This window comes from Eucyclogobius newberryi, unplaced genomic scaffold (genome assembly GCF_026437365.1).
Source record: "Eucyclogobius newberryi isolate DKJ021-1_F unplaced genomic scaffold, fEucNew1.0.hap1 SCAF_2, whole genome shotgun sequence".
NCBI classification, from domain to species: Eukaryota; Metazoa; Chordata; class Actinopteri; order Gobiiformes; family Gobiidae; genus Eucyclogobius; species Eucyclogobius newberryi.
The window spans coordinates 19,240,219-19,307,598 of record NW_027315834.1 but is presented as its reverse complement, the minus strand read 5'-3'; the positions used below and the strand labels follow the sequence as shown (position 1 = coordinate 19,307,598).

Below are 67,380 nucleotides of genomic sequence, written 5' to 3'. Positions count from 1 at the left end.
ATACCGGGCACATGTCTCTGCTCTCACACACCTGCCCCTCCCTCACCTGCTGCACCTGTACAGTATAGTCATCAATTCTTAGAAACAAGTTGGTGTAATCCCTCATTCATCCAGGAGTGATCCATTGTAGAAAAGAAATCTGTGAAAAATGATTGAAAAAACGTTTCGAGACATTCTCAATCTGCTGATCTTTTCTGATATTTATCCTACTCTGAGTAAGCCCTGCCCACAGGTCGGAACCTCCTGATAATAGTCCTTTTCACACCCTCTGGTGTTCAAAAGTGGAGTTGTTATCGTTTTGAAAATGTTTACACATACAGTGCACCTTTTTATTATTGATTAAAGAATTATCCTCTATGCGACAGGTATCCCATTTGAAGGAGGTATACGAGCACTTTGTTGGAAAGTAAGTGGACAGTTTAGTCATTTATTCTTTTGTCAATAAGTATTTTTTGCTTTGTGTTGGTGGCTACGTTCACATGTACACCTAAATATGTTCTGATCTATGGACCCTCTATGAATCAGATTTATTTACATATGTGGAAACCACATATGTAAATAAATCTGATTATTTAGCTTCAACCAATGTTTCATCAATACATGCATTTAAAATTACAATCTACAACAATTACCATAGAAACTACCTCTGGGATATGTGTATTAATTTAAGTGGCGAATTGGTAGTCGCTGTCCACTGATCTGTCATTTTGTTCTATTGATTCTTCCAGATTCTTCTCAATTACCTACCTCTTGATCAGACAGTATGGGAGTCTTTCCTACAAAAGCAAAGGTAAAACTCAATGTTATGTTGATACATTTCATTTTTTTAGTAGCTCAGCTGAAAAATGTGTACAAATGGATCATTATAAAATTGTGTTTGTTCATCCGTCACCGTTCATAAGCAAATCATTCATAATCACATGTCTTTTCTAGTACCGGTATGCTTTTTCTATAACGCAACACAAATCTCTCTTCAACATTTAACAATTAGTGTCTGTTTATTCACTTTTCTTGCCTTTATATTCCTTACCTCAGTTACAAATGATACTTAATAATACACAATACCAACCTCTAATAATAATGATCAAATATAAAATAAATAAACATTAAGAATGATGAGACACTTATGACATACCTTAAAAGGTCTGTCAATTATTTATGTTCTTTTTCTCTGACAGGGAGGTGTACTCGCAGTTTTTAAAAGAAATGATCATCCAGCCCGGTATTGCTAAAGCTAATTTGGGCCTTTCCAGAGAGGATGTGACGTTGGAGGACCATGTGAGTCGGCCGCACCATGTTCAAAAGTTTTAGACGTGCTTGTATGTACTCCATGAGTTTTAGTTTCTGTCTTGACTTCTAGCCTCTGAACCCAAACCCTGACAGCAGGTGGAATACTTACTTCAGAGATAATGAAATTCTTCTTCAGATTGACAAGGACGTGAGGTATCAACCATTTTTTATTAAAGATGCGTGCTGCAAAAACATCATTTTGAAATGTAATGTGTTCACAGGCGGCTATATCCTGACATGGCATTCTTCCAGCGGCCTACTGACTACCCATGCCAACTTATTTTAGATCCTCAAAACGATTATGAGACACTTAGGCGGCGAGTGGAACAAACTACTTTAAAAGCACAAACTGTCAATCGCAATCGCAGTGGAGTAACAAATGTGAGTCACTGTTGAGTGTACTGTGTATATTGTTCTCCTTGCTTGATAATGCAATAATGTCTGTTTGATTATGTTTTGTAGGTTAGCTCTCCTGGAAAAGCTTACAACCTGTATCCATCCAATGAATACGAGGTGCTGCCCAATGGAAGTGAAGCACACTGGGAGGTGGTGGAGCGAATCCTCTTCATTTACGCCAAGCTGAACCCTGGCATAGCGTACGTACAGGGCATGAATGAGATTGTGGGCCCGATATATTACACCTTTGCAACAGACCCGAACAGCCAGTGGAAAGGTAAGAGTACAGAATTCAAACCAATCACATTTTTCAAACCATATAATTTGAACACACAATAACATTTTAAAGCACTTGCCTTATTTTGATTTGTCAGAACATGCTGAAGCAGACACTTTCTTCTGTTTCACAAACCTGATGTCGGAGAACAGAGACAACTTCATTAAGAGCTTGGATGATTCCCAATGTGGCATCACCTACAAGATGGAAAGCGTGTACTCAATGCTCAAAGAGAAAGATTTAGAACTCTTTCTGAAACTGGTGAGTTACTTTGTTTCAGTCCATGCATGTTATCTGATGTTGTAACCTATCGAGGCATGTTGCCTATAGAGATTGGTATGAAAACAGTGTTTTAAATGAAGGCATATATATATATATATATATATATATATATATAGAAATCTTAAGACACTGAATAGGGTTGTCAATAAATATATCAATACTTCGAATGGTCTTGAGGTTGGCATGGTAAAATAAAGTAAAAACGGGTAGCATTAAAAGTTCTATAAAAGAATATTACAACAATGTATGCTTTTTTTCCTCAGTATCAAAATTGAGTTGGACATTTTAGTATTATGATATCACAACACTGATCTTACATTCACATTGAATTTAATTCATGTTATATTTTATATTCCCTTGTAATCTTTTGACAGGAGGAGCAGAACATCAAACCCCAGTATTTTACATTCCGCTGGTTGACCCTGTTGTTATCCCAGGAGTTCCTTCTGCCGGATGTCATCCGGATTTGGGACACCCTGTTCTCAGATCTGGACCGTTTCCATTTCCTGATTCTTGTCTGCTGTGCAATGCTAATGTGAATTTTTCATTTTACTCATTATTTCTTTCTGTCTGCAATGATGTGACTAAATGGTATCTGTATCCACAGACTCATCAGGCAAAACTTGCTTGCAGGGGACTTTACTGTGAATATGAGGTTATTACAGGTAAAGTTTCAGAAACATTCCCTATGGAGTTCGGGATTGTATCGTCACTCACTTCACAACAATTTAGCTCAATAGTAAATGTATATTTTAAACTAGTCTAATGATCTTTATCATACCTATGTCAGTGGCAGTAGCACTCTTCTGCCTTCCTCAGAAGTGTCACGTGATGTTGATCTTTTTTTTAAACGTAGCAGCAGGTTGAACTGGCAGAGCTTTCAATACATGGATACAGAACACAAAGCTGAATATAAAAAAAATAAACCGCTCAAACATGCATCTGATCCATAAATTGTCAAAACCACCAGGAACGGCTTATACATGCAATCTCCCTTGTATTAGAAAAAACGTCTTTCTGTACTGTTGCACTCGTTTACTTATTTTCTTAAATCAGTTAATCCACTTCAGTTCAAACCAAAACGTAAATATACGGTATTTTAATATTTCCATTGCCCTAACTATGAAGTCAAATGTTAGTTCCGGTAAATAAAACTCATAAATTAACCATTTCCCAATTAAAAAGTGAGCGTGAGCTGAAATTTTTGCAGTGTCTAATTTGAAAAGGAGGGTTATAATGAAATGACAGTCCTTTCAGGTTTTTTTTTTTTTTTGCTCTGCAATAACACTATAAAATTACAATCTCCCTGATTATTTGATTTCCCCTTTTTAGAAAAGGGTACACTGTGAGTTAAGTTCATAGTTAACTAGCTCTTCCCCATGCTTTACCTCTGGTGTTTTAGACAAAATATGTTACACCCCAGGCAAGTATATGCCTCCAGGACCCTCTCAAATACAACAACACACCCCTTCAGAGAGGCCTGTTTTTACCACAAATGATCAGGAAATCACACAATTGTTGGTGTAATTGCAGACCAATCAAAACATTTTGTAATGGAAGTCAAAAACTTGCTCAATGTTAAAATCTTGGACTTTTTTTCTTTTGGCCAGAATTAAAGTGGATTAACAGATTTGAGCAAAAATCCACTATATTTTTACTGCCATAAAAAGAGCTGAGTTAAAGGACACTATCTGTATAGTAGTATATAGATGATTATGTAGTAAAAAGGATTAAACAGAACACACAAAGGTTATGGATTGGGATTATGCCGAGTTCATTGGTACACAGAAGAACAGGTTCAATTGTTGGCTCAGTAATTGATTCATAAAATCTATATTTAAATTGTTTCCAAATATATCCAAATAAGCCGGTTTCCCCTCATTTCGTCCTGCTGAAGCATGGTTGGAAGTCACAATGGCATTTAGTGGACTCTACAGAGCTTTGACCAAAACTGCGGGCCAGGAATCTTGGCGGTTAGGGTGAGCAGAGGCCCGTTCATGTCCCGCTCTCTACATGTGCTTTTACAACTTCTGATTGACATATGATCCCGATCTCTATTGGCTGTTTTAAATAAAGTTTTTAATCAAAATATAACACTTTTTTCCCTTTTAGGATTATCCAATCTCAGATGTACAAACCATTTTGGCTAAAGCCAAAGACCTGCGAGATAACTCATAACATCGGTAAAACCTCAAACTGCTTTTGTATTGAGTTGAGCTGAAGTATTGTTTTGTGAGCGAGGAGCTGATGGCCACTTGGTGCAATATGGAAGAATGTTGGTATGTGGTTGTCCTCTTCAAGCCATTTCTCCCATGGAGATTTCTTATCCTCTAATAATGATGTTTGCTACATTAATCTTACACTACCAATTCCAGTACGTCAACATGCTGGGAATGTTCAGTGATGAAGCCAACAGTGATGCCACTTGTTTTGTGTATCAAATATTAATAGTTTGAGCAATAGTGCATGTCTGTTCTTTAAACCTTTTTTAAAGATTTGTTTTTGATGTAACAAGAAAGCCTTATATGACGTGACATGGGTGACAGTATTTCTAATTGTATTGCCTTGTGGTATTATTCAAATGTCACAAACTGCTTTTATTTATTGAGCTTGGTCTCAAATTATATAATGCATCTCATTTGTCAAATTACTATACTTTAAGAGACACATTTTTTTTTCCAGCCACATATTTTTAACCAGCTTTTTGTTTGCTTTTAACAAATTTAAAAGACAACTTGAGATATTGTGTTAAATTAATTGATCCATTGGTGCATGAATGGATCAAGAAAAAGGAAATGATCTACATCTCACATTTTACACAACTTTTATTTTCCAAAATGCAAACATTTGCAAATGGCATGCACTCTGTAAAGTCAAAGTGAGTGTGTAACTAAGTTCCCAACATTCCAGACAATTTTGAGACTGGGTTTTCACATTTCTTTGGATATTTTTATTTTTAATAAATGGTTCTTGTGGGAACATTTTTCAAACTTTTTTAACATGCACAGGAACATAGACTTAGATCAAAACTCTTGAACAAACCTGAAAAGCGCTGTGGCAACAACATTTGTTGTTGAGAAAATCCAAACAAGTGAATACAGCTTAAGGTGGAAAAGTGCTATATAAATATACACTAATAATAATAGTAACAATAATACAGAGTTGTATGTAGTTGAACATGGAGGTGACCGTTAAGCTGGACATTGGTCTGAGCCATGAGGACATGTGCTATAGCAAACAAAAACAAAGAGAAAATTAAAGCCGCAAGCGGCAATGATCGGCCCTCGCCACACCGCCGCCACGCCGCAAGAGGAGGGGGCGCTAACGCGCCCCAATGGTCCTTTTATTACGCCTACTGCTGAATCTGTGACGCTGTCACATCTTCTCCCCTTTGTTTTACCATCAAAAAGCAATTTTATTTTGAATTCTTGGCAAAATGTGCAGCTTTGCCACACAGAGACCGTGACTTTTTGAATAAAAATGTGGATACCTTTTGATGGTCCACCCCTGAAGATGATTCTCACCAAATATCAGGTTAATAGGGCTAACGCCCTGGGAGGAGTTTGTGAAAGTCTAAAGTGTAAACATGTTCTGGCGATTTCCCCATTGGAATAACGTGGGAGGTTTTGGTCATCGCTACGGCAAAGCCATAACAATTATGACATGGGTCTTGTTGACTTTTTTGATGAAGATGCTAAAATTGAGTTGTGTGTCAAATTTCATATAATTTAGCAAAACTAAACATTCAACCTCCATATAAAATCTGTAGGGGGCGCTGTGGCGCCAAATTAATTTATTTCACTTCAAGTAGGTTTAGGGCAAAGAGTTTGACAACTGATTCCAATTTGACGCAATTCGGACTTTATCTGCGCAAACGGCAGAAATGTTGAATTTGGGAGATTTCTGAAATTCTAGCTACAGTTTGCGGCTTCGCCGCTCAGAGATCGTGACAGGTATCAATGTAATTTGGATAACTTTTGATGTCCCACTCCTCAGTAGCATTTTCACCAAATTTCAGCTTTTTAGAGCCAACGCCCTGGGAGGAGTTCGTAAAAGTACGACGTTTGGAAAAACTCCCGAGTCATGCTTAGCCATTTTTGAAGCAATATGGCCGACATTTGGTTGGGCGGACGGCGTTGCCGTAATAATATTTTTTACTTCTCTTGTCACCATCTACCTCTGCGCCAAATTTCATGATTCTACGATCAGATTTTTTTGGGGTAATTTCCCATCTCTCAATGCATTTTTGGTACATTTAGCAGCAGCAGCAGCAGCAGCAGCAGCAGCAGCAGCAGCAGCAGCAGCAGCAGCAGCAGCAGCAGCGCTCGGGCCTAATTATTCACGTGGTCAAACGCTAATTTGTGACCCATGGCTGGTAGCCCCATAGCCCCCCAGAGATTGTCTCTTTTATTGGGCATCCGGTCTAGGCCCCACCTAGAAAAATGTCTGGAGCAGCCCCTGCTTCATGAGGCGCACTGTTGTATTTATGATGGCCACGATTATGGAGCTCAACAGTGATATCCCACTTCCGGAAGTAAATGCACCATTTTATCCCATAGATATTTTGAAAAAAGTTAATATTTAAAGCTATTCAGCTGTAATGTAACTAGAACACAAGTACGGTTAAAAAAAGAAGTCTGATTCTGACATTTTAAATGTATTCATTTTTTGGACTCCATCCATCCATCCATCTTCTGCCGCTTTATCCGGGGCCGGGTCGCGGGGGCAGCAGTCTGAGCAGGGACTCACAGACTTCCTTCTCCCCAGACACTTCCTCTAACTCCTCCGGGGGGATCCCGAGGCGTTCCCAGGCCAGCCGAGAGACATAGTCTCTCCAGCGTGTCCTGGGTCTTCCCCGGGGCCTCTTCCCGGTGGGACATGCCTGAAACACCTCCCGAGGGAGGCGCCCAGGAGGCATCCGGAACAGATGCCCGAGCCACCTCAGCTGGCTCCTCTCGACGTGGAGGAGCAGCGGCTCTACTCCGAGCTCCCCCCGTGTGGCCGAGCTCCTCACCTTATCTCTAAGGGAGCGCCCAGCCACCCGGCGGAGGAAACTCATTTCGACCGCTTGTATCCGCGATCTTGTTCTTTCGGTCACTACCCAAAGCTCATGACCATAGGTGAGGGTAGGAACGTAGACCGACCGGTAAATAGAGAGCTTTGCCTTTCGGCTCAGCTCCCTCTTTACCACAACGGTCCGATGCAGCGACTGCATCACTGCAGCCGCTGCACCGATCCGCCTGTCGATCTCACGCTCCATCCTTCCCTCACTCGTGAACAAGACCCCGAGATACTTGAACTCCTCCACTTGGGGCAAGGACACCCCACCCACCTGGAGAGGGCAAGCCACCTTTTTCCGGTCGAGAACCATGGCCTCGGATTTGGAGGTGCTGATTCTCATCCCAGCCGCTTCACACTCGGCTGCAAACCGTCCCAGTGCATGTTGCAGGTCCGGGTTTGATGGAGCCATCAGGACAACATCGTCTGCAAACAGCAGAGATGAGATCCTGTGGTCCCCAAACCGGACCCCCTCCGACCCCTGACTAGGTGACGGGTCAGACAAAGATCGGTTCAGAAGCCTCTTATGACGACGACACAATCAAGGCAGTTCACGTCGCCCGGATCGGCGTCACCGGGGCCCCATCCTGGAGCCAGGCCTGGGATGGGTGCTCCATGGCGAGCGCCTGGTGGCCGGGTCTTACCCCACGGGGCCCGGCCGGGCACAGCCCGAAAGAGCGACGTGGGGCCGCCCTCCCGTGGGCCCACCACCCGCAGGAGGATCCATAAGGGGCCGGTGCAGAGAGATCTGGGCGGCAGTCGACGGCAGGGGCCTCGGCGACCAGATCTCCAGACACAGAGACTAACTCTGGGGACATGGAATGTCACCTCGCTGGGGGGGAAAGAGCCTGAGCTTGTGCGGGAGGTTGAGCGATACCGACTAGATATAGTCGGCCTCACCTCCACGCACAGTTTGGGCTCTGGAACCCATCTCCTCGAGAGGGGCTGGACGCTCCACTTCTCTGGTGTTGCCCGCGGGGAGAGGCGGCGGGCTGGTGTGGGCTTGCTGATAGCCCCTCAGCTCAGCCGCCACGTGTTGGAGTTTACCCCGGTGAACGAGAGGGTCGCGTCCCTCCGCCTTCGGGTGGGGGACAGGTCTCTCACTGTTGTGGCGGCCTACGGGCCGAACAGCAGTGCAGAGTACCCGGCCTTCTTGGAGTCCTTGGGAGGGGTACTGGACAGTGCACCGACCGGGGACTCCGTTGTTCTACTGGGGGACTTCAACGCCCACGTGGGCAATGACAGTGACACCTGGAGAGGGGTGATCGGGAAGAACGGCTTCCCCGATCTGAACCCGAGCGGTGTTCAGTTATTGGACTTCTGTGCTAGCCACGGATTGTCCATAACGAACACCATGTTCAAGCACAAGGGTGTCCATCAGTGCACGTGGCACCAGGACACCCTAGGCCGGAGGTCAATGATCGACTTAGTTGTCGTGTCATCAGACCTCCGGCCGCGTGTCTTGGACACTCGGGTGAAGAGAGGGGCAGAGTTGTCAACCGATCACCACCTGGTGGTGAGTTGGATCCGCTGGCGGAGGAGGAAGCCGGACAGACTTGGCAGACCCAAGCGCATTGTGAGGGTCTGTTGGGAACGTCTAGTGGAGCCCTCTGTCAGTAGGGTATTCAACTCGCACCTCCGGGAGAGCTTCTCCCATGTCCCGGGGGAGGCTGGGGACATTGAGTCCGAGTGGACCATGTTCTCCGCCTCCATTGTTGATGCGGCTGCTCGGAGCTGTGGTCGCAAGGTCTCCGGTGCCTGTCGTGGCGGCAACCCCCGAACCCGGTGGTGGACACCGGAAGTAAGGGATGCCGTCAGACTAAAGAAGGAGGCCTATCAGGCCACTCTGGCTTGTAGGTCTCCGGAGGTCATCGACGGGTATCGGCAGGCCAAGCGAGCCGCGGCTCGTGCTGCCGCAGAGGCAAAAACCCGGGCCTGGGAGGAGTTCGGGGAGGCCATGGAGGAGGACTATCGGTCGGCACCAAAGAAATTCTGGCAAACCGTCCGGCGCCTCAGGAAGGGGAAGCAGTGTCTCACAAACACCGTTTACGGTGCGGGTGGAGGCCTGCTGACCTCGACTGGGGATGTCGTCGGACGGTGGAAGGAATACTTTGAGGATCTCCTTAATCCCTCAGTCACGTCTTCTGAAGAGGAAGTAGAGACCGGGGACTCGGAGGCTGGCTCATCCATCACCCAAGCTGAAGTCACTGAGGTTGTCCGCAAACTCCTCGGTGGCAGGGCTCCGGGGGTGGATGAGATCCGCCCTGAGTACCTAAAGTATCTGGATGTTGTAGGACTGTCTTGGTTGACACGTCTCTGCAACATCGCGTGGCGTTCGGGGACCGTGCCTCTGGACTGGCAGACCGGGGTGGTGGTCCCTCTGTTCAAGAAGGGGGACCGGAGGGTGTGTTCCAACTACAGAGGGATCACACTCCTCAGCCTCCCGGGTAAGGTCTATTCCAAGGTACTGGAGAGGAGAATCCGACCGATAGTCGAACCTCGGATTCAGGAGGAGCAGGGTGGTTTTCGTCCCGGTCGTGGAACACTGGACCAGCTCTATACCCTCCATCGGGTGCTCGAGGGTTCATGGGAGTTTGCCCAACCAGTCCACATGTGCTTTGTGGATCTGGAGAAGGCTTTTGACCGTGTCCCTCGGGGTGTCCTTTGGGGGGTGCTCCGGGAGTACGGGGTCCGGGGCCCTTTGCTCAGGGCTGTCCGGTCCCTGTATGACCGGAGCAGGAGCTGTGTTCGCATTGCCGGCAGTAAGTCAGACCTGTTTTTGGACTGTAAACAACAATTATAGTTGTTATTGCTGAATGAGAAATGTATGTTGAGCTCTATTTGATTTTTAAAAGCTAAAACCCCAAATTATACACCAATGTTGTATTGATCTGTTTATTGAAGAGTTGTCGCTCTCATTTGTGCTTCAGGGTAAGTGCATTGGATAACATCTATTGCATTGCATTTTTCCAGTCTGAACACATTTTTGTATTGCATTTGATTATATGTTTTATATTTTTGCACGTGTACATTAAAACCAAGCAAGGTATTACCCTGTAAATTTGTTTGAGAGAGCATTCATAGTCCGCTCGCATGAGAGGCCGCCTCACTGCAGACCGTAACCAGGAGGAACCTCATGTGACTTCCCTTCATCCAGAGGTCCCCAAGGCCCGGATGTGCTAAAATAACCATATCAACAACACGACAAGAAGAGGCCATCAACACAGATGACAGGTTTTTCCTTGACAACATGTAACATTACATTTTTAGTGAATTTAAAGCTGCGTACACATTGATTATATGTTCGGCTATTCGCTGATTATTCTCAACCCGTAAGATAAGATGACCTTCATTTGTTCCACAAATCTGTTGCAACACAGATTTGGCACAGAAATATAATAATAAAAAAAACAATTAACTTATACTCTTGATAAAAATAAAATAAAAAAAAACTCTTATTTACAGCTGTTATATGGACAGAACATTTTGCACCAGGATGATTGACATTAGGTCACAGTATTGCACATGACTGATAGTATTGCACATGATTATGAAGCTGGGATCAATTTGACCAAAAACGCCTGAAAAAATGCCGTTTAAAACTGAGTTTGATCCTGAACCCTCTGGAATACAAACAATTGGCTGGAGCATTTGTGATGCTGAAAGTCTAGTTTTGGACTCTGATGTCTGTTTTACTCTTAATTATAGGCAGTGGCTGCAGAATAGCCTCATGGCTAACCCCTAAACCCTGACCCGGCGCGGTTAAATAGCCTAGCAGAATCAGGAGCTGCGACACAAAATAACATGGCAGTTCCGCGGCTCTGTAGACACTCCCTAATAGTAAGTAGAAACCAGGTCTGCACAGAGGAAATCAGATTTTAAATCCCGCCTAGATTTTATTTGTTAAATATAAGACTGAGTAAACCTGGTTTTAGAGGGATGGCTGATAAACACTAAAGCTTTTGTTAGGTTTTGACCATTCTGACCATTCTGACCATTCTGAAGTTACTTTCTCTGACCACTGCCGTGCTTTTTACGATTACCGTAGTTAGCAGGAAAACACGCGCAACAGCTTTTCTCATGCGGGCCGTACATTACCATACATTACCATCGCCTCCTAAAAGGCGGACCACTTTGCCGAGGTTTTCTGAGCGCAAGCACATTTTTATGGATTTTTATAAGGAGCAGTTTGCCAACATGTTTTAATCATTGGACCGAAGTGACAGGAGTTTGGACGTCGCGTGGCGCTTGGTCAGTGGCTAGCAGGCGGCTTAGCTTAAAGCTAGCAACTCTCGCCAACACTGAAGGCCATTATCTGGTTCCATGCCGTTACCATAGCAATCCACCATGTTTGTTGTTGGTTTGCTAAATGTCCATAGCGATACATTAGCCAAAACAGTAAAAAAGTAAACAAAATAACAACCTGCTAAACTGCAGGGCCACTACCATTGGCCACTACGTGTAAATGCTGTATGACTGTATAGAGTCAGAATATGTTTTGATTAATGCTTGGTTTAGTTTTTAAGCATTTTCAAATCCATGTTGATTTAACATTAGGTGTCACAATCCAGAGCTCTATTGGGCCTATCAGTAAATGTAAATCAGACTCCGCTAGCAAACACTTGCACTTGTCACAGACTACAATACATTTACGTATTGTTGAGTGTAACTAGTTTGCTGCTCAGCCCAGAGAGTGTCCTGTGTCTTTGGACTGAAACATGTATTTATGATCTTTTATCAGTAGGTTACAGGTGACTTTGCATTGCTTTAAAGACATGCTCTAAAGTTCACTGGTCCTTTCATTCACACAGGACAACACAGTATGAGGAACTTACTGTAACGGACTGAGAAAAATAAAGAAGTGAGTTATTTTATTTAGAGTTTTCAAAAGTACATTTGGTGAACTGACAGTTTTACTGGCTGAATAATAATTACACATTTGTATTCTTCCCTGAAGGTGTATGCACGTAACATCTCAGATTTAAGTATTTAATAATGCTAATACAGATTTATCACATGGTACACTCTTTTTGTTGGCCCATTTTGACAGGTCAGCATGAGGTACTGCAGCACTCGTGGTGAGGTCTGCGGATGGGACTTCCGTGATGTCTTGTTCTCTGGGTTTGCTCCAGACGGGGGTATGTTTATGCCGGAAAGTCTCCCGGTGCTGAATCCAGATACCCTGAGGAGCTGGAGGAACCTCTCATATCCTAAACTAGTTGTCGAAGTGGCCTCGCTGTTCATTCCATCAGAACTTATACCTAGAGACGATCTAGAAGGTGAGCTGAAAGTGCAATGCATCTATGCTTCATTTTTTCCTGCATTGAATCTAAATCCAATCCAGTTTTTCATTTGTAAGGTTTGTCAGGTAGTTTGTAGACTAATTTTATAATTGTTTATTTCTAAAAAATAAAATGTACTACATTATCTTCCAATTGCTGAAATTCAGCTTGCCTCACAACAATTCATTTCTTCAACACACGGATCCAAAAACAGAGAGAAAGTAGACCCATGTATGATCACAAAGTCTGTACCCGTGATAAATGTGAGCTGCAGAGTTTCAGTTATTTATCTGCTTTTCTCATTCGTTTTTGCCACTCACTGCTAAAATTTAGAACGCTGTCACCGGCATAATCTCTATGACTCCACTTTGGCCAAATGTGGAAAAGTCTTGTTAACATTGATTATTGAGTGAAGAAAATGCTAATCTATGAACACATTTGAGCTGATTGTATTTCTCTCTCCCAGGCTTGGTGAATGCTGCTCTCTCTGGTTTCTCGGTACCTGAGGTGGTAAAGATTGCACGACTGAAAGATGGTCTGTCTGTATTGGAGCTCTTTCATGGAGACACATTGGCCTTTAAAGATTTGGCTATGACTTGCACTGTACGCTTCCTTGACTACTTTTTGCAGAAGGAGAATCGCAGGGCCACTGTTGTTGTAGGTAAGGACTAAAGACTATGTTATTACAGTGGCTTGCAAAAGTATTCATACAGAAACTGGAACTGTTCCACATTTTGTTGCGTCACGACCACAAACTTGAATACGTTTCATTGGCTTTTTTTGTTGTTGAAAGAGCCACACAAAATGACAGACAATTGTGAAGTGAAAGGATATTCTACATAATATCCAGATTTAAAAAGAAAGTGCAGCTTGAGAAAGCCATGTGAGTCAATACCTTTTGAGGTTTGTCTTTACCAGCTTTGCTCATTCTTCGCAAAACAACTCAAGCTTTTGTGAACAGCAGTTTTCAGATCTTGCCACAAATTCTCGATTGTATTTAGGTCTGGACTTTGACTGGGCCATTCTAACACATGAATATGTTTTGTTTTATTTATATTTCATTGTAGAAGCCTGTCCCAATGCTCGCACTTGCGCATTTCAATTGCACATTTGACGAGCCGCTGGGGTGCAAAGTGTTCAATCTTTTCAGAATGTTTTGATCCACTCTTCACCACAGACATCTCTCTGTGCTTCAAGCAAGTATGGAGCGATGTGGACATCAGGCAGGCACATTAACAACAATACATTTCATTGTAATGTTTTCAATCGGCACAGCAATTCTTGCAACTTAGCAGCAAGAGCTAACAAGAAACTGATATTTTAAATAAATCTGTGATTGTCCAGCTAACAAGACTGTTCTCATTTGTTTGTGGCCTATTCCAAATTAAACTGAGCTGTGGCTTTCTGAGCAGCTTCACTGTCCCTGTTGGACTTCTTATAGGTGTTTCTTCTTGCCACTCTTCCATAAACTCTGCCAGATTTGTGTAGTGCACATCTAATAGTCCTGAGGACAGATTCCCTGTCCACCTGAGCTGTGGATCTCTGCAGCTCCTCCAGAGTTACATGGGCCTCTTGGCTGCATCTCTGATCAGTGTTCTCCTTGTTCGGCCTGTATGTTCTGATGGACGGCCTTGTCATGGTAGGTTTGTAGTTGTGGTATACTCTTTCCATTAAATCCATCCATGGATTTAACGGCGCTCCATGAGATTTTCAAAGCTTGGACAATCTTTTTATAACCTACCCTGCTTTATACATCTCCCTGACCTGCCTGGTGTGTTCCTTGGATTTCATAATGCTGTTTGCTCCCCAACATTCTCTTAATAAACTCCTGTGGCCTTCACAGAACAGCTGCATTTATACTGAGATGAGATTACACACAGGTGGAATCATTAGGTCAACTTTCATTCTTTCAGTAATCATCAGGCAACGTCTGACAGCAATTTGCCGCACTCGAGGAAAAGGGACTAAATACCTTTGCATGCTGCACTTTTCAGATTTTGATTTATTTTCAAATCTGGAAATCTGGAAATCATGTAAAATGTTCCTTCTACTTCACTATTGTGTGCCACTTTGAGTTGCTCTTCCAAAAAAATTTACAATAAAGTTTGTGGTCGTAATGTGGAAAAGTTTCAGAAGTCCAAATACTGTATAGCCACTTTTATATTTTGTATGTACTGTGACTTCAATACATTTTCACACCCTCTTTAAGTCTTTAAATGTAATTATGATGGCACCAGATAATGATGGACCGGGTGATCTGGACTGTGAGTCACTAGGCGCTTTTGGGATAAGTAAAAACGGCAGATCAGATCAGAGTTGCTCGACGGTGAAGTTTCCGGTCTGCACGAGGCTGCTGGGTGTTTTTTCTTCACCTTCATTGGACACTTCGATCATTAAGGCGAGCTGCAGCTAAACACCAACGCGCCTAGTGTCTCTTTTGGACTAAGTTCTCTTACTAAATCCATTGTTCTGATAGATTATTCTGGTTTGAGTTACAGCTTTGGTTGTTTTGGGTTTGTTTCATTTGAGATGAAATGAACCCCATAAAGAGGTTATACCGCTCCAGATCAGGACCCGTCTGTTGAATTTACTTCAGGTGGATTCTGTACAAGCTGCAGAACCATCACAGGTTTGATAGAAATCTGGATGATCTGAATGAATAATTTGAGTGGGGTGTACTACAATGTGAATACCTTTGTCATGAAATTGTGGGTTTATGTTCTTAATATATTTGCAAAACTTTCTATTCAGTTTTTGATTTTCTAACACAGACTAATCAGTGTAAATTAAATTGATCAGATTCAGCATCTACACCGTAATAAAATGTATTGAATTTAAGAAGAAATCTACTCAAACCACAAACATATGTTGACATCTCAAAAAGCACTGCTACTCCGGTGGAATAATGAAATGCTGTTCTAAAATGTTATCTATATCTCAGGTAGTAATGGTTAAGACATTAAGCCTCTTGAAACAATGAGGCCTCACAGTCCCAGCACAAAGCTCCACCAAAATTGTACCTCAAAATAGTGGCATCTACTGGGGATTTGAATGTATCACAAAGAATATCAAGTTTATTTGAAGATTTCATACCATCCTTGAGCCCTGAGGAAGATCATGTTGGCTGAAAAACACATTGGATCATTTAGTATTTTATAGCCAAGATGGAATAAAGGCTTTTTAACTTTTCTAAAATGGATGCCTTGGTTTTTACCAGTACAAATCACTCTTGTATCTTCACATATCTGGTCTTTTGTTTGCGTAGTCTAATAAACATATTAGTATACGATGATTGATTAAAGAAGTAAAATGATCACTGTAAAGTGTAAAGAATAAATAATTAAAGCATCTTTTGAGTGTCCATGCTAGACTCCACGTGCAGCCGGGATTCGAACAGTGTCGTGAGTTTGAATCCCGGCTCTGACACATCCTCCCTTCTCGCTCACCCCCATTTGATGCTCAGCCATCCTGTCTAATAAAGCCTAAAAATCCTTTTAAATAAATAAATGAATGGGAACAACCCTCATAGAGAAGGATAAATATAGGGCCTGTTTTGTAACATATTATAGTTTGTAATTTTGTATATGGATGGTTTATCAGGCACTTCAGGAGACACTGGAGGTTCTGCTATCCAAAGTGCCAAGGGTTTGTCTGGGTTGGATGTGATGGTCATTTATCCAAGAGGACGCATTACTCCAGTTCAAGAGAAATACATGATAACAGCTCTAGAGGATAATATCCATGTTTTTGCAGGTATTTCACTAAAAGCAGTAATATTAAAGTTTTTACTAAAGCGGGTCTTGAAACTGTTGTGTGTATTACTGTGTGTGTCCACAGCAGACGGTTGCTCAGATGACATTGATCAGCCTTTACGCCGCCTGTTTGCTGACCAAGACCTTGTCAAATCTTACGGTCTCATGAGCCTGAACTCAGTGAACTGGTCCAGAATCATGGTCCAGCTTGTGCACTTTATCTATGCATATCTTCAGCTCACCGACTTGGACCAAGTGATGGACCTACAAACATTCCCAGAGCTGGAGGTTGTGGTTCCCACTGGAGGGGCAGGAAACATCGCTGGTGAAACTCAATTTTATTATGAACTTGCTGTTCTCAGTTGTAAATGTGATTAAGTGATCATAACTTCTAATAACAAATTCTGTGTGGTTTGTTTGTCTTAGCTGGTTACATTGTGAAGCAGATGGGTTTGCCCTTGAGACTTGTGGCTATGGTGAACTCTAATGATATTGTCCACAGGACAGTCACCAAAGGGGACTTTTCCATGGCACCAAATGTCTCTCAAACCTTGGCCCCTGCAATAGACATTCAGGTATGTCAACATAAATATTGACTTTGTGACATGGTGGACAATATTGGTCAAGTTTATCAACATACATTGGTGCTCTTGGCTCTGTGTCCCCAAACCACAGACAGATATTCAATATGTATGAATTATACTAAGAAATGTATTCAGTCAACTAACACTTTGAAAGGATAAGTATTATAGTTGTCAAAAACTAGGCCCTCTGTTCTTAAATGATGTATTTGTGGTTTTCTGTGAATTGTAAAGGACCCATACAACATGGAGAGGGTATTCTGGCTTCTGCTTGACAAAGATGGACCTTGTGTAAAGAAACTAATGGATGAATTTCAGAATTCACATAGCCACATTCTGCCAGCAAACCACCGCAAATTGGTACAATTAAACTTTTGTCTCGTAGTCAAGTTGAGTCCTTCTGCTAAAATGTACCATTACTACTTAGCTCTCTCAACTGCTGTCAACTGGAACAGTAAGTGATGACGGGATCCTTGAGACTATAAAGAGATGTTGGGAGGAGAACCAATATACACTGTGTCCACACACTGCTGTCGCAGTGTGGCACCACTACCACTGCCCCCACAAACATGGGCTGTTAAGGTCAGACTTCTTCACAAAACATCAATAATTCTTGGTTACCATAAAAGTGTAGCATGTATATTGAAAACGTTCCACTGCATCTTTTTCAGGTGTTACTTTGCAACAGCATCTCCAGCCAAGTTTCAGTCAGTGATTCAGAAAGCAGGCTTGACCTTTGACCTTCCAGAGAAAGTAAAAGAGTTGGACAAATTACCCACTAGATATGAAAACTTGGAAAGAAGCCGGGACTGGTCCAAGGACTGGGAGGACAGACTCAGAGAGAAAATAAAGGTTGTTGCTTCAGCTAGATCACACAGTATTTGCTATTACAGATAGTGTGTTTGAATTAAAGCTTTGTGATCTAACAATGTTCTGTCTGAATGGTGAAACATATACAGAAACATTGTGACTGTAATGAGTTTGCTTTGCATCATTTATATTTTGATTCATTTGATGCTTAATACAAGTAAAATATGTATGCAATATAAATACCTGGACTTCTTTATTTAGCTGAACAACAATAATGATACTGTTATAGTTTGGCAATGGAATATGTTTGTTGCATAATTGATTGTCCCGCTAAACTGCGGTTATACGATTTGTTAATAATAATAGTGCATTTATATATATTTGTGTAGCGCTTTCTTTGAATTCCCGAGGTACCCTGAATGTGTCACGTGGTTTGACAGCTGGACAACTAAACATGGCGGCCGCTGACAAGAGCTACCAACACCTATTTCAGCCAGAGTCCGCTCTTTAAATGTATCTTACTACGGAAAAGATGCGCAGAAAATGAAGTAGCTCAGTTTCCATTTAATCTACGTTGTTGTCGTCGACTTTCTTTGTTACAGTTTTTAATCTGAATACAGACAGTTCCGACTGAAGGTGGACTACCTGGACTGGCTATGCTCATCTCTAGACATGTTAAAAGGTAACTTCAGCTTTGCGTAGAGACATCATATAATGCATGTTTATTTAAATTAGGTTTTCTAAATGTCACTGTTCAGAAAAAAAATACTTGATTATTCTGATCTGACCTCTCAATAATCTATTATTAATTAACAAAACTGAATGCAGATACATTATATTCACCTTGTTCAGCCATGACACTATTTCAAAACAAAACGGGATTTATAGTCTAAATGACATGAGCCTCTTGAACGTGTGTGAGCCACACTGTCTCTGGATCTGGGTGGAGAGGAACACTCGTCTATTTTTATGTTTAACCTACAGTAAATTTAAATAGTTTTTCTTTAATGCATGCCCTTTTTGATTTTATATAGGTTGTTTTATCATTGTTCATTGTTTTATGTTGCACAGAATCCCCAAAGCAAGTTCCTATGTTTGTGAATTCTGTTCATTGGCAACGACAATAAACCTTTTTCTGATTCTGATTCTGAACCCTAAGTGTGCTGCACATTCATGTAAAGGGTCTGTGGAAATCTACTTACAATGTGCTGAAAAGTTAGCATCCTGTGCTAAAAGTCTTCCTCACTGCATTAAGTAACTATTATTTGTTCCTCATCATGTGACTGTCACTTTCTCTACACACAACAGAGCTTCGCTGTGAACCAAGCGTGCTCCTTTAAACCCTCACTGCAGTGACGATGTCCTCACCATTAGCAACGCCAAAGACCCCAGACTCTCTTTCGGTGTCCTCCCTGCTCTCTGCAGATAGTGATGGAGATGGAGCAACAGGGGGTGATGATGGGCTTCGAGACTTGGAAGTAAATCCTTATGATGGATTGCCATTTTCTTCACGTTACTATGCTATTTTAGAAGAACGAAAAAAATTGCCTGTTTGGAAGATCAGGCAGAACTTCCTGGAGCAGATAGAGAGCAACAACATGGTACTGATCAGTGCACCAAGTGGCTCAGGGAAGAGCACCCAGGTAACCAGGCACTTACAACAGCACTCATCCTAATAACCTCAAATAGAGTGTAACAAGGAGAAAATGACTTGCTGTTGACAACTATTGTCTACCAGAAAAGGATTCCTCTGAATGACCTGTTTATACGTGGCATTCAGCTTACATTTCTTTCAAGTTAATGAATGACAACAATAAACTCTGACCAAATTACACTCCTTTGTTGTGCTTATACTCACACAATCTGCTGGCTCTGGGGGCACTAAAGGAATATCATTTGTTTTGCTTTCCCCACTCACTTTTCTGGCATATCATATTTTTATCAATAATCTGGGAAACTGCAGATTAAAACCAAATGTTTTGTTTGTATAGAGCGTCTTTCAAAAGCTAATTAAAGTTATTTGAATGTCTTCTGCAACCTCAATTCTGACCTTTGTATCCATTAAAGCTTTTTGTCATATCAGATTATACTCAAACAATATAATGACTTTATTTAGAGATAATGCAAGCAATGAATGAATCGTGTGTATTTTTATTTCTCCCTCTGCCCGCTTTTTGAATGTGATTAAAAATCCATCTCAATAGTATAAATATAATCAATCTTCTCCCTTCCCCTGTGTCTCTGCAGGTGCCCCAGTGGTGTTTGGAGTATGCTCTGTCCTTTGAGTTTTCTCAGGGTCTGGTGTGCTGTTCACAGCCGTATTCAGTGGCAGCAGTGAGTCTGGCTCTGCGAGTGGCTGATGAGATGGACCTTAGTTTGGGGATGGAGGTGGGCTACAGGGTGTCCCATGATGACAGCTGCACACCAGACACTTTTCTCAGGTCAGACATCAGAGTATTCAAATCACACATATTGAAACTGTTTTAGAAATGGTTAGCTCTGTGTTTGTTACACCTTCCAGATAGATCAGTTGCATAACCCTGCACAACTCGGCACACCCTTCTTTAATCTCTTCTTGTATTTACACATCTATGGCAAACATTTCGTATTTAATATTGTTCCTCTCTCACTAAAGGTTTGTCAGTGACAGTTATCTCCTGGAGGAGATGATGTCTGACCCGCTCCTTCATCAGTACGGCATAGTGGTGTTGGACGAAGTTCAGGAGCGCACTGTCCCCACCGATGTCCTGTTGGGATTGCTATGTGACGTCTGCCAGCAAAGACCAGACAACTTTCGTGTTGTGCTCCTTACACATCCCACGTTAGCACCCCGCCTTTCCTCTTTCCTAGGACCAACTGTGCCCCACCTCTCACTGGATAGTCCCATTACAGAAGATCCTACAACTAATCCCACAGAGGAGCCTGAGGGTCCTCAGCCTTTTGAAGGCGACCGCGTGGAGATATTGTACAGAGAAGTGTTACCTGGGAAGGAGCCTGTGATGGCAGCTTGTCACATGGTGCTGGATTTGCACAGAAGGGGAGAGGAAGGTGACATCATGATGTTTTTGGCCAGTTCACAGGTACAAACATTATTCTTATTAAAATGTAGGGCCATGTAATGTCAGTTTTTGTTAACAATTACTAGCAGTTTGGGAGTTTCGCCACTTTGTCTAAAGATGTGAAACAGGGACACCACACCTGAGACGGCGCTGGTGTCTGGTGTCTTGATAGTATCTTTGTATAATCCATAACAAAAGCATTGCTATTTTAGAATTTTAACCAGGTTCACCTGATGTACTATGTAGTTGCATTAGTTAAAATTCTGTTTATTTTCAGTACTACCATTTACCAATAACTGTAACAATAACATGTATTAATGTATGACTGTGTAGAGCATTGAAGAGTGTGGGGCCCTGCTGGAGAAGGAGAGCGTTGCCTTGAGCCCACAGCTTGGAGCGCTTCGGATCATCCCACTTCACTGTGGCCTAGGGCCTCAGACACAGCGAGTCTATGATTGTGAGCCTGAAGTCAGGGATGATCTCAATGACTCAGTGCTGACAACTGACACCTCTGCAGTGAGAAGAAAAGTTATTCTCACAGACACACTCGGCGAGGCGTCTTTCTCTGTGCCCGGAATACGCTACGTTATTGACACAGGGCTCCACCTTAAAACTGTGAGTCTATTTAGTTTTAACTCATTTATTGTCTGTAAAAGCAGACGATAATTAAACTAAAAGATCTGTTTAAAACACATTTGTTTTAACAGGTTTACAATCCACAAATCAGAGCTAATTCCCAAATACTGAGAGCAGTCAGTAAACAGCAGGCAGATCTTCGCACTCAGAGGGTGAACAGTCCCCTGTCAGGTTTGTCTGCATTTGTATTATATGAAATAGATTTACTAATGTTAGAACAGTCATAATAAATGATTACATCTTTAAGGGTTATGTGTTCGTCTTTATCCAAAAACCCTTTATGATGAGGGGATGGGAGAAGCTCACTGTCCCGGGGTGATGGATGAAGACCTTAGTCATTTGGTGCTGCTCCTGAAGAGGCTTGATATTGCTGATATGGGACAGTGCAAGTTCCTGGACAGACCAGGTACAACAATTACTCAGGCCAAACTCACAGCACATCATAACTCTGCGTATGTTGCTGTCTCCAGCTCCTGAGGCACTAATGCAGGCCCTGGAAGACTTGGACTATTTGGCAGCACTGGATGATGACGGGAACTTGTCTGAAGTTGGTATTATAATGTCGGAGCTGCCACTGGAGCCGCCTCTGGCCAAAGCCCTCATTGCGGCCTGCGAGTACGACTGTGTTGATGAGCTGCTGACCATTGCTGCTATGCTGACGGGTGAATAGATTTCACACAACACTGATTTTGTTACTTAGACTTCGTCCTAATGATAATTTGCTCTCTGCTCTAGCACCTTCCTGTTTTGTTACGGTTAATCCCAGTAAAGAGCAGGATGCCGTCACTTACTGGCGACCTCTAATGCACACTGAGGGGGATCACATGACCCTTATCAACATTTATATTGCATTCATAGAACGTATGTTTTCACACATTCCTATTTTATACAGTTTATTATAATGAATGCAAGTGCTTACATAAAGGTAGATGTGTTTGCAGATAATCAAGATGAGTCTTGGTGTGTAACAAACTTCCTGAGTTATGCTGCGTTGCGATTGGCCGTTGTGATACGAGCTGAGCTTCTTGAAGTGATGCAAAGAATAGAGCTACCAGTGTCTCCACCTGCATTTGGCTTGCATGACAACTGCACCAACATCAAACGGGCTCTCATTTCAGGCTTTTTCCTCAAGGTAAATCACATCAATACTATTTATAATAATACCAATAATACTGTAGATATACTGTAATAAATGTTAAGTTGTATTAATGTAATTAAGTTCTGTGTCAACTTGTTGTGTTCTGTAATTCTCTTTCCAGGTGGCTCATGATGTGGATGGGTCTGGTAACTACCTCCTGCTGACTCACCGCCATGTGGCTCATCTCCATTCATTTTCATCTTACTTGTGTCGTCAACCCTCCCCCAAACCACCCAACTGGGTCCTGTACCACGAGTTCACCATCTCCCGGGACAACTGCATCCGTGTTGCGTCTGAGGTCTACCCTCAGATGTGAGTAAGCTGTTGGAGGTCTATGTTGAGAGAATGAGAATGAGTTGCTACAAAATGTATTAATTTATTGAGCTGTTATTTTTTGGCCGAATGCTGCTCATGGTCTAGTGGATAGCACATATGCCACATGCCAAAGTCTTATCCTCATTTCACCCGGTACTATCCTGTCAGATAAAGCCTACGGGCTGAAAAAAAAAAAAAAAAAGGTCAGATGATGTATTGGGCTAAAGAAGTAACCAGTTCAGGTGATATGTGAAGTCATATTGCAGTTACTGTGCTAATACTGGCTCAGACATGCTTGTGGCCATCCACAGAGAAACCATTTTTAATATTGTGCAGCTCTAGTGTGGTTACCAAAGCCCTTCACTAAGTCCAAATAGGGTCTATGTTATAATGTTCATCAAAGACAGTAATCTGGCCATTGCCTGTCCATGTAAAGCCTTTCACTTTCTTTGCAAAGTTATGTTGGTTGTATCAATTAATTTGTTTAAACACATCTTATCAATAACAAAAACTTTACCCACCATGCGCCAATATGTATGTATGTATATATTTCTGACCTCTCATAATCCAATTGACAGAGGCAAGTTAGCTTAATTCTTTCTTAATAATAATAATAATAATGATAATGATAATGATAATGATAATGATAATGATAATGATAATGATAATGATAATGATTAGATCGAGACCAAATAGAGTTATTGGTCAAATGAGGTTCAGTGTTGACGAAGCTTTTGGTTCCTGTGTGTTGCTATAGGCTTGTGGAGTTGGCACCTCAGTACTTCCTGGGAAACCTACCCTCAAGTGACGGGAAGGAACTCCTGATGGAGCTAAAGCTAGAGCTAAAGAGTCTGGAGCCCCAGTCCCAGGACGGACACAGAGACACAGAGGGGACTCACAGCCAGTCCAGCACGGAGCTCTGTGTGCTCCAATAACAGGCACACAGGTGAAAGGACTCGTCACTTTGTTTATGTGCTGTTTTAATTTTCAATTCAAGTCAATGTATTTTTGTAATGCCCAAAATCACAACAGCGGTTGTCTTTGAGGGCGACAGTGAAAATTTGACATAAAATTTCAAAAGGGAAAAAAAAACCTAGTGTACAGTAAGTAGTGGTTAATATATATATTACTGTAAATTATTGTGTCCTATTGTGAGATTTTGTCGGTGTAATCCCTCATTCGTCCAGGAGTGTTCCATTGTAGAAAAAGCTTCAGTTGTAGTCATCTGAACTCAGTTGTTTCTGTTGAAACAAACAACTTTTTCCACTTCAGGAAGGCCCGCCCAATGGGCTGGACTTACCAGAGAATAATTCGCTTATTGACAATGACTCTTGGATGAGAGTCGAAACGTCTAGTTTTTTCTAAACTGAGTCTAGATGACTACAACTGAAGCTTTTTCTAATATTGTGAGAATAATTTCACTGTTATTTAATTTAGCATGTTTTTATTTTTAGGTATTTTTTAATTGACTACGTACTATGCTTTTACAAAATATATTTTTGGGAAAACTTGGAAATCAATATAAGCTTTGGTATAAAGACTTTAATGTTTAGAGTCTTGGTAGAGCTAATTGACTCTTTGAAGCAAAACTGTAGCACACAGCTCCTCAGGGCTTGTCTTCATCCTTGTTTGCACATATTTTTCCTCTTCGCTTGCAGTACAAGTGGCATCATTCCGGTTTTACTGAGCCACCATTATTATGCCAGGATGTGAATATGTTTAGTGTGTTTACAATAATGCAATTAGATAACTGGTAACTTGTTTAGCCTTTTTGTCATCACCACAAAAATGCTGATTTATTGACTTATTTGTACAGGCTGTGGTGGGTCTAAACAGACTAGGTGCAATTAATTTGTGAGATTTTCATTAAATCTTTTTGTCTGCTGCACTGTTGTCTTTCAGCACCTCTTGTCTCATCGTGTGGTACTCATTTTGCTTGAACATCTTCAGCTCTATTTCTGTTTGCGCACGCATTGACTGCAAAAACAAATACAGAAAATGTAATGGTTGAATAATCTTAAACAAGAATATTCTCTGTAGGTTTTATTGAACAAACCTCCAGGTCTTTGGTGATGGCATGATTCGGCCCATGAGTGATCATAAGGATGGAATAGGCCTTGCATATGAAGCCGTGGCCCTGCTCAATCTGGCCTGCGTGCCAGTGGGTCACACCTGCCTTCATGATGGCCAAGCCAAGCTGAGCATTGTTGGGATGGTATATCTTTCTGTAAAAGTACAACAAAGCCTTAATCTGACGTTTGAACATGGCAGGTCACGCCAATGCCAGTTTAGTAGCAGATGATCCACTTAAGACGGAGACTGAGAGTGGTGGAGCAAGGTTACAAAGGGGCTCCCACAGAGGTGCACCTCTGCTCTGGGGTTGTTACTATTATTTATATCAGAGAAATAACCTTTATTATTATTAAAAACACATTCCCTCTTATGTGTTGGTTTGACGTCCTTGTAGTGTCTAGTATTTTATTATGTTAAGTACTCAATTACACTACTCACTTGTATCCCTCCACCATCTTGCGAGCATAGTCAGCCGCCTCAGAGTAGGCACGCAGGTAGGATAGGGCCTCGCTGGCCATGCTGAGCACACGCAGCTTGTACAGGTTTGTGTTGGCCAACACATTTTCCTGCTTATCCAGCGTCTCACAGCACAATCGGGCCACCTAACAGAGAGGATTGTGAACACTGACACTCGGCAGTCGCATCTTACAGAGGTGTCCAAAAAATGTAACTTTACGTACCTCGTGGAAGTTGCCCTGAATGCGCTCTGCTTCAATCTCTTCTACGTTTTTTTTACTAAAATCAATCACCTCTTTGACCTTATCAGCTGAGGGCTATGGAGCAAAAGGATACACATGTATTTGTGTGATACTTGATCTTTTATTGTGATAGTTTTAGCAGAATCTTCTCACACACTTTGCTCTCTGCAGCAGCCATCATCAGGTCATCTTTAATGTGCTGTGTACAGTGCTCGCAGGTGCAATCAAAGAAGTGCATGTCCTTCAACTTCTTTTGGCGGTCAGCGGACAGGTTGAGGAAGTCCACATAACTGACAGTTAACTCTTGCCCCGCAGAGATTTTACCCAAAGCTCGAAGTTCAATCCTGAGCAAAAAAGAGCAAACCTAGCAAATTGGAATAGGGATCATTTCCATCTGTGTAAATGCTGACACAAGCTTTTTATCAAACACAAGTTTCATCCTTCATTCATTCAGTGCAAAGACCACATATTTCTTCCCTTAAAATTAACTGATAAAAAGCTATATATTATTAAATGAACAAAAGTGCATACACTTCAAGTAAATCAATTGATGTGATAAGTGAATAGTTGGACCAAAGAATCCCAAAGTTTTGTGGTAAATGTATCATTCATACACACCTCCTCTTGGAGTGCAGCGCAGAGTTAAGAGCTGACTGGCTGAAAAATAAAGAAGCATTCATAAGATCTGTTACACAGGACAGCACTGTGTTTTGACATCCATGTCTTTCACACAGTGGCACATACTTGCCATTGTTGAGAATGACTGTGCAGTTAGGCCAGCAGTCATGGTTGACAAGACACAGGTTTGGAAAGAGACCCACACCGACCGTCTGCAGACCTCGTTGGTCACTCAGTTTGTTACCATTACACTTGACCTACAATTTATAGGGAATAACAAGGAATATTCACAGTGTATGCAATGGTGCTGATGATGAAGACTTACAATGCTAAAAATTTGTGAGATGTAGTCTGCAGAGTGCTGCTTGCTGCCATAAGACCAGTAGTTGAAGAAGCTGCTCACATTGGTCTTGAGCTGTTTTAGGTCTTCTTCTCCGAGATCTGCCACATGGTTCTCCAGTTTGTCCACAGCCAGCAGCTGGGTGTCAGTGGCAATCCCTGTGTCTTTGTGGATGCGCCACATCACACGAGCAGCCAGACTGGACATGGTACGGCAGATTTGGCCCAGTTATGCAATACCACTTCATAATAACTACACTTTAAATTAGCCTGAACAAAGACTTGACTCATACTGAACAAACAATGATTCAGGCTTACCATAATTAGTGTCAAGGTAATAATTCAGTAATTACTAAGCCTGAATGATTCTTGATAAACTATTTGTGTATTATTAATTAAATAGTTGTTCACGCATTATGAAGGTTAAAATATAAATTAGAATAAAAAAAAAATAAATATAAACATTTTTAAAATGTGTATATAAAATGTTCCCCAATGATAATTAAAAGTTGTCATGATGTTTAGGAAATATTGTTTAATATTCATGCTCAATACATTTAGGACGACTAGGATCTTCTGAGATGAGAAGATTTACTTGTATAACTTGGGTAGTTATTGTAGTTGATTTGACTCTTCTTACCGGACTTGCTCATTTGGTGCTGTGAGTATCTTCCTGATGGCCGAACACTCCAGCTTGTGTTCTTCCCAGCATGCAGTTTGACAAGTGCGATCACAATAATGGGCAAATCTGCACTGGGCACAACGGTGCAGCTTGGACTGGCGTCGGAAGCAGTTGTGGCATACCATAGTAGCCATGCTGAGGACAGAGACAAATGAAAGCAATTTTACGTCTTTGTTTTTGCAGGCCTGAAGCAGTCTCTTTAATAGGACAAAATAGCATGTCTAATTTGTTTTTGATATGTAGCAGCCAAACTCAAATGCAGCCCCCAAAACACAGAAATGCTTTTGAAAGTACAGGTTTTTTTTGTTTGCTCCATCTTCGAGACCCAAATGTTGAACGTAATTACTCACATGATTACAATTGTCCTGAACTGTAAAACACACCTGTGTATTACTAGATTAATTGAAATTGACATGACAACATTACATGCGTATCCTGATATCATAACATCAGAAACCAGATAAAACATGAATAAATTAGCAGTAAAAATCGAATGGAAAACGTTTGAAAAACAATTCCACAGTTTGCCATTTTTGCCAGATAAAGGTTGACGAGTGCAAAACATCAAAGGCATCTCAATCTTGAGCAGGCTTATTTTCTAGGCCTGGGAAACCAAATCCAACAACACGTCATACTGTAGTTCAAATGACACTAGACAACTCTATGTGGGCTGGTGTCATGAAACCTCACCAATTTAAAAAAAGAAAACCAGCAGATTGTGATCAATATGTCTCATAATCCTCAGGTTTATGCCTTGCTGGTCTAATCATAGCCACATACCTGTCACAGACCACAGCAGCAAACCCAGGTTCTGAAAACACCACATCTCCAGCACTGAGCCCCTTAGTGGCCCTCAAGCCGCGACCCTTGTCCCCAGCGTCAAACAGCTGTGCGTTCTCCATGCCTCCCCCTGTCATTGTCCCAGCAGACAACACACACACAGATGGAGAAAGTTCTGAAGATTGGGATGGACCAGAGGGACTGAAGAAACTGCAGCTACAGAAGCCTTCTACACTAACTTGCCCCCTTCTGTCCTCAGCAAAACACGGGCCAGGGCCAAAAATAAATTCAGCCCCTCTAAGGACTGTACCACCTCCCCTCCAGAGTGAAGGCGCAGAAAGTAGGAGTGATCAAGGGCCAAATGCAAGGAGGTAGAGGTGCTGAGTGGGGTGTCAAGGTGGGTGCTGTCCCCTTGTTTGGGTGGGTGCGCCCTGGGGTATTTTGGTTCAGGACAGCTGTGGTGATCCGTCAGCGGCACATGCCTGAATCAAAGAGTCAGTCTGTCATTTTATGGCACCAATGACTTCCTGTGTTTTTAAACAAGCGGATTAGTTTCCATTATAGTTACAGACGAAAAGGCCAGAAATGTTTTTTAAGCCTCATCAAAATAGTGATTTCATCATTATACCAATTTTACACAAACGGATACATTTTTATTAAACTATTTTATTATGTAACATTTCATTTAGCTTCACAATATACTCATTGCACCAAACAATAATAGAAATTTAGAAGGAAAAAAAAAAACCTTTTTCTATTTAAAGGCACAGGTGTACTGTTGAAATGGGAACAATACAATTTGCATCTTTGGATTAAATAACAAATACAAACAAAAACATGACATAAAATGGGATCAACAAACAAGTTTATGAAGCATGCAGATTAGGTTTGGCATATATCACTTGGCATATTTTCACCATTTATTTTATACCAATAACTGCAAATGTATTTTTTTATTTTTATTTCAATAAATGTCTATTGCCGTTTAAGCCCAGTCCAAGGTTAATTCTGTGTCATACATTTCTATGCTGCCAAAAGACATCCTAAATATTTCCATTGCAGGAGTTTTTATGTCCCAGATACATAGATTTAAGTCAAGTGGGATGTTAATGTTGGGAATAATTTGCAATGCTTTATAAATCTTAGGTCAATATTTCCAAAGTCCGCCAATATTTTCCAAGGTCAATATATTATAAAGGTCTATAGATTATATAAGGTCTATAGATTTTTCTCTATAGTTCACAAATCTTGATAGAGAATTATACCTGTATGTCAGAAGAGGTCACAATACATTTTTTTTTTCATGTTTGTTTGTATCCATTGCAAAGAAAGTTGAATTATGTCAACTGGACAAAAGTTTTAAGAGTGAAAATGTTTGGTCACTCATCTGAGTAGCTCCTCATTAGGCTCGTTCTAGATGAACGTCTGAGTTTAACCAGAATCTGCTACTGAAGGAGCACTCTGATTGGACAGTTAATTTCCTCATTCACAGATGGACCTGATTAGAGTTTAATTATTTGACTTGTATTAATTTATACTCTTATAAATAAAAATAAAATGTATCTTTATGCATTCAAATCTGTTGAGCAATGCAAACAGATAAATTATTACTTTTAGAATGTGTCTTTATACAATATTTTAATAAATGTATTAATACATGCTCTAAAACACTTTTAATCTGTCCAAAGTATGGTCCAGGGTCACATGACCTCCTGTTCCTCTAAAATGGCCGACTCCGGTTTACTGTTGCTATGGTGAAACCTCTTTTCTGGGCTCAATTGATAAAAGTCTTATGTTCTGATTTTAACTCGAGGTTAAACATCTGAGTTTTCTACTATATTGAACCTCTTTGTGAAATGGGGCCCAGTTTTTGTCAAACCTGGTACTTTAGATAGGGCCAGTAGAATGATGTGTTTGAACAGAATCAAAGTGTTTCCACATTTTTTGTGAGATTAATGCGAGATAAATTTGCAAATAATAAGCACTTTCATTTTGGTCCACGACACAAGAATGCTTTAAAATATACTACAAATAAAATATATGACTGTATTTAAAAAAGGCACAAGAGATGAGTGCATTTTGAACATAATCTAAATGTCATAGAAGTCTATGTGTGCTCCAGATGTGTAGCTGTTCTCTATTAGGAGCTTCATTAGCTTCCCACAGGACTCTTCACATGACAGCAGCTGGCCCTGACTGAACATCTCATTGAAGGACTTCCTTAGCAGCGCGTCGCCGCTGTTCATCCTGGCTTCCAACTGCATGTCTGTGTCCAGGGGTCCTGTAACAACACACGGGAAGGTTTTATTCCAAGAGTGGCCATTTCAAATTTACTGTTGCAATTACCATTGTGCAGTTCTATTGCCTTTTTAATATGATAATATAAGGACTCATATCTTGATCCATTTACTCCCATGTTGTGCTTCTCCATATACTCACCGGGGGCATAGTTGAGCACCCGAAGGTCCGGCTCCTCTTCTGCCAACACCCTGAACATCATGTCCCGGGCTGCTTTGCCGGAGCAGTACAGGACCCAGGAAGAGAAGGGCTTTAGGGCGCACAGTGAAGAGATATTGATTACAGTACGTCTCAAGCCAGGACGCTGAGGAAAGGCCTGCAGAATTTGGGCGGTGAGGCACATAAAGGAGCTGACATTCAGAGACAAGTAAGAGTTCACTTCCGTCATGTCAGTAAAGGACTTAGTGAATCGAGATATGTCGCCCAGAGAACCTGCAAGCACAGAAACTCAGCATTAGTGCACAAATAGAGCCAAAACCTCACCCTCACTATTATTTAAACTTGACAACATTGTATATATTAAGTGATTAACCTAGTCTTGTGCTAGCTATTTTTTACTTTATTTTATTTTTATTCTATTATTATTTTATTATTATCTTATTTTATTTTTATCTTTATATTTTTATTTATCTATTTTATTTTCATTTCCCCCCCTCCATTCCCAATTAAGATAGGAGGAGTTTTTGTTAATAAGAGTTTTTTGTTTTTGTTCATAAAACTTCTATTAAGAGTGTGTTTTTGAAACTTCCTATAATCTGTCCTTTCCTCTTGTTCTACTGCGTTGTAACAATGAAATTTCCCCTTGTGTGGATATTAAAAGGATCATCTGATCTTATTATCGACATAGAATTAATATCACCTCAAGGTTTACATTTTACCACATGATGCTGCCAAACAAATTTGTTCTGTGGCATTCTTAGTTAGATGTGCACATTCCACATGTTCTATGGCCTATGTGTCAAAAGTGCAGCAACATTATATAAGCTATAAAAGGCATGTGAATAAGTAAAGCTATATATAACATAACTAAATAACTTGTCTGCCGGACTGGTAATATTGTGCAAGTAAAGTCAGTAACAGTCAGTCATTACAAATTGTGCCTCTACCATTAAACATTACCCCATTTCCACCATCTGTAACACATTAGGGACATGTGGAAAATATTCACTGTTGTGTAACTGCTGCACCCAAATTTGTGTGAGGTGGATGTGGATACATTGTTATAATACAACATAAGGTAACTTGAAAACGCATAACATGCTAAATTCTAGGACCGAGGCAAAAGTGGAACTTAATGAGATTTCAACTAGAATCAACCTCAGAATATCACACGAGAGTTTGAACATTAATGTATTTTACATTATTTGTATTATTCAATAGGAGATAATGACAGAAATGTTGATCCCACAATAGATTTTCATTATAACTACAGATATTACATACTTTACCACAAATACAAATTTGAGGCAAGAAAATGTACATTTTCCATAGCCTAAGTTATTAAAGAGAAAAACCTTCAACCAAGTTATAAATACTTCAAACCATTCATATTTAGTTTATCTTTAACGTCTGTGGAGGCTTGGTGTCTTTTGAAGGGGCAATTGTCCTCAAATATCCATTATGAAGAGGAAGCGGAACCGATGACTATCATTGACGCGTCTTCCAAATACAAATCTTGTGAAATGCATTGTATATATCTTCATGATGACAGAATGGACTAACCTGCGTTGTTAACTAACAAAACGTGCTCCAGCAGATCTGTGGCCGCCTCTTGAGCCGCTTTAGTGACCCTCTCCAGGCCCTCGGGCAGCCCCAGGTCAGCCTCCACACACTGGACCTGCAGGCCCGCTGTGCCCTCCTCTGACTCGGTCAGCTCTTCCCGCAGGTTCCGCAGATCAGCGCCCGACCGCGCCACCAGGACAAACGCGGATCCAGGCTTTACTACGCGGGATAATTCTTTGGCTATGGTTCGTCCAAAGCCTCTGGACGCGCCCGTGATGATGCACAGCGCTCGGCCCAGGTCTGACATGGGGCGCATCGCTGCTCTGAGGCTGGACCGGAGGCGTCGCGCTGTCAAATCCAAGTGCTCTGCATCCGCGGTGTGTTCACTATATACCGCAGGTGCCTCTTCCTCTCGGGTCAGTGCCGCACAGCTCTGGACAAACTCTTGTGTGTGTCGCCATCTCCCGGATTCACCATCATTTACAGCTGAAATGTGTGTAAGCTTTTTCAGATCTGAACGATAAGTAATGTGACCATGTGCTGAGGCTATTTAAAATCCTTATTATACAACCCAAACTGGAACGGTTTACTCAATGGAATTCTTCAGGAAGTTGAAATAACCATTTTTATATTTATTATATTATTACTATTGCTTGATTATAACGCTGGGTTGCAGCAGCATAAAACAAAGCATCAAATTGATAGTGCGAGACTTGTTTAAGCAGCATGATGAATCAGCAAATGCCACTGAGGTTACATTTAGCCTGTGGGGCTTTAAACTAAAAGCTCCTTTGATAAATAAATGTCAAAATAAAAATAGATAACCTAAGAATAGGGCAACCACTGTTTATAATGAATATAAAGAGACTGGAACATTAAACATTTTGCTCATGAACTTTGCGCGGGTGACAAAGACCAGTTATCTTTGGGCCCGCTATGAACTCAGACCAGAGGGGCATCATGAGATTATGAGGTAAAGGTGCTGTGCTTGTCCATGTTAACAGTGACGCCTGCAGGGGTACACACACAAGTTTCCCTGTTGAATATAAATACATCTTAAGGCACGCACAGAACAGCGCAACAGTGACTACACACCAAACTCCTACCCTAGTAGGGCATGGCTGTCACTAAAGTCATAGTTTCTGACATTAAGCATAACGGTAGTGCTTGTGTAGAATAAAACTTGCTTCCATTTCCTCAAAATGAAGCACTGGAAGACTTTTATTTTTCTATCCTAATAGAAAACCTAATAATTATTATAATTGAAGCCAAAATAAGCTTATTTGCTATATTTATTGTTGACGATTGCCTGCACTTTGCCGTGAAATATAGCCATATTTGAAAATGTATTTATACATAATACTTATGCTGAAAACAATGCATACTGCCCTCCACCAGCTGTCCTCAGCCCCTCCGCTCTCTGCCCTCCATGACCCTCATAATAACAACAATTGGCATTTGCGACCCCTAAATTATAATGTACCAGTAGCCATATTTCAGATTTGTATTTTATTTTCTGGACAGCAATACCGGTAATTTGATAGACCAACAAATAAGAATCTACATTTACTAGTACAATTGAAGGGTGTCAAGCCTTGTTTGAGATTATTGGATAATCCCCATATCACCAGGGGGACCCCCTGAAATTATTTCCACCATTGGGCTCGACCCCCATGTTGAGAACCACTTCTATAAGCCACAGTCAATGGGCCCACATAAGCCCGGGGACGCAGTCCAGACTAGACTTGAAGGCTGCTTGATGGGACTGTTGAAGCGTGACATCTTGAAGATGAGTTGTGTTTTACAGTGCAAATGCACCTGACTCTCCTCCTCCTGCTGCCCCTGGCGGCTGCCCACCTTTCCCTCCCCTATAACCACCACTAATAAAGACGGTGTGTTGTGTTTTGCAAATGTAATAGTGACAGGTCCAAATGTGCACCGGCTCACCGTACTGTTTTTAGGGACAATTGGCAATAAATTGACATTTGACAATACTCTTAAAATGACTAATCTTAAGAGCCCAGACAACACACTTTTTATTTACTTTCACTATATTCAACAAAGAAATTCACTACACCAGACCTAGCCACTTTCAATACTAAGTATTTTAACATCCTTTCTATATTATATTACTATTCTTTTGAAAATGTACAAACATTCTAATAAACAACCTAAATGAAGAGCATATAATACAGGTTGGACACACATTAAATAGAGGACCATTCTTTCTGATTCCTTGCCTTTGTCATTGATTATAATGTTAACAACCACACATCAGACCAATTTCTGCTTCAGGTAAAACTTGAAATCATTAAAAGAAAACTCTTTATTCTCTTTTCCTCATTTGTAATCAGGACCTACACATTAGATTCACTGTGCCTGCGCTTGTCATTGTCCAGATCACAATCCTGAGGGATAAGTTTGTACGGTTTCTTCCTCTCCTTTTCCTCCAGCACAGAGTTTCCCATCTCCACGTCTTTACTGCGGAGTTCATGTCGGGAAAGGAACTCCACAATGCCTGCTCCAATGGAATCACCCAAAACATTTGTGGTGGTGCGCAGACGGTCACTGCAGATAACAACATGTCAGTAAAAACTCTTGGCTTCATGGATTTTTAATTTCTCCTGTTTTGCATAGATTAGATTATATATAGGAGGTACTTGTATTATTAGTCCTCAAAGTAAATATATGCTACATTTTAGTTTCTGATCCATAAACTATACACTTGCTGTGATTGTTATAGAGCTGGTTAAAATACTAACCTTAATGTTGGTTTATGTGTTCATATATGTCTAGTTTATTATTAGGCTCCCTCAATCTCACTCCTATGCAGCCTTTACTTAGTAGCAGAATATCTTCTATTACCCCACTTAGCTGAGCAGTTTCTGGGAAGGGTATTCTAATTGAAATGATTAATTTGGGAAACCTAATTATGCTTCTATGTTAAAGCTCATTTTTAAAATATTTAATACAAAGTGGATAATGTGGAACAAGACTCTTGGGACAGCGGAGAAGTGTGTCACTGGGTGTTAGAACGCAGATACAAAGCTGCTTTTGACTCATTTTTAACAATGATGATTCAGAAGATATGCAGAGTAGGATATCTCATCTGATTATATAAAGAGAAAGACTCACAGGAACCAGTCAACTGCAATGATGAGGGTGATGTCATCAGTTGGAAGTCCAACAGAGGTCAGGACAATCACCATGGTGACCAAGCCGGCTTGAGGGATCCCTGCAGCACCAATGCTGGCCGCTGTCGCCGTGATACTAAGTACAGCGAAACAATACATATCAGTACATTTTAAGGATGAATGTTTTGACTCTTGGACATGCATCTCTTACCTAATTGTAATTATCTGACCAAAGTTCATTTCCACATTGTTGACCTGAGCGATAAAGATCGCTGCTAGTGCCTCATACAGAGCTGTTCCATCCATGTTTATGGTGGCTCCAACAGGCAGGATAAAACGAGTGATTCGCTTGTCAATTCTGTTGTTTTCCTCCAGACATTTGAAGGTGACGGGCAGCGTTGCTGAGCTAAATGATAAAAAATTATGATATTGTCTCTTGGAAACAAAGAAAACACTGACAACCAACTTCACTGTCGTTATTTTCTCACCTAGATGAAGTTCCTAGAGCAGTTATCAAAGCCTGCAGAAGCCCAGCAATGAAGATAAATGGGTTCTGCCTTGTAATCACAAAATAGAGAGTGGGGAGGATAATGACAGCATGGATGAGGAGGCCAATGATGACTGTGATGGTGTACATGCCCAACTGTCCACCCATCTGCGTCAGGTCATCCATCTCAACAATCTTCCCTGCGATAAGAAAGAGTATCCCGACAGGAGCATACCTACAGACGGGACAGTCAGATACCTCTGGATATTTATTTCACTGTTTCTGTTATAAATAAAATCTTACCACATAATTATAGCAACAAGCTGCATGATGGCGTCATTAAGACTGTCAAAAAAGTCTCTCAAGAGTTGACCCTGCTCCTTCATGTTGCCAATTATTAAACCAAAGCACATGGAGAACACTACCAGCCCCAGGGCATTGACACCATTGACTTGACCCGGCACCGGGATCACCTCCTCCCGGGTGAACTCCATCAGCTCCTGAGTGCCATTGGTCGAGTTGAGGAGTGTGTCATTCACTGTCACTGACACGTGAAATGTTCTCTGCCCATACTTGGTTTTAAACTAGAAGAAAAGAAAAGACACACCTAATCTGCTGAAGAAAAGCAAACACCAAATGCTATTATTGACACTGTTATGTTCTTTAAATTGTATATTCCATGTTTGAGAATAAATAACTATTGCTGCAGGAGAAATAATTTGAACTAGAAGCACAACTAAGCAATGTCCTAAGTTGAAATTTGTTCCTTACTGCCTCCTTGTGTATGGGATTTTAAAAATAATAATAATTTAAAAAACAAACAACAACAACAACAACAACAACGCACATGTTTTGGTTATATATAGCACTGTACACATTTAACTGAGTTTATTCTTAGCATATTTGGGGTATACTTTGTCCAACATAAAAGGTAAGATGGTTTTGCTTCACTCACCTGCTGTGTGCACGCTTGGACTAAATTAGGTGGAAACATGTTTCTGAAATAATTGTAAATGTATGAGACGTTTTTCAAATGAAAATAGGTCAATGTTATGAAAAATATCTGACTTGTGGAATACCTGATTAAATCTAGGAAGGCATCTGCTGGACTAACTTGTTCTATTGTCTGTTGCATTCCAAACTCTTCCTTGGATCCTTTTCCTGGATGAATAATGAGGACCACCAAAATCCCAACAAAGACGGCAATGAAAGTTGTGGTCATGTAATAAATCACTGCTCGCATGCCCATTTTGCCTGAAGCTTTACTGTCAAGAGCAGCCATTCCTAAAATTAAGTGGAAAACAAAATAGAAGACATTTTTTAAATGTAATAATGATTTCCAAATTGTAAATTAAAAAAAAATAAAACACTATGCAAAACAATGCTACCTGTGATTAGACTGGAGATGAGTAGAGGCAGCACCAGCATCTGAAGCATTCGCATCAACAGTTCTCCAGGAAAAGAGAAGTACTTCACTTCCCTGTAGGACAATTTATAAGGCCGGAGGGCAAAGCCCAGGATTATTCCTAGAAAAAGAAAGGAGGAAACCCCTTAAAGAGCTATGGTTAAAATGTAGTAAGAAATAAAAACATTACGTCTGCTGACCTACTACAACTGCTCCAACTGTGAAGAGCACAAAGGCATTCTTCTTTAAGAAAGCCCGTATGTCCTCTTTGGAGATTTCCTCCACTTTTCTTTTGGCTTTCATTGTGCGAATGTGGATGCCTTCTCTGATGCGCTGCATCTTGCTACAGCAAACCAATTTGTCAGCAACAATCTGTTATTTTGTATAATATATTATAAGTATAACGTAATTGTGGATTACAACAAACTCACTTTTACATAGAGTAAAAAATTAATAAAAAGTCACAATCAGACATACCTCCTGCTTGTGGGTCTTCAGTGTATTGAAAGTCTGGTGATATCCTGAGTGACCGGCTGTTTGGCTGCTCGTCCCGTCTGTGAAGTGTAGGGAAGGTGACATGTAGGAGAGACAGGACAGAGTTTAGGAGGGAGACAAAGGATCCTCCCATATCACTCTATTGCCTTGTGACATACTTCTACAGCTGTATAGGTAAGAATGTATTTATGAACACAAGACGCAAAAGGCTACTATTGTTTTACTCTAGCTTATTTACATTCGATTTAGCTCAATTTTCCCTTACTTTTCCAAACACTGATCAATGCTTCTACTTTAGTCATAAACACAACAACCAGGGTACATCTAATATGGCAAATGTGAAACTTATTGCAATTTTTATAGATAAACATCACCTCATTGGATACTTGTTAGTTTGTAGCAGTTTCACAAAGTAAATTGGCACACCACAATTAGCCCAAAAAGTAGAGCTTGTGCAGTAATAATTGACCTCACACGGTATGGAAACATATTCCCCTGTGAGATTCAATATAATTAGTCATGAAGAATACCCCCCAAAATAGGTCAAAGAGTTTTACAAATATAGTATTCAGTCGCACTAATGAATGAAAATGTGATTTTTAATAAATATTCACCTAACATTTCCCCCTTAACCCTGACCATATCCAGGCCAGGTTGCAGGGGCAAAAGCTTCAGAAGAGACTCCCAGACTTCCGTCCAGCGCATTTATTTTATTTAAACAAAATGTAAAATAGTGATTTACATCTGTTACACTTATTACAATAATAATAATAATAATTATTATTATAATTATTATTATTATTATTATTATTATCATTATTATTATTATTATTATCATAATTATTATCTTTATTTATACAGGGAGGGCCCTTGAGAGCAAGCTCTCATTTACAAAAACACCTTGTCAAAACATAAAACCATTTACACAATTACAAATTAAACAAACACAGGATATACAGATGGCAATACACATTAAATAAAATGATCTGCAAATAAATGAAACAATTTGATAAAATACACAATATGGAATCAAATAATTTAAAACAAGAGCAAGTAAATCATATCCATAACCATGGGGCAAAGTTGCTAAAAACCTTTTTCCCAAACTCTGTGTTGATACCGTGTGACTCAAAAATAAGCATGTCCCTGAATCTTAATCTGTGAATATCTAATCTGATGTTCAGCAAGCATTTTAAATAATCCAATCCGATGACAGCTTTATAAATAAATGAAATGTAGTGTTGTTCTCTTCTTGCATTCAATGATTACCATCCTACTTTAGAGTATAACAGACAGTGGTGAGTTCTGTATCCTTCCCCTGTAATGAATCTTAATATTGAGTGATAAACTGAGTTCAAAGGTTATAAAACTGTTGCTGAATGCATTAATACATTATCACCATAATCCAGAGCTGAGAGAAATGTAGCCTGGATTCTGTAACAGTTAAGAGAGATGCACATTTTTAGTTGGATTTGGGAATATTTGTCAGCTCTTGTTCGCCTTGGTTGAAAGAAGGTTTATCATCGATCCAGATGTCTAAGTATTTGTAATTCAGACCCAGAAAACAGATACCCCAGGTCCTGTCAGAACCGGGTTTGGAAGAGCATTTGTATAATCTGTAAAACTGGATTTGTAACTGTAATATGAAAAACAAAGGCGATAGGGCGGCAGGTCGAGGCGGAAATGGAGTCGGATAGTGACTAAAAAGAAAAGAAGCAAAAAAAAATTTAGTTTGAGTGAAGCAAGTAGAGGAGAAGGAGAATTTACGGTCGGTGTGGTGGCAACTGATACGAGTGAAGGGATGTTTAATGACCCACACGAGGTTGGCAAGATTGTGGGTGAGGAGATTGGAGACATACATTTCATCAGGATAACGGTCATATATAATGGTCATAATAAAGTGTAAAACAAAGAGGCAGCAGGCAAAAGCACTGGCTTTGGAAATATTGAATAATGAACTGGATGGAGTTATGAGGATGAAAGGTGTCGTCAGCAGAGTTCCACTCTTGTTTAATGAAAATGAGTTCCTCAATGTTGATGGTGTTTGTGGAGTACGACGTATGAAGGGTTTTGTGGATGGAACTAAGCAGGACAGCTCAACAATTTGCTTAACTTTTCGAGGTGAACTCCCGGAAAAGATTATTTTGGATTATATCTGCTATCGAATTATCGAATAAGACCTTTTGATCAACCTCCTGTAAAATCTTTTGCTTGCCAAGAATATGGCCATGTTGCGTCGGTGTGCAGAGGAAGAAAGAGATGTGCAAATTGTGGAACGTTTGAGTGTGAATTTGTCAGATCGTCTGTTTGTCCAAGAAGAAAAATGGAAGATCAGATTGATAATCTGAGGAAAGAAAATAAAATCTTGTATTCTGAAGCTGTGAAGAGGGTCAAGACAACGTGTGAGGAGACTGTGAACGGGGAAAGAAGAAAGGAGGACTTTATCAAACTGGAGAATGCGCCTTTTAAAGTTTGCCAACAGCCATAAACCTCCAGAAGAAGAAGAAGAAGAAGAAGAAGAAGAAGAAGAAGAAGAAGAAGAAGAAGAAGAAGAAGAAGAAGAAGAAGAAGAAGAAGAAGAAGAAGAAGAAGAAGAAGAAGAAGAAGAAGAAGAAGAAGAAGAAGAAGAAGAAGAAGAAGAAGAAGAAGAAGAAGAAGAAGAAGAAGAAGAAGAAGAAGAAGAAGAAGAAGAAGAAGAAGAAGAAGAAGAAGAAGAAGAAGAAGAAGAAGAAGTAGAAGAAGAAGTAGTAGTAGTAGTAGTAGTAGTAGTAGTAGTAGTAGTAGTAGTAGTAGTAGTAGTAGTAGTAGTAGTAGTAGTAGTAGTAGTAGTAGTAACTGTAATATGGGGTTCAGGCCATGGATCTATTATAATATCGTCTGGCGTTATCTGTTTATACAGCAGATACGTTTTACTGTGATAGGCTTACCGGAAGTATGTTGTGTGTGGTAATAGGTCTTGAGGGAAAAGAGGGGAAATAAGAGGGAAATAAAAAGCCAAGAGTTGCTCAACACTTATCGATGAATGAACACAAACTACGACACAGACCCATAGGGATAATCCGGAAACTCCAATGTCATTCGAGACCATGGATCTTTTAAAATAGCGTCGACACCAATCGGAATTTACGCGTCTACTGTAAGATCATGCAGCCACACGCACGTAGCCCTTTCCCCCCCGTTTTTATTGCAAACGTATGTACATATATTACATGATTAACAATATATACACACAGAGCAGACATTCCGAAACAAACACAGGTAGAAACATAAACATCACCTAACACCATAACACGCGCAAGTAACTCAGCACGTCCAGCTCTGTCCTGTGACGTAATACGTATTTAAATAAACACAAACTTCGGTAACTAAATAACATAATAGTTTAATCAACAGCTATCGTCTTTACGTGAGTATAAAAGTGTCATAATATTGTTAAATAATTGTTTAAAGAGCAATTTTGGAGTTTGATAAAGTACTGCGCATGCGCGGTCAATTCCCCGCAAACAGTGCATTTGCGCGTGTCTGCGAGCTGCACAGGGAGCGACCACACGGCGCTACTCCTCATTTTAGACGTTCATTATTGACCAGCTAATGCGTTGGTTCTTGAATTCAGTTTGAGCTTAATGAAGACTTCTCGGTGGTGAGAAAAAGTCAAATTGGGCCGTGTTGACCGGCGGTAGAGACAGTTGGTGAATAGTTTGTGCAAGCTGCTAGCCACTTTTAGCTTTATGGTAACACTCAGGCATAACAAGACCAAACATAATTGAACTTGTTGATTTTTTGCGACATTACACCCTGAGCACAACCCCGCGAATTCCTACCGGACATAATGTAATACCCGCGCTTATGACAAACTGTAAAAGATTCTCTAGACTCTGTGACCTTCTTTGGCAGGCTGTGGATGTGTGTCGATCGGTTTGTTTTTTTTACCCCCCGGACTCTACGATGGCTCGCACACGCTCAATTTAATTATTATAAACAGCAGACTGATTAATTTATGTTGGTGGTGCTGAGAATGCCTCGGCGGTCATCGGTGAACCTGGTGTGCGCTGGACACCGCGTTTTTGCTCAGCTGTGCGGAGTGTCACGTCGCCAGATTCACACTACCCCATTTAACCCTTCGTCCCAACCAACTGCTGGGTTTAAACCTGAAAAAGTGGCCGTGGTAACAAAAACAACACGCTACGAATTTGAGCAGCAGAGATATAGATACGCGGGGCTGTGCGAAGAGGATCTGAAACAACTGGTGAGACTGCGCAACATTTTAAAGCATGTCATGTTAAATCAACTGTGTTTAAATCTGTGTTGTAGCTTGCTTTGAAAGGCTCGAGCTACAGTGGCCTTCTGGAAAGACACAACATTCACACCAACAATGTTGAGCACATTGTCAAGAGTTTGAGGTAAAACTCAACTTTTTATATATGTAAAATACTCAGATTTATTGGGTGTTTTTACTCTATTTTCAGGGGAGAAGATATCAACGTTAGAGTTGTAAAGAGAGGAGAATATAATGAAGAGGTTGTGCGATGGGCAGATGCAATTATATCAGCTGGAGGTAGGAATTATGATGCTTTTATCTGTGTGTTCAAAGTGTCCATTTAGCTCCATATAGAACTTCAAGTTTTAATTTAACCAGACTAAGCTGAAAAACCTTCACTCACAAATAAAACATACCCATGTAGACAACATTTTTTTAATGAACAATAGCGTGAGAGACAATTGCATTTGCACACAGTGCACCTAACTGCAGTTTGTTTTGTCAGGTGATGGGACAATGCTACTTGTTGCCAGTAAGGTTTTGAGCAAGGATAAACCGGTTATTGGAGTTAACACAGACCCTGAGAGGTATTAATGTTGCTTACACCATCAAAGTTTGACACCCTTCGGTCAACTGTGGCCAATTAGGAATACATAAGTCTATTTAATTTACACCATCACTACACCATATATTATATTGTTTTAACATTGTATTCATTCCTGTCTCTTCTAAAGGTCAGAAGGTCACCTGTGCTTGCCAGTTCGCTACACTCATACCTTTCCCGAGGCTCTGCAGAAATTGTTTCAGGGCAATTTCAGGTACTCATTTTATACAGCACTGAGAAGAAAGTGGACTGACTTCTCTGAACATTTTTGCTTCTAGTTTTGTAACCTGAAATTCTACTCAAACTATTATACCAGGTTGAGCTGATTGAGCAAATTACTTAAGAAGAAATGCTAGAGCAATTTTTATGAACGAAATTTACTTAAAAAGATACTGTTATGAAATGTATTTCGGAAGGTTGATTAGTTTCTCAGTTAGATTTTCATCTATAATTATGTGCATAAGACGTTTGTGTTTTCTGTTTCGCTGTTGAAGATGGCTGTGGCGCCAGAGAATTCGGCTTCATCTTGAAGGCACAGGCATCAATCCAACACCTGTGGATCTCCATGAACAGCAGCTGAGCTTGGAGCAGCACAACCAGGCTCACCGCAACACAACTACAGATGGCCAAAGCAGTACGCATTTACAGTCGTCTTTTGTTTGAAGCATCTTGTCACCTGTTAGATTTATGACTGTTTTGATGCAGGGACAGAAGAACTACCTGAGAGGTTCTCGCAGCCATGCCTCCTTCCAGTCAGAAGTCTGAATGAAATCTTTATTGGAGAGTCGCTCTCCTCCAGGTATATTTTCCAGAACACGATTATATTGAGTGTATGATTGTAAATGGTACATGCATGTGCATTTCCAACCATCTGCATCCTTCACTAATGCGCGATCCCCTTATCCCTCTGTCCACCGCTCACCCAAATCTGTCCACCACAGGGTGAAGTTAAAACGTCATGTTAAACTCTTGCTTCATAGGGCCTCCTACTACGAGATCTCAGTGGACAATGGGCCTTGGGAGAAGCAGAAGAGTTCAGGCCTCAGCGTTTGCACGGGTACTGGGTCCAAAGCTTGGTAATGGTTTGTTTTATACAGTTCCTTGGGACGTGGCACAGAAATATATGCTATACCAGTAATTCATTCTGATTCTAGGTCATACAACATTAACAAGTTGGCCAAACAAGCTGTGGAAGAAGTTTTGGAAATTGGTCAGGAAATTTGATTCAAACAATTTCATGTTTTCTTTTCTACAAAGTTGACTCTTGAAATGTGTGTTTGTATAGGGAAGGCACAGGCTCATCTTGAATTCCTCTTAAATCATGAAATCATTGAAAAAGGTAAGCTAAATCATTTGGCGCCTACACCAGTCAATGATTGGCAATGCATTTATTGTGCTTATTTGGTGATGCCAAGTTACTGATGCCTACAATGAGTCGCTGGTGTTCAGCCCCGAGGACAGGCGGCTGTTGTTCAGCATCAGGGAGCCAATTGTGAACAGGGTTTTCTCCAGCAGTCAACAAAGAGGCTTCGCCAACAAGTCAGTGGACTCTGCAAAGTTCAAAAACCAACAAACCTAAATGTGATAAATGTTTTTTCTTTGGTTCCCTTTTAGAGTATGTGTTCGATCACGTTGCTGGGATGCATGCATGGTGGTTGATGGCGGGACTTCGTTTGAGTTTAACGATGGCGCCATAGCTACCATAAGTTTGAGTGACGAGGATCAGCTTCGGACTGTACTTTTGGAAAACTAAAGCATTACTATAGGCTAGTTTTAGCCTCATCGTGGATTTTCATCTACCACAAGCACAATGACTATTTTGCAATCATGTGGTTTAATTTAGTATCCAACAGTAACAAGTGTACTGATTAAAGAATGTGTGTATATGAGCATTGAGTTATTTTGGCATTTTCTATTGGAGTAACAAACTGCTAGCCATTTCTTAGTCTGAAATTTTTTTGTAGTGCCATTGTGGTTTGAATTGCTGGAGAATTGTATAAAAGAAATTTCTCTTGCAGATTTTTTTATTGGGTCAAATCTGGACAACAGCCAAGCTTTAAAGTGTGGCAACTAATGAATTAAGCCATTAAAATACAAGTTATTTCATTAAAGTATTTGGAAATAAGTGTGACCATTTTGTCCCTAAATGTTAAACACGTGATTTTCACCATTGATCTTTTATTTAGAACTTTAAACAGCTATAATCTAATACACTAAATGTAAATTTTCACAATTGTTTGTATAAAATGACAGTCATAGAAAAATAGTTTAGTGTCCAGAGTTAAAATGGTAGATACAATTTCAAGCATTACTACAAAGCAGTAAAAGCACTCAATTATTTGGTCAAGGGATGTGAAAAGAGAATTTACATTGTGTAGTCTTACTACACCATTTAAATTAGAACCCATTATCAAACTGTAAAAAAATATTTTTTTCTAACAATCAGACTAGAAATTATGTGAACCTTATGTTAAAAAAAAAAAGCTAGCGAGCATCACTGCCATTTAGCAGTTTTTTTCAAAATTGACTTAAAACATTAGCAGCAAGAATCACTGAAACACTGCACATGGGCAAACTAATTAAAGACGCCAACTTGAATCACAGTCTAACCCTTAGCCGGCACCTCCGATTCCACATGGTACAGTCACCGTTGTGGCCGATGGCTCTTCCAGCTGGAGTTGGTCGGGCGATTGTCGAGAAAGGCCTGGAGTTGATGGAGACGTGGGGCATTTCCTTTTTTAGTGTGGGCAAGTGGCTGTCATTGATGAGCCCAAACACGTCAAGTATAAAAAGCGAAGGGATTTTTTGGGACAAATCACTGCAGACATAATACACGTGTAAATAAATCTGCTAAAAAGCAATTCAATGTCATAGTTTCTTGAGCGATCACCTCAGAGCTGCAGGATGGATGTGATAGCAGCGACTCAAAGACAAATGCAGCAAACACTTAAGCTGAGCCAGGACTGGAAAGCTGTCCGCCATCAATTGAGTGCTGTCGCTGCAACCGGGTTAAGTAAGCATCATATAAGTCTCTCAAAACAAGTAAAAGCTGTATTTACAGAGTTGGGAACTTGGCTTACCTCAAGTCAAAAATGTGGATCTTTTGGCATCTTGACACCAGTACTTTTATATCTAGAACAATTAAACCATATTAGCATTGTTAAGTTCTTATGGCTGCAAATAACTTACAAGGAACAATATTCGCATGGATAAATTATTGCATGTGTTGTATTTGTAGATTCCAAATGGCATTACACATGAATAAGCCCCCCGACAAAGTTATACAAAAGGTTGATTTTAAAATGTGATTGAACTCACTGTCCAGCGTCAGATTCTCTCTGTAACCACTGAGGTTCAAATGAGTCACACAGGGGCTTACATTGTGAACCACACATTTCACATGGTCACTTGTGAAGTCGCACCATGATATATTCAATTGTGATATCCTACAAAATAAACAGAGCATGAGACAATATTGCAAACAAATCAAGAATGATTGATGCGTATACATGATATGGACCTTTGACAAGATTTAAGCATCTCCTCTAAGGCACCAGGAGAAAACCCAGAGCACCCACTTATGTTCAGTTGTTCGAGGTTGGCATTTTTGGCCAATGAGCTGGAAGACAAAGGATGTGTCAGAGCGAAATGTGATTGCAAAACGGAGATAGAAACAGAGATGGTTGTTCTTACTGAATGATTGTGTCAGACAGCTGTAGTCCCTCTAAACTCAAGTCCTGTAGTTGTGTACAACTTGCCAAAATACCCTCCAAAGCAGCTACTGGAATAATAGAACTCGACAGATCCATCTGAACCACATGTAATGTTCTGTAGGAGAGAAAAATAAACAAATTGTCAGTCCTAATATTTTCTAAAACACAGCAATATGTTCCAATCTGTAGATAACCTGCAATTTTATTTTTTTTCCTCAGCCAAACGTAGAGGAACAATTCTACACCTCTCACCTTGTACTTAAAAAGTCTAGCTCTTCCACAAAGGCACGTGGGCAGCGCAGTCTGCGGACTCCAGTCTTCAGGACGTGCTTCAGAGCGGGGCCCATGTGAGTCAGACCCTCCAGATCCACACTGTGCCACAGAGATTCATCAAGTCTATAAGAGACAGAATCAATGCAGTGAACAAGACTTCTTCAGGGGCGCGTTCCTAAACATAGGTGCTGACATACACCAAGCGGTGCCAGCGCTTGCAGACTGAGGTCATCTTTAGAAGCTCCTGCAGAGGAAGGTAGAAGAAGATCCTCAGAAGAAGCTCATCAGGTAAGTGATCCCATGAGATTCCTGTCAGAATAAATGACAATAAGCAGGAAGTACAATCAGGGAAGTTTATATATATATATATATATATATATATATATATATATATATATATATATATATATATATATATATATATATATATATATATATATATATATATATATATATATATATATATATATATATATATATATATATATATATATATATATATATATATATATATATATATATATATATATATATATATATATATATATATATACACACATACACATACCAGAGATCGTTTCCCTTCTCCTCCTCGGTCTCCTTGCGATCACAAAGTGGTTGTCGTCGTTCTCCTTGCCTCTGGTCAGCAGATGTTTGTGTTTGGGGGAGCAGTGCTGGATGCAGTCGGTCGGAGTGCACTCCACCTCCAGCTCACTGTGGCAGTACTTACGTTTGATGCCACTCTTAGTCAGGTGTAACAAAGATCCCTGAACGCTTAACAGGGGCAGCTCCTGCAGTGGCATACTGTAAAGAAAGGTACAACTTTGCAATCAAGTTACAATTTTAGCGGAACAATTCAAAGATAAGTGTGCTCGCGTTTGCCCGCCATATTGAACAGTCAGCTACCAATGAAGTGATGGCACAAACTGCTTAAAGTTGAACTAAAACGATTTAAAATGCATTGGTTGAGTAGATTTAAAACAGCAAACAGTGGGGATAGGCAAATTTCTTTATACAGTCCGATGGATTGCAATTTTTTACAGAAATATCAGACATGTAGCTACACAACGCTAACCGAGACAGAAAGCGCGCTTATCGTTTGAATAAGATAGTCTGCTTTTTTACATCATCAGCCGGAGTACTACAATAGAGAAGGTTTAAGTCCAGTACGTTTGCTTCAGACAGTTATATATTATTTTGTACAGATACAGGAATATGGCGTGGCTCTTGAATAACACAGAAATCTAGCTAGAACAAAGAGCCTACCACATATAAACCATGTACAACATACCTATTCCTCGACATCTTCAGGGATTTAGGTTTTTCAACATTAATGTTGCGTTTTCCACATAGAACCTCTGCGCTCACAATCCATGCAAACTTTAGGCTCCAGACGACTCTTTAAACTGAGCGCCAGCGCCAAACCCACGTCACATCCGCCTTTGCGTCTTCTGCGTCCCGCGTGGCCCCGCCCACACTGTGGCGTTATGGAACAGCAGTGTCGTGTTCAACACAACACTTCATATGAAAACTAAGATATTCGCCAAGCGTCAATACACATGTTTACACAGAGTCTTTAATGTTCTCTTTGGAAAAATGTTATTGTGAAAACAGGTAACTTAAGGCAATTTTCTTTAAAAGTTTACAGTGTACCAATGTTTAAAATCATACATCCTCTGACAACAGCGAACACATAAATTAATGTATATGACGGTCAGTCTGGTTTAAATTACTCCAAAATAAGAAAAGAGAATAAACATAATGGTCTAGTGTGCAGCACCAATGAGGGCATGGACAGGCCTCATGGCCTAATAGCCTAGTCCATGAAGAATGTGAATTACAAAAAGGCCATCTGTATTCAAATTAAAAAATAATCCTTGAGTCTCATGAGCTCACGCCATTCGTTGGAAATGATCTCAAAAGGTTCTTGTAAACTTTATGTTTCAAGTAAAACTAAATTATTTGTAGATAAGGCTCTGGGTGAAGCAGGATGGAGCTGCCTTGGATCAAGAGTCCTAATTTAAGTACAACAAAACTAATGTCTCTAAAAAAACATGAACCCAACCACAAGGCTTCATTTAGACATGGCAGCGTCAAGGTGTTTGAGAGCACCACCAACTAAATGTAGGCTTCCTGTGATGAGCACATGGATTCCAGTTGTTTCACAAAGAAGTGCAGCTTTGGCCTCAACACTGGGTTTCACTGGCAACTGTGTTCTGCCCGAGTCCACAAGTACCGAATCTTTGCCTTGAGCAATCCACTGAAGACTGCTGAGGATACAGGGAAAAACCAATGTCTCTGCCTTTTTCTCAGGGACCATGCAAATGGCATCTCCGATCAGCATCTGTGGGCCAACAAGGTCTTGGGAGCGGCTATTGTGCAGACGCCAACTGCTTTGGTTATCCAAGCAACGAGTCAGCATGTTCTCAACAGAGACATTGAAGTTCTGCTGATCTGAATGAGTCAATGGAGACAAATTTAAAAAACTACATCAATCAAACATTGCAATTAACCCATCAAAAAGTACAGTTTGATTGCTCAAAAGGAAATTGGTCTCACCGGCATTGCATGATGCTATGGTTTCTGTGATGTTAGGGCAAAACACAGCAAAGTCAAACTCACATGGCTACAAGAAACAAAAAAACATTTAACCCTAACCCCAAAACATTTAAGGCATCAAGCATTTAATTGCAAAAATATATATCTCAACTTACCACCAGCAGTTTTAACATGGCTGCAGAGTCCCTCTCTCCAGTGGAGTTGAACAACAACACTCTAGCCACAGGGCCACTACAAAGCAACAAGCAATTAAAGCATATAAGTAAGTTATTGTAGTAAAAAAAGGCTATCTAAATTTTGACTTGGATTGTACCTTGCAGTTCGTTCGTGCTGGGCTGCAGTTTCTTTGAACCACTGAACACAAGAAAGCATACTGCGCATGGTGTGAGCTCCATCCAAAAAATATGTGATCTGACCATGTTTAAGAGTCTGATTTCTTCCTGGCCACTCTGTTTCAGCCAGCCCTAAATCAGTTAAACGGTTAAGTGTTTAAGAACAATGCTCCCCTCTAGTGTTCAAGCAGAATTCTCACCTACAATGTCACCTCTAGACTTATGATTTTGAAAGTTGACCAAAACATGTGTACCAAAAAGATTTGCATGCAAAATTCCAGCTACTGCACTGAGGAATAGAATCATAGAGGGCTAAAAAATAGCAGATGATATCGAAATTGTTTTGCAGAGCAGTAAAAAAAATAATAAATAAATGTGAGCGCTGAAATCAGAAGGAGCCTGGTGAAGATGAAACAACCATAAAATCCCAGGAGCACCTTTTGACAACCATTGGATTATATTAAAAGGGCCATTATGTAGTTTTCTAGTGATTGGTCTGAAACATTGTTTTGCCTGTACTGTTTTTGCAATTAAAAAAACTATTTGGTTAACTGAAAGACACAACTTTATGTGTGGAACCTTCCAGGCAAAGCAGTAACATTTTGAGAGAAAGAATGTCGAGACTGGACTTGAGACACACACACACACACAATTTTAACAAGCATGAAAGATCACACCTTTCATCATGATTGGGCTAACTTTAAAGGTACTGGCTTGACATCCAGTAGAGTTTTCTTCATCATTTTGGAACAATCTTTTGCCTGTTGGACAATAAATTGATTAACCCAAGTGGATCTAATACGATCGTATATGACATTTAAGCATTTCTTACCTGGAAGACACCTTCTTTGCATCCACGTATGACTAAGCTGGAGGGCAAGCGAGGCATTTGGCTGCTGGTGTTGTCCGGCAAGGCCCAGCATTAAAGGACCAGAATCTGTGCCATAATCCACCAGACTTGGACATACTTGCAGTGAACACTGGGAAAGTAAGCACATGGTTACATTTCCTCCATTAGGAAATTATTAAGGATAACAGGTCCTTGAACTCACACCAATCTCCTTTGCTCTGTCTTTTAGCACCACCAAAGCCTCTTCAGGTTGTTTAACTGTGAAAGCTGGAACTCCTGTCTATAAACACAACAGCATTTAAATTACTATGGCAGATTTATTTCCTCTCTTCATACAATTTTCTAATAGGGCTGAAACAATTAATGAAATAATTGTTATCTAGAAGAGGTTGCATGAAAGAGCAGTAATTACAATGACATGGGTACATGTAAAGGTATTTTTTTAAATGACAAATCAATTTTGTCAATCAATACATTTTATGAAGCTAAATCACTTTAGCTTCAGACTTAAAAATAATATTTTTTTTTACATAAAATAATAGTCAGTTTAAATCAATAGTTGCAGCCCTACTTTCTAATCACAATAGCCATTTTGCAATCAAACCAAAATAAATTACCGAACACATACCTTAAAGATCCCGCCTTTTTGCCAGGAAATCTTTTCAATAGTGTCTCCCAAAATCTGAGTGTGGTCTATTCCAAGAGAAGAGATTCCACAGACCCATGGTCGCCTGATGATAGAAACAAATAAATACTATTGGGTAATTAGTGAGAACAGTGACTGCTGTGTGCATGAAAAAAAATATCATATAATTGATATTTTATAAGTGTGCTTTGACACAAATATGCAGTCTCGTGCAGAAGTAATGCAAACAGAATATTGAATTCAACCTCAAATTGACCTTTGGACCTAGTCCAAAAGGCACAGCCATGTTGGACATAGCTTTGGATAAGTGATGATTATGCATCAATAGATGACAAACCACAGAGTATCGCTAACCTAATAATGTTAGTACAATCATACGCCCCCCCAATTCCAACTTCAATGATGGCCAAATCCACCTGATGATTGAAAAAGTGAACCAAAATCAGTAACAACTTTTTTAAAAACATTTCAAACAGCCTGCTCAACATAGCACTTACCTTTTCCTGGAGAAACACATGAAAAGCCAAAATGGTCAGAAAACGAAAGTATGCCGGCATTGTTCCTCCATTCACCTCCTAAAATAAAAATAAAACAAAAAATTGGATGCTTGGTTTATGAGTATAATTTTCATTCAACTTAGTCAGTCAGGTAAAATGTTTACCGTACATTTCACAACTGATTTTGCTATATTAAAGTAGTACAAAACAAACAAACTAAAAAAGGATTGTGGCATTTACATGCCAAAGTCCATTATGCCTAATATGAGAAATGTGACCAAACATGCGGTCAGATGACAGTGACGTGCTGCTGACACCGTGGTTCTCATTTATCCACTGACTGACGAATTAAGATCCCTGACCTTTTTATCCTTGAGAATATACTGTGTGCACTTAAATCATCACTGAAATCAAATTAAATAAAATAGAAAATTATGTGCTGATGGACTTATGTCAAAGACTTGTTGTTAATCATATTTTTGGTTATTTAAAATAGTCCATCTTTAATAAGGGAATTCCATGTTTGACATTGACCAAATTGTTGTCTGACAAACCTTAGTTTCATATAGCCGGCCATACACCTGCCAAAAGTATTTAGCAAAGAGTTCTTTTCCAATTGGTTGTCCGTTTATACGTATCCTCTCCCTGACCTGGACCAAGTGAGGAGAGCTGAAAACAATAAAACATGTAAACAATACATAAATAAACATTATTACAAGTATTATAAAAAAATATTTTACCTGTAAAATCCAGTACGGAAACCATAACTTCTCAGAATGCGCTCGGTGAAGGCACACGTTGATCCCTGAACAACATTACATAAGTGCTTACTTGGTGCAATACCAATGGATTATCTTTATTAAAGCATAAATAAAACACACCTTGCCCTTCGTGCCCGTCACATGAATGATATTGAGATGGTCTAGTTTATCCACCTGAATAAAAAATATGCAAGAGATTAAATCAATTGATTGATTAAACACTTCCATGAATACTCAAGGTCCTGACTCACCGTGAGACCAGACCGTTCAAGGAAACCAACCATGGCCTGGAGCTGCAGCTGTGGGTGACTGCGCTCTTGTCGTACCTGTTCCAGAGAACTGGCATTGGTCTGCAGCGTGTTCAGAGTGCAAACAGCATCCTACACCAAAAAGCATGAGCAAAAAAGTTATTAAATTACATTTGTCAAGAAATGTAAGCTACAGTTGAGAGATTTTGTTTTTATTGTTATGGAACCTACCTGGATGACTGGGGGATTACACAGACACAAAACTTTAATTCAGGCTTCATAAATTTGAAATGGTGACGAGAATGACATCTTTACATTGAAACTTAACAATAGCAACAAGCTTTTCAAAATAAAAGTCATTAGGTCTTGTAAAATTAGAGTGCCATCTATAGATACTATAATGAAAAGTTGTGTTATAGAACCACAAGCTGGTTGTACTTTGAGACCCTATGACAAACTCCACAGCCCCATCTGTCAACAGCACAACGTTTATCTGAAGCTTGTCAACAGGAGTCACACTTTGAGGCTCATAAACGTACCTCATATTCTACACCAGCTCGCAGTCTGTGTAAATCTAACTAACTGTTCAGTCCGCCATATTTATCCAATCTGAGGTATCCAGTCTGCGATCATAAACTTGTCAGCCTAGCGCTTCAGCTAATTTGCAGCTAACAGCTGATGTAAAGGCTCTGGTCACCTGATACTCCATCCTCGTTGTGTGCGGTGCTGCTTTAGTGCTGGAGGACCTGAAAGAAACACCCGCCAAATCGTACGATCTGTCCGTGTTTCGGAACCGCACCGCGAACACGCTGCCCCGCCGCCACACGCGCCACATGCACGCCATCACAGGCACCGTGGACACCGGAAACACTCCAAATATGGGCGTGTCAGCGTGACGACAGCACACGCCCCCTTAATAAAAATGTTTATACAAAGCAGAGAATTAACCACGCAACAAGGTCATAATAATAATACATACAATCATTATTTTAATGTAGTCCCTAATGGAGCCCAGTGGTTTAATACCTGAAATGAAAAATATCAACTTTGTGTTATTATTTTTGCAATAGTTCCTTCAAACCGCTGGGGGCGGTATTTTGTCGGCTGTTGCTGGTCGGTCACGAGATTGGTAAGATGCAGCGAGACAAAACAAGTAACGCCGGTGCGGCTGAAAAGTAAGTAAATACATCTTTATTGTGTTTATTTGGCTCTCTATGGCAATACTGAATATTACTCTCTCGTATAGTATAATTGTTATGCCGTCGATGATGCCTTAAATGTCTTTCTAGGCCGGACCGGGAGGCAGCCATCATGTCCAAATACTACGACGGCGTTGAGTTTCCTTTTTGCGATGAATTTTCAAAGTATGAGAAAATGGCCAAGATTGGCCAAGGAACCTTTGGGTAAGGGTATATTTGTATACATGTTTGGGCTGTAATTGTGATGTGGCATGAAATGTAAAAATCTGGCTAACGTTAGCTCCAGGCTAACGGCTAGCTAAGCTAGCTTCAGTATGTTTTGTAATCTGCATGAGCTTCTATTCCTCTTTGATCTTCTTTGAGGACCTGTACAGATTTCTTTCAATGTCGTGAGCACATAAAGATCTCACTTACTATTTTCTAAACAGGGAGGTGTTCAAAGCAAAACACAGACAAACTGGGAAGAAGGTGGCATTAAAGAAAGTTCTCATGGAGAATGAAAAAGAAGGGGTAAGACACGAGTTGTATTTAAAACCTTAATATTTTGAGATCATGTTTTTCCCAAACAAACTATAAAGTTATGCAAGTATGTAAATGTAATTTCTATATTGGTCTGATTCATTATTTTTTGGGTTTTAGTTTCCTATTACAGCTCTGAGGGAAATAAAGATTCTACAGCTGCTTAAACATGAAAATGTTGTGAATCTAATTGAGATCTGCAGAACCAAAGGTGAGTATTTTTTCCGATTCACTTTATTGTTCAAACATTCAGTTACACTTCTCTATGAATATGTGTTATTAGGAGGTATAGGTTTTGTTGTTTCATGCTGTTTTTTATTTATTTTTTCAGCTACTCAGTTTAACAGATACAAAGGCAGTATCTACCTGGTGTTTGACTTCTGTGAGCACGATTTGGCTGGTTTGTTGAGCAACTCTAATGTAAAGTTCACTTTAGCTGAGATAAAAAAGGTTATGCAAATGCTTCTTAATGGACTGTACTACATCCACAGAAACAAGGTAATTATCTTTACTTTTTAACTTGAATTGTAAGTAAATAAAATGCATTGTATTTTAAATTATATTATTTTGTCAGATCCTCCACAGAGATATGAAAGCAGCCAACGTCCTCATCACTAGAGACGGTGTCCTCAAACTTGCAGATTTTGGTTTAGCACGAGCCTTCAGTTTAGCCAAAAACAATCAAGGGAATCGCTACACTAATCGAGTTGTCACATTGTGGTATAGACCGCCAGAACTGCTGCTAGGTATGTAACCAATCTTCCTTTTATCTAATATGGATGACCTTCAGTTACATGCAACACAAATCACCAGTGTGAAGCTGTACCACCGGCGGGCATGTATTAGGATATTTTTTAACACTAATATTCAGAGTTGTACACTTATTAACCTGCTGACTACTGCATTAAGGCTGAATCTGCTTGGCTGAAAGGGTGGCGTATTTATAGGACAATTGTGTTCTAACCTGGAGGGCACTGTGAACATGAAATTTCAATACTGTGTTATTCCATATGGTCAAACTATAATTTAAGTAAACTTTTAAATTTATAATATCTGCTTTATGGGATATCCATGTATTTGGACACTCATTGTATCGCAGGATTCAACTCTCAACACTGGTACCGGCTGCACTTTGAGGCTAGCATACTTGTGCTGTGCACTCTACCACCGGGCAGCACCCTAATCCCACTTTTCCATCTCCTTTGTATTTATTATACAATAGCGACAAACGTCAATCTAATGCTAGCTATAAGCTTAGTAAAAGCCCCACCACCCATCCCCCCTCGCCTCTCACCTGGTCCCAAACTCTCCTTGGCTACAAAAGCCCCACCACCCATCCAACCTCGCCTTTTACCTGGTATCTCCCATAGCTAGGATGCACTGGGTCTCAGCGTTGCCGGGACTTATTGTCACATTAAAAATCAAACCAACCCGGGGCCCTATATAAAAAGAGCCCCCCCTAGTGCTATTTCTGTAGTCACATCATCACACAGATGGAAAAACAAAATGCGAGTCAGGCCCAATCTGAGAAAAGTGATTCATATTCCCTGTGAAAAGATAAAGCCCAGTCCCACTGAAACTAGTCTGAAACTTGCTGTGCTAAATGTCAGATCCTTATGTAACAAATCTCTCTTAATTAATAATTTTATTTCTTCTTCTAATCTTGATTTTATGTTTTTAACTGAAACATGGCTTGACAAAAACACAGGAAATGTAGTTCTGATAGAATCTGCTCCACCCAACTTTAAGTTTGAATCTGAAACACGAGAAAACAAAAAAGGGGGTGGAGTCTGTGCTGTCTTTAGAGATGAAATAATTACCCGCAGGTTGTCTTTTGGGGTGTTTTCATCATTTGAGTATGTATCCTTTAAAATGGAGCTAAAACGGTCTCCATCCATTCTCTTCATTGTTTTATACAAGCCTCCCCAGCACTGCCAAAGTTTTATTGATGATTTTACTGAGATGCTTTCAGTCATATGCACAGACTTTGATGGTTTGGTCATTACAGGTGATTTCAGCGTGCATGTTGATAATATTTGTGACAGAAACGCTAAAGAGCTTGATGCTGTCCTTGAAACCTTCAGTCTTACTCAGCATGTGAGATGCCCCACCCACAGCAAAGGACACACTCTAGATCTCATAATTACAAAGGGGTAAATATTTCAAATGTTAATGTGATCGATGTTGCTCTGTCTGATCATTTCTGTGTCTTCTTTGACCTGTCTGTTTCTCCCCAACCTCCGGTTGGTCCTGCAGTTGTTCAGAGGAGACACATAAGTGATGGCACAGGTGCACTGTTTATGGAAATGATAAACTTTGAAAATGTCATGTTCTAATGTAAATGATTTGTTGAACTCTGTTACATCTAGTGTTTTGAATGTTCTGGACACCATCGCCCCTATAGAGGCTAAAATGGTTAAAAATAAGCAGAAGGCGCCGTGGAGAAATGATGATTCGGTCAGGGCACAGAAAAGGAACGGAAATGGCGCAAGTCAAAGCTCCAGGTTCAAAAAGAGATTTACAAAGAAAAGCTGAACATGTACAACCTAATCTTATGTAGAACTAGGGAAAGATATTTTTCTGAAATAATTGGAAGCTGCAGTAACAACTCGCGTGTCCTGTTTGCCACAGTAAACCGATTAACAAACCCTCCAGCTCAGCTGCCGTTAGAACTCATTTCCACATCCAAGTGTAATGAGTTTGCATTATTCTTTAATGACAAAGTTCAGGGCATTAAAAATGCTATAAATCCCACAATGCAAAAAATTACCCTAAAACCACCAAGACACTTAGAGCTAACTCACTTTGCACCAGTAACTGACAAAACTGTCCATGAGATCATCACCAGTCTGAGTTCATCTACATGCTGCCTTGATGTGTTACCCACCAGATTTCTAAAGTCTGTGCTGAACAGTTTGTTAGCACCATTCACTCACATAATTAACATGTCGCTTCAATCTGGAACATTCCCAATGTCTTTGAAAACTGCGGTCATAAAGCCTCTCCTAAAGAAGAGCAGTCTTGATGCCGCAGTACTGAGTCATTACCGGCCCATCTCTAATCTGCCATTTTTGGGCAAAGTCCTTGAAAAGGTTGTTTACCAACAGCTCACAGATTTCCTCTTAATAAACAACTCATTTGATGTTTTTCAGTCAGGTTTTAGACCTCATCACAGCACTGAGACTGCTCTTGTCAAGGTGACAAATGACATCCGCCTGAACACTGACACGGGCAAAGCCTCAGTCTTAATTCTGTTAGATCTGAGTGCTGCTTTTGACACTGTCGATCATGGGATCCTCTTACAGAGACTAGAGGACTGGGTGGGCATCACTGGCACTGCCCTAAACTGGTTAAGGTCCTATCTGGAAGACAGGAAGTACTTTGTTGAAATTGGTAGCTGTGTCTCAGACCACATGACCCTGACCTGTGGAGTGCCCCAAGGGTCAGTCCTGGGTCCCCTTCTGTTCAACCTCTACATGCTGCCGTTGGGTCAGTTGATACGCAGTGAAAATGTGTCCTATCACAATTATGCAGACGACACTCAGATCTATGTTTCACTATCGGCAGGTGACTATGGACCAGTAGATTCACTCTGTCACTGCATCCAACAGATCAGTTTGTGGATGCAAAACAACTTTCTCCAGCTGAACTCAGACAAGACTGAAATAATCGTTTTTGGCCCACAGAAACAAAGAGAAAGTGTTAGCGGTCACCTCCAGAGTCTCGCTCTAAAACCTACAAACCAAATTAGAAATCTGGGGGTAATAATGGACTCAGACTTGAACTTTAATAGCCACGTCAAATCAATAACATCAGCAGCTTTTTACCATCTAAAAAACATTGCCAAAATCAAAAATATAGTGTCAAAACCAGATTTAGAGAGACTTATCCATGCGTTTGTCTCCAGTAGATTAGACTACTGTAACGGCCTGCTCACTGGTCTCTCCAAACGAGTTGTAAAACAGCTGCAGTTCATCCAGAACGCTGCTGCTCGGGTCCTGACAAGAACCAGGAAGTATGATCACATTAGTCCTGTTCTCAGGTCTCTGCACTGGCTCCCTGTGGCTCAGAGAATAGACTTTAAAGCAGCTCTGCTTGTGTACAAGTCTCTCCATGGCCTAGCACCAAAGTACATCTTGGATATGTTAGTGCCATATGAACCATCTCGGACTCTGAGGACCTCAGGGACCGGCCTCTTGCTGGTGCCCAGAGTCAGGACAAAACATGGGGAATCTGCGTTTCAGTTTTATGCAGCTAAAATCTGGAACAGTCTTCCTGAAGATGTGAGACAGGCTTCTACTCTGACAATGTTCAAATCTAAGCTAAAAACAGTTTTGTTTAGCTGCGTATATGACTGAAAGGATTTTTTCTTTGCACTCTTCTCTTTTGTTTGTGATTTTATTAGTTTAGAAAATCAGTTGGATTGATAATTTTTAATTTAGTTAATTTTATTGTATTCTGTAATATCTTTGTGATTTGAATTCATTTTTCCTGCTGTGAAGCACTTTGAATTGCCTTGTGTATGAAATGTGCTCTACAAATAAACTTGCCTTGCCTTGCCTTGCCTATAAGTGCAAACTGCAAGGTGGGTCGAAGTACCCCACTGCGTTAAACACAATGTACAGTACGTTCTGGTATCACCAGGACTTTTGTCAGAGTTGTGTGTAACTAGCACTGCACTGGTCCATGACCTGTCTGTCTGATTTCAAAATGGTTAAATGTCTAAAGTTGTATTTAGTCTACTCAATACAGTATATTTTTGCTTTCAGGTGAGCGTGACTATGGTCCCCCTATTGATCTGTGGGGGGCAGGTTGTATCATGGCTGAAATGTGGACAAGGAGCCCCATCATGCAGGGAAACACAGAACAACATCAGCTCACTCTCATCAGCCAACTATGTGGGTCCATCACAGCAGAGGTAAAAAGAGATTTTATTATGATCTAATTACTCTTTCTTGTGTCTTCTTTTGTCCAGATTCATATCTGGTGTACGAAGGTTACAATATTGTATTGTATTCTGTAGGTGTGGCCAGGTGTGGATAAGAAGTATGAGCTATATCAGAAAATGGAGCTTCCCAAAGGCCAAAAGAGGAAAGTAAAAGATCGTCTAAAAGCTTATGTTAAGGACCCATATGCTCTGGATCTCATTGACAAACTGCTGGTTTTGGATCCGGCACAGCGCACGGACAGCGATGATGCGCTCAACCATGACTTCTTCTGGTCTGACCCCATGCCTTCCGATCTCAAGAACATGCTGTCCACACACAACACTTCCATGTTTGAGTATTTGGCTCCCCCCAGGCGGAGAGGACACATGCCTCAGCAACAGCCCAACCAGAGCAGAAACCCCGCCACCACCAGCCAGACCGAGTTCGACAGAGTGTTTTAAGAATTTGGATTGATCTGAAGTATTTGAAAATTGCTGGGATGCGCCAATTGTTTTACGTTTTACTCATAGATGCAATGTCTTAGCTCCCAACATGATTATTTTAAAAACAATGCTGCAAAAGTCAGCCTGTTTTCAGGCTAAATTGCTTCAGTTGTTAACCTACTGACTTCAGTGTTTGAAACTTGAATGCAAACTGACCTCCAGACTGCTGTTTCAACATTTTGTGTATGTTTAGGTTCTCACAATTTTATTCAATTTTTGTATAAAAATAGACTATGTGATGTTACTATTGCCGGTTACTTTTTATAACTTTTTGCCCCAATAATGCTTTCTCAGTCAGTTTCACACTGAAATTAAAAACTGTTTTATGCAGATGAACTGCAATTATGATGAAACTTATGTGGCTTAATCCAAATGTTTGAACAGCATTTAAGCCTCATCATAAACAATGCAAGAACAAAGTTTGTCTTGTGCCAATTTCATAATTCTTCAGTGTTAGTTTTGATGATTTTATGTTCCATTTTATCATCAAAAACAATTTACATATTGTTTCGGCTATATTTATGTTCCTTGCAGATTTAGGCCTGTGAGTCTACTGCCAGTGTGTTGTCACACTTGCATGATGGATTGCTCTTCCTGTTTCTGGAATTCTCCTGTCACTTCCATTAAAGAGAACAGGTGTGAGTTTGTGCACTTTTGTAAACGCGAGGACAACATCTAACATAAATTAGACAGATGGTTGTTGACTTCAGTTGTCAAAACTGTGATGATTGTAAATGTGTAGGCTGTGCCAGGTTTGACCAATGCTGTGATCTAGCTCAGTGGTTCACAACCCGATTTCTGGAGGTCCCCAGATGTAATGTAATCCCAAAATGTATGCAATAGCCTTTACACTTTCCAAAATGTAGTGGTAAATGTAGGAATATATTTGTTGGCCCAGTAGATTCATGTATACAGGCTTTTGTCTTGAAAATAAAATCATAATCATTAGACATACAAGCTACTTTTATTTGAGTGTAGGCTTTTTTGGGGGGTGATTGTTTTAGGGGGTCGTTTTGGCTTTGTTGGGGGGGAACTGGGAAAATTGTCCGAATTCACTAAATTGTGTCTGATGCATATTTTGCGATTACGCTTATTAATTTTCTAACGTGTGTCCCATGATCATCTCCGATGATTCTGCATTGTTCACGTGGCCGCTCACGCTCTTCCTCCTCATCCCCCGCACCGCTCGCCATCGGCGGCTGGATGCGGCTGATGGCATCCAGCGCACGCAGGCATTACTGCTGAAAAGGTCCTGTCATTCACCGGAGGTTACCATATGTGCGCCTGCACGAGCCCGATGCCAGCGGCAGCTCGCGCTGCCAGAAAACATTAGGGAAGCAGCAGGGTGTCACTAAGGCGCGAGGATGATTGATTAACCGTAAAAAGTGAACGTGACACTACTTCTCCACCTACTTTAGGACAGCACCATGGATCTATTATATTATCAGCACTCGCATCCCTTGCCCATCTACACTGCTTAGTTGGTGGAGCCCCCTGCAGATGCAATGGTGTAATTGCCTTAGCTGCCCAGGAGGAAGAGGATGAGCTTGGGTTGCTTTGAAATGAACCTGGTGAGGGGTCGCATTAAACCATTAGTGACCCGACAGACGCGCCTCACTCCTGGAGCTCGTGCACTTCTGAGCTGTGGGGAGTTAATAGCAGATCCCAGTGGACTGGCTTATCCAGGCATTGTGTATGTGCTATTTATGCACAGAGGTACGGTAAAATTGAACTTTATTTCGAGGTAAATGGCACCATCATTCTTAGTTTTATATTGTATTCATTAGTATTATTGTGTTTAGTATAGACAGTTTGGTATTGAACTCGCCTTCTTGAAATAATACCATATCCCTGATACTAATATATGCATCTGTTGGCTTTCTTATTTCTATCAGCAAGGACTATGCATGTTTTATTGTAGAGCAGTCCATTGTCTCGAGGATAGATTGAGGTCCAAAATCCTCCAAAACTGCCAATGTTATATTCACTACGATTATTTATTTTATTTATTTGTTTTTAATTCAAACCTAACCCCACATTAATTTACCTTTCTTGTATTACATTTACAATAGTACATGATGGCAAAACTAATAAAGGCTTGAAAGGAGTGGAAAGACCAAGTAAAATCTCCAACATCAGTTCATGAAATATTATGTAAATATAAGCTATAATTACCAACACTTTATGAACCCTTAAAAATGCTATGTCATCCAAATGTTCAAAATTCCAGAGGAGGAAAAAATAAGTAATATAATATTAATGATTAACTGACATTCAATCTAAATGCAAGTGCTGTTGCTGTCTTTATAACAATACAATGGATGTACAAATCAATGTAATCACAAAGAACCCACAATGTCCCCACAATGTATCAACAAATTACTCACAATGTACTAACAAAGTACCCTCAGTTTTGATATAGGGCTCCCTTTACAGCGTCCAGTTATTGATACCAAACAGATAAAATGACATTTTTCATAAAAGTTGTTCTAGTCCCATAGCAGCATGTATTAAATTACCATAGTCTAATGGTGTTACTGTTACATTTCCCCTGTGTGCTGGAGTCATGTGGCGTCTGGGGAGAGAGAGATAATGTTTTGTTTGGTATTAGCATGCACAAGGCACTTAAACTCCCACTGATCTGGATTGAAAAACATTTGGGATAAGGCTCATCAATCAAAGGGCACACATGCCAGCACTGTCACATCCTGGGGCGCTCTCCACATGTCTGTGTCTCACATCCCCGTGAGCATTTCTGAACAATATGCTGCACAGCACAATGACTGGAGTCATCTCAAATCAGATTATATAGAGACATAAGGTGGTCCTTATTTGCATTCAAAGCCCTGGACCTGATTTTGAACCACGAGTGAAAAACATGTTAGTTTGAACTGGCTGCTCCCACTTAGTCCCTTCTCTCATTCAAATGTTGCACCATGATAGCAAAACTAGTCTGAGATTGTAGGACCTGGTTATGTGCAAACCACTGACTTTTATGTTTCAAGTGGTGTTATGTACAACAGATTGCAGATAAAAGATAACAGATCCATGGTTAGCAAGGTATGCAATATCATAAGTTTGAAAGAAATCAAACTTATGATTTCTTTCAAAAAGCTTAGACCGATCTACGGAGGCCCTCTGGTGACAGAGGTGAGAAGAGATCATTTGTGACCTCAATTTACAATTGTATTGTTCCCACAATATAGTATTCAATTTATCCAAAACGCTCCCCCAAATAAAAAATAAAGTGTGCACATGGCACTATAAGACGTCCGCATTTGGCTGAACACATCTGCACACATGGCAGCGGAAAACATAGGCTCTTTATGCCAACATGTCATAGGTTGTAAAATGGAATAAAATTAACTTAAATAGCCTAATAATAGTTTAATGTGCTGTGTAGCAGCTCGCTGAGCTCATCGCCCGATGCACGCATTTAATTTCAATACAAGTACAGCACAGACATTATAGTCCTTCATCTTGAACAACAATATGAGGCTGAGATGTCACATAAAGGGGCCAGACGCACCTACAATAGCAAAACAAGGCAGGGCCAGCGTGAACTCAAACGTGCCTCTGACTGAAATGGAGATGGAAACTTTACTTCCAGAAATGGAGCTGCAGCTTCAAAGTGGACGGTCACTGTAGCGCTACATTAAACCTGATTTAGGGTGAAATGTTAATTGCACACAGTTATAAATAAGATGGTTCTTTTCTTTCACACTGACCCAGATCTTTTACCAGTTATATAACATTAATGACCCCAACTAAATTCTTCTATGTAACACATTATTGTAATATAAGCAAAGAATATGTCATGGGAGGAGACATACACCAGATGCTATTCCTTAACACATAGAGAACACAATTCAACTTAGAATGTGAAACAACACAGAAACATCAGACATTTGTATGGCATGCATGGGATAAAACGCGGGGACTGATCACGCAAGCTGTGGTAAGCAGCCTGCGTGATCCTCCTGCGTCTCACCCCCGCATCTCACCCTGTTTTTTCCCATGCTGGTTGGTTTTATTAGATATTCTGGAATAGGCGGGTCACATTTCTCATTGGTCAGCTTCACATCAAGGCACTTGGTATTTTTCCGTAGAGATCAAGCCTGCAAGGGGGGGTGCAACTCCCCCCCTGGGGCAACATTCTTTGGCCCATCTTTATGATACCTTCACAAACAAATGCAGTTTGTCACACACCCGTTCTTCTCTTAGACTAACGATGCAGATAAAATATCACTATTATGCAGATAAAATACATCACAGAAATATACTCATATATTCACATTTTATCACATTTCCCTCCTGTTTGTCAAAGCATTAGTCACTGTCTCATATGCCAAACACATTACTCTTTTCAGTTTTCAACATGTCTTTCATATTGGTGTTAAAATGACACCTTTACACACAAAAAGTAATGCACATTTTTCAACATTGAACACACTTCTTTTCTCTCGGCCCACAACATTTCTACAGCATTACTGTCCTAAATTTTGAGTCAGATTGGTCAATCTCTGTAATTTGACAAACAGACAATTTATCTTGTCTATAATTTGTGCGGTGTGATGGGAAATATAGAATTACAAGCGGAAAGCCCTTAAACCCGCTGCTCTCTGGTCAGTCAGTTCTCGTCAGGGACCTCTCTGGACACCCCAATAGAATCAAATACGTTGTATCAGGTGCTACTGGAACCAGATTGTCCACTAACCTCTCGACCTTGACCCTGCGGTATGGTTCTGGGTGATGCTGATCTTTGTTATGACCATGGCTGGCCACAAAAGGGATACATAGACACAACGTCCCACAAGTGTCCCCACACCACCATACGTCCTCGCTTGGTTTCTTAAGAGACCTTCTTCCGCTGCTCGCTTCGGTCACACCTTTGACACATATGAACTGGTACATTTCCCATCTCAATTCATAATCTCATTAACATTACATGTAGTTATGTTGTAGCAGATAAAAAAGCTCTCTTAGTTAGTGCAAACAATAGTGGCTGTGGTGTAATATGCCATTGTGTTTCTTCAGCTACTGTCATGTCAATTGTACATTGTACATTATTACACATCATGCATTTCATAACCTTTCATAACCTTTCAAGTTGATCACTTATTTTCTTCCCTTTATTTTAGGTCTGTGTATGTTTCATTTCCCGGTATACACAGTTGTGTATGTTGATCGATTGTCCCGATTGTCCCGATTGTATAATACAGGTGTTCAGCACCCATATTACCGTCATCGCTGTGATGATGATAACTGTTGATTCTTTTCACAGAGTATGGTACTCTGCGCACCGTAGCCTCTGGCTCTCGTTCATCGTAGCAGAGTATAGTACTTTGCGTACTGTAGAATCTGTTTGTTGTCTCTGCATACAAAAACGAAGAATACAAACGAAGTCCTGCGTCCTGCAGATGTTATGGATCTGCCGCTGTGTTGTCCAGACATTTCTCTCAATTTCCCATGAGAGCACCCATGTTCTCGTCCCTCCAATGGTCGGTGTGAGGACGACACGGTGTGGCTCCGTCCACTTGGCTCCGTCTCTGTAAACACCACATCTCCAACACGTTCTGCTGTGGTGATAAACAAAGTCTTTTCGACAGTATAATGTATTTCAAACAGTTTTCTTGTTTACAATTTTTTTTTTTTTTAGAAATTATTGATTCGGAATGTTTGTTTACACGTACATATCCCTCCTTTTTGAGATATGGCTTTGCCCATTTCTCAAACTACTACATTTAACCATCCATCCATCCATTTTCTACCGCTTGGTCCCTTTCGGGGTCGCGGGTGACTGGAGCCTATCCCAGTGACTTCGGGCCTTAGGCGGGGTACACCCTGGACAGTGGCCAACTTGTCGCAGGGCACTACTACATTTAACCAAAATTCAATAATCCAGATAGTTTACAACGTTCACTAATCCAGGATGTAATCAAGGAAGAGATGGAATTGCGTCTGTCACTCTACAATGTCACCTCTTGACCTTTCACAGTTCAGTGGTCACATCCCTGGCTGAGACCCCCCTTCCACGGCGCTGGGCTCCCACCCTGTGTGTCAATCAGTCTGTGTGTAATCTTACACTTCCCAAATCTGTAACTTGTAAATCTGTTTTACCACCATTTGTTTCAAACTCTAAATGTTTCAATCCACGTGTGCGCGCGTATGTATGTATGTATGTATGTATGTATGTATGTGTGTGTGTGGGTGTGTGTGGGTGTGTATGTATGTATTCAAATACATCAAACTATACTAATTATCCCAATAATTCCCCGTTGAGCTGGCCTTAAGGGTCAACTCACAACTTAGAATTCTTCACATAATTAACAATTTCACATCTCCTCTGTGGGTGTGGCCTGAATAAAGTCACACATCTAATGTAATATGTGCTAATCTTCTATATGTGCTTCAGGTGAGTTTCAAACTCAATCTCTCACATCTGCTCATGTGGTGCTTTACAAACATTGTGTATTAGTTTGTTCTAGCAAGTCTATATGTGTATTAAAAATCAAAATGATCCTAAACCTTCCCCTTGTACATAAGGCACATCATTTTATCAGTCTAACCATCTCTTGCCTCCGTCCTGAGTCCTATAATATTTAAGTCCTGTTATCACTGGTTTTCATAACTTCTATAACGTCTAAATTTAGATGATATTGTCTAATTTAAATCTATTCAATTCTTGATTGAATCTCCACAATCCTTCAGGTATTTACTTTAGAATGTCAAATTCTTTCCCTGTTAATTTTAACTTTTCCTATTACTCATCACGTCAACCCCCCCTGAGGTGTTGCCGTTGATACTCAAAGATAACAACATCTGCTCCATCCTGAGTCCTCCAGATTCTTTCCCAGTCAATAGCCCCTTATCTCTGACTATCTTTATGACCCATATCCTCCCATGTCCCCCCACTTCTGCATCAATTGCCCTAGTTAATGACCCATTCATGTCTTTCCTGGGAGGGCATTGGACGTCACTATTTAACTTATTCCCTCGCTTACGTCTACATGCAATACGAGGTTTCCTCATGATAATACAAATAAATAAGTTACTGATATAACTTTTACTATCACTTTACTTACTGCCCATTCTATGTCCAAAAACATCAGTAGTCACTAATTTACCCATATTATCACTTCCAGGCCTGTGCCTGCATTTGATTCTAAATTTAAAAACACTTCTGTCTTTTCGTCCTGTACTTTCATCTAGTCATGCATTAAGTCCAAAAAGATAATTTTCGTCAAGTCCGAAAATAAAACAAAGCGTAGCTTTGTTCTGTGCACACAAAAAACACGATACCGTAAAAACACAACTTTTGTCTTCTATGTCGGGGACAGGAAGTGTCCTGTCTGTGATCACATTCCCCAAAAAATTGGCCATCTATAAAAATCTGAATTCATCTTCATCTCTTATCAAGTTTAATACAATCTTTATAATTGATTGTTGTCAATCAAAACAAAAACCCTTAAATTTGTTGAAATACTAAAATTTAAAACCAGCTGAGTTTAGTTTGACTTATTTCATCAGTTCAGAGCGTCCTCTGAACCGCTTTCTCCCCATTCTCCTGCCTTGTTGACCCCCCTTATCTCCCCCTCTCTGCCACGTCATCTGAGCACGCTGGAAGTCTCCCTCCAAAATACTCCTATGACTTTTCCTTTGTCTTTTTACAGTTTGGGGTGATAATTTTGGCATTATGTGGTCTCGGTCGTCTGAGAGAAATGCTACTTTGCTTTACAGTCACGGTTAATGTCAAGCTTCTAGAGAAAATTCCATATTAGATTCCTCCGGACATAAACGTGGTGTTTAAGATTCACCCATGACTGCAAATTTTAGATCTCTCAGAATAACGCCTTGTGACCCTTGTATGATTAATTGTGATT

At 40.4% G+C, this 67,380-nt stretch overlaps 10 protein-coding genes across 11 annotated transcripts in view; 5 read left to right on the top strand and 5 right to left on the bottom strand.

Annotated features, from left to right (window-relative positions):
• tbc1d13 (TBC1 domain family, member 13) overlaps positions 1-4,931 on the top strand; it is a 9,757-nt gene extending 4,826 nt beyond the window's left edge. Inside the window, exons 3-12 of the mRNA XM_072454104.1 lie at positions 366-406; positions 729-790; positions 1,179-1,278; positions 1,361-1,443; positions 1,512-1,671; positions 1,753-1,963; positions 2,061-2,224; positions 2,620-2,780; positions 2,853-2,910; positions 4,358-4,931. Coding sequence (XP_072310205.1) covers positions 366-406; positions 729-790; positions 1,179-1,278; positions 1,361-1,443; positions 1,512-1,671; positions 1,753-1,963; positions 2,061-2,224; positions 2,620-2,780; positions 2,853-2,910; positions 4,358-4,423 — 1,106 coding nt within the window. The 3' untranslated portion in view covers positions 4,424-4,931. The remainder of the gene's footprint in view (positions 1-365; positions 407-728; positions 791-1,178; positions 1,279-1,360; positions 1,444-1,511; positions 1,672-1,752; positions 1,964-2,060; positions 2,225-2,619; positions 2,781-2,852; positions 2,911-4,357) is intronic.
• Positions 4,932-12,042: 7,111 nt separating this feature from the next.
• thnsl2 (threonine synthase-like 2) lies at positions 12,043-17,968 on the top strand. Its single transcript, XM_072454103.1, has 9 exons — positions 12,043-12,164; positions 12,354-12,582; positions 13,052-13,246; positions 16,186-16,338; positions 16,423-16,662; positions 16,764-16,912; positions 17,153-17,278; positions 17,346-17,500; positions 17,590-17,968. Exons 2-9 carry the CDS (start codon positions 12,360-12,362, stop codon positions 17,813-17,815), a joined length of 1,467 nt encoding a protein of 488 aa, XP_072310204.1. The 5' UTR covers positions 12,043-12,164; positions 12,354-12,359; the 3' UTR covers positions 17,816-17,968.
• Positions 17,969-18,147: 179 nt separating this feature from the next.
• Positions 18,148-24,764, top strand: LOC140367571 (ATP-dependent RNA helicase DQX1-like). Its single transcript, XM_072454100.1, has 12 exons — positions 18,148-18,410; positions 19,037-19,371; positions 19,976-20,169; positions 20,364-20,808; positions 21,121-21,402; positions 21,495-21,594; positions 21,671-21,829; positions 21,894-22,085; positions 22,159-22,284; positions 22,365-22,555; positions 22,683-22,873; positions 23,634-24,764. Exons 2-12 carry the CDS (start codon positions 19,087-19,089, stop codon positions 23,809-23,811), a joined length of 2,343 nt encoding a protein of 780 aa, XP_072310201.1. The 5' UTR covers positions 18,148-18,410; positions 19,037-19,086; the 3' UTR covers positions 23,812-24,764.
• smyd1a (SET and MYND domain containing 1a) lies at positions 24,631-28,339 on the bottom strand. Its single transcript, XM_072454101.1, has 10 exons — positions 28,067-28,339; positions 27,245-27,421; positions 26,591-26,804; positions 26,392-26,522; positions 26,266-26,304; positions 25,805-25,991; positions 25,630-25,722; positions 25,388-25,551; positions 24,933-25,101; positions 24,631-24,853 (listed from the first exon to the last, which is right to left on the bottom strand). The coding sequence occupies exons 1-10, from the start codon at positions 28,201-28,203 to the stop codon at positions 24,743-24,745; spliced, it is 1,422 nt and encodes a 473-aa protein (XP_072310202.1). The 5' UTR covers positions 28,204-28,339; the 3' UTR covers positions 24,631-24,742.
• A 753-nt stretch (positions 28,340-29,092) lies between these two features.
• LOC140367891 (sepiapterin reductase-like) lies at positions 29,093-32,433 on the bottom strand. The gene is made up of 3 exons (XM_072454658.1): positions 32,087-32,433; positions 30,506-30,796; positions 29,093-30,347 (listed from the first exon to the last, which is right to left on the bottom strand). Exons 1-3 carry the CDS (start codon positions 32,400-32,402, stop codon positions 30,157-30,159), a joined length of 798 nt encoding a protein of 265 aa, XP_072310759.1. The 5' UTR covers positions 32,403-32,433; the 3' UTR covers positions 29,093-30,156.
• A 1,678-nt stretch (positions 32,434-34,111) lies between these two features.
• LOC140367570 (excitatory amino acid transporter 1-like) lies at positions 34,112-37,706 on the bottom strand. Its single transcript, XM_072454099.1, has 10 exons — positions 37,590-37,706; positions 37,313-37,484; positions 37,096-37,233; positions 36,787-36,991; positions 36,663-36,705; positions 36,011-36,291; positions 35,709-35,942; positions 35,432-35,626; positions 35,222-35,356; positions 34,112-34,654 (listed from the first exon to the last, which is right to left on the bottom strand). The coding sequence occupies exons 1-10, from the start codon at positions 37,689-37,691 to the stop codon at positions 34,444-34,446; spliced, it is 1,716 nt and encodes a 571-aa protein (XP_072310200.1). The 5' UTR covers positions 37,692-37,706; the 3' UTR covers positions 34,112-34,443.
• A 3,406-nt stretch (positions 37,707-41,112) lies between these two features.
• nadk2 (NAD kinase 2, mitochondrial) lies at positions 41,113-44,494 on the top strand. Of its 2 annotated transcripts, none has more exons than XM_072454096.1 (12): positions 41,113-41,853; positions 41,919-42,007; positions 42,074-42,162; positions 42,371-42,452; positions 42,600-42,683; positions 42,964-43,103; positions 43,175-43,268; positions 43,411-43,545; positions 43,624-43,679; positions 43,755-43,808; positions 43,885-44,008; positions 44,084-44,494. In XM_072454096.1, exons 1-12 carry the CDS (start codon positions 41,605-41,607, stop codon positions 44,220-44,222), a joined length of 1,335 nt encoding a protein of 444 aa, XP_072310197.1. In that variant the 5' UTR covers positions 41,113-41,604; the 3' UTR covers positions 44,223-44,494. The 2 variants fall into 2 exon arrangements, with proteins under 2 accessions (XP_072310197.1, XP_072310198.1); XM_072454097.1 differs by having other exon boundaries at positions 41,114-41,853; positions 43,450-43,545; positions 44,084-44,380.
• Positions 44,495-45,045: 551 nt separating this feature from the next.
• skp2 (S-phase kinase-associated protein 2, E3 ubiquitin protein ligase) lies at positions 45,046-47,866 on the bottom strand. The gene is made up of 10 exons (XM_072454828.1): positions 47,747-47,866; positions 47,024-47,259; positions 46,653-46,764; positions 46,435-46,578; positions 46,163-46,297; positions 45,990-46,088; positions 45,788-45,915; positions 45,550-45,601; positions 45,360-45,467; positions 45,046-45,287 (listed from the first exon to the last, which is right to left on the bottom strand). Exons 1-10 carry the CDS (start codon positions 47,758-47,760, stop codon positions 45,068-45,070), a joined length of 1,248 nt encoding a protein of 415 aa, XP_072310929.1. The 5' UTR covers positions 47,761-47,866; the 3' UTR covers positions 45,046-45,067.
• A 209-nt stretch (positions 47,867-48,075) lies between these two features.
• Positions 48,076-53,241, bottom strand: fpgs (folylpolyglutamate synthase). The gene is made up of 15 exons (XM_072454095.1): positions 53,046-53,241; positions 52,352-52,480; positions 52,221-52,274; positions 52,080-52,144; positions 51,894-52,008; positions 51,340-51,417; positions 51,197-51,258; positions 50,825-50,927; positions 50,399-50,476; positions 50,179-50,326; positions 50,024-50,107; positions 49,328-49,478; positions 49,170-49,245; positions 49,015-49,081; positions 48,076-48,909 (listed from the first exon to the last, which is right to left on the bottom strand). Exons 1-15 carry the CDS (start codon positions 53,190-53,192, stop codon positions 48,530-48,532), a joined length of 1,737 nt encoding a protein of 578 aa, XP_072310196.1. The 5' UTR covers positions 53,193-53,241; the 3' UTR covers positions 48,076-48,529.
• Positions 53,242-53,400: 159 nt separating this feature from the next.
• On the top strand, positions 53,401-59,565 carry cdk9 (cyclin-dependent kinase 9 (CDC2-related kinase)). The gene is made up of 8 exons (XM_072454093.1): positions 53,401-53,523; positions 53,638-53,751; positions 53,976-54,057; positions 54,187-54,277; positions 54,398-54,564; positions 54,641-54,812; positions 58,836-58,984; positions 59,090-59,565. Exons 1-8 carry the CDS (start codon positions 53,483-53,485, stop codon positions 59,453-59,455), a joined length of 1,182 nt encoding a protein of 393 aa, XP_072310194.1. The 5' UTR covers positions 53,401-53,482; the 3' UTR covers positions 59,456-59,565.
• Positions 59,566-67,380: the final 7,815 nt, after the last annotated feature.

What these genes read in the sequence shown, in the direction of transcription:
- nadk2 (XM_072454096.1), top strand. Translation starts at nt 41,605, where the DNA reads ATGTTGGTGGTGCTGAGAATGCCTCGGCGGTCATCGGTGAACCTGGTG. An exon ending in CACATTGTCAAGAGTTTGAG is followed by an intron (nt 42,008 to 42,073) that starts GTAAAACTCAAC and finishes CTCTATTTTCAG; the next exon opens with GGGAGAAGATATCAACGTTA. An exon ending in TGCAATTATATCAGCTGGAG is followed by an intron (nt 42,163 to 42,370) that starts GTAGGAATTATG and finishes TTGTTTTGTCAG; the next exon opens with GTGATGGGACAATGCTACTT.
- LOC140367571 (XM_072454100.1), top strand. Translation starts at nt 19,087, where the DNA reads ATGTCCTCACCATTAGCAACGCCAAAGACCCCAGACTCTCTTTCGGTG. An exon ending in TGTTTTTGGCCAGTTCACAG is followed by an intron (nt 20,809 to 21,120) that starts GTACAAACATTA and finishes ATGACTGTGTAG; the next exon opens with AGCATTGAAGAGTGTGGGGC. An exon ending in TTTCAGGCTTTTTCCTCAAG is followed by an intron (nt 22,556 to 22,682) that starts GTAAATCACATC and finishes TTCTCTTTCCAG; the next exon opens with GTGGCTCATGATGTGGATGG.
- fpgs (XM_072454095.1), bottom strand. Translation starts at nt 53,192, where the DNA reads ATGGCGTGCATGTGGCGCGTGTGGCGGCGGGGCAGCGTGTTCGCGGTG. An exon ending in CAACGAGGATGGAGTATCAG is followed by an intron (nt 52,481 to 53,045) that starts GTGACCAGAGCC and finishes TTTTTGGTGTAG; the next exon opens with GATGCTGTTTGCACTCTGAA. An exon ending in AAAAAGGCGGGATCTTTAAG is followed by an intron (nt 50,477 to 50,824) that starts GTATGTGTTCGG and finishes TTGTGTTTATAG; the next exon opens with ACAGGAGTTCCAGCTTTCAC.
- LOC140367891 (XM_072454658.1), bottom strand. Translation starts at nt 32,402, where the DNA reads ATGCGCCCCATGTCAGACCTGGGCCGAGCGCTGTGCATCATCACGGGC. An exon ending in TTTGTTAGTTAACAACGCAG is followed by an intron (nt 30,797 to 32,086) that starts GTTAGTCCATTC and finishes CTGTGCTTGCAG; the next exon opens with GTTCTCTGGGCGACATATCT. An exon ending in GGTGCTCAACTATGCCCCCG is followed by an intron (nt 30,348 to 30,505) that starts GTGAGTATATGG and finishes GTGTTGTTACAG; the next exon opens with GACCCCTGGACACAGACATG.
- skp2 (XM_072454828.1), bottom strand. An exon ending in GAGAAGGGAAACGATCTCTG is followed by an intron (nt 46,765 to 47,023) that starts GTATGTGTATGT and finishes TTATTCTGACAG; the next exon opens with GAATCTCATGGGATCACTTA. An exon ending in AGAGAATCTGACGCTGGACA is followed by an intron (nt 45,602 to 45,787) that starts GTGAGTTCAATC and finishes TAATTGTTCTAG; the next exon opens with ATATAAAAGTACTGGTGTCA.
- thnsl2 (XM_072454103.1), top strand. Translation starts at nt 12,360, where the DNA reads ATGAGGTACTGCAGCACTCGTGGTGAGGTCTGCGGATGGGACTTCCGT. An exon ending in ACCTAGAGACGATCTAGAAG is followed by an intron (nt 12,583 to 13,051) that starts GTGAGCTGAAAG and finishes TCTCTCTCCCAG; the next exon opens with GCTTGGTGAATGCTGCTCTC. An exon ending in AGGGGCAGGAAACATCGCTG is followed by an intron (nt 16,663 to 16,763) that starts GTGAAACTCAAT and finishes TGTTTGTCTTAG; the next exon opens with CTGGTTACATTGTGAAGCAG.
- cdk9 (XM_072454093.1), top strand. Translation starts at nt 53,483, where the DNA reads ATGCAGCGAGACAAAACAAGTAACGCCGGTGCGGCTGAAAA. An exon ending in TGGAGAATGAAAAAGAAGGG is followed by an intron (nt 54,058 to 54,186) that starts GTAAGACACGAG and finishes TTTGGGTTTTAG; the next exon opens with TTTCCTATTACAGCTCTGAG. An exon ending in TGAGATCTGCAGAACCAAAG is followed by an intron (nt 54,278 to 54,397) that starts GTGAGTATTTTT and finishes TTATTTTTTCAG; the next exon opens with CTACTCAGTTTAACAGATAC.
- LOC140367570 (XM_072454099.1), bottom strand. Translation starts at nt 37,691, where the DNA reads ATGTCACCTTCCCTACACTTCACAGACGGGACGAGCAGCCAAACAGCC. An exon ending in CATCTCCAGTCTAATCACAG is followed by an intron (nt 36,992 to 37,095) that starts GTAGCATTGTTT and finishes ACTTAATTTTAG; the next exon opens with GAATGGCTGCTCTTGACAGT. An exon ending in ATTGCAGTTGACTGGTTCCT is followed by an intron (nt 34,655 to 35,221) that starts GTGAGTCTTTCT and finishes TGTTATCTGCAG; the next exon opens with TGACCGTCTGCGCACCACCA.
- smyd1a (XM_072454101.1), bottom strand. Translation starts at nt 28,203, where the DNA reads ATGACAGGGGGAGGCATGGAGAACGCACAGCTGTTTGACGCTGGGGAC. An exon ending in GCTGCTGTGGTCTGTGACAG is followed by an intron (nt 27,422 to 28,066) that starts GTATGTGGCTAT and finishes CTCTGTCCTCAG; the next exon opens with CATGGCTACTATGGTATGCC. An exon ending in GCACCAAATGAGCAAGTCCG is followed by an intron (nt 26,805 to 27,244) that starts GTAAGAAGAGTC and finishes TACCATGTCCAG; the next exon opens with TCTGGCTGCTCGTGTGATGT.